At 40.7% G+C, this 53,056-nt stretch overlaps 5 protein-coding genes across 9 annotated transcripts; 4 read left to right on the top strand and 1 right to left on the bottom strand.

Moving 5' to 3' along the window:
• The first annotated feature begins 608 nt into the window (after positions 1-608).
• Positions 609-8,045, top strand: gabpa (GA binding protein transcription factor subunit alpha). 2 transcript variants are annotated; one of them, XM_083922284.1, is made up of 10 exons: positions 609-922; positions 3,560-3,659; positions 3,759-3,903; positions 4,028-4,112; positions 4,529-4,753; positions 4,867-5,061; positions 5,215-5,271; positions 5,734-5,859; positions 6,553-6,745; positions 7,301-8,045. In XM_083922284.1, the coding sequence occupies exons 2-10, from the start codon at positions 3,583-3,585 to the stop codon at positions 7,521-7,523; spliced, it is 1,326 nt and encodes a 441-aa protein (XP_083778410.1). In that variant the 5' UTR covers positions 609-922; positions 3,560-3,582; the 3' UTR covers positions 7,524-8,045. The 2 variants fall into 2 exon arrangements, with proteins under 2 accessions (XP_083778410.1, XP_083778411.1); XM_083922285.1 differs by having other exon boundaries at positions 609-1,279.
• A 105-nt stretch (positions 8,046-8,150) lies between these two features.
• LOC310953318 (amyloid-beta A4 protein-like) lies at positions 8,151-23,481 on the bottom strand. Of its 2 annotated transcripts, XM_083922316.1 has the most exons (18): positions 23,281-23,481; positions 20,193-20,360; positions 19,966-20,095; positions 19,742-19,854; positions 18,343-18,533; positions 18,013-18,260; positions 17,706-17,873; positions 15,850-15,983; positions 15,623-15,697; positions 14,780-14,938; positions 14,409-14,537; positions 14,160-14,259; positions 13,009-13,076; positions 11,871-12,009; positions 11,661-11,714; positions 11,197-11,288; positions 10,953-11,099; positions 8,151-10,839 (listed from the first exon to the last, which is right to left on the bottom strand). In XM_083922316.1, the coding sequence occupies exons 1-18, from the start codon at positions 23,338-23,340 to the stop codon at positions 10,738-10,740; spliced, it is 2,277 nt and encodes a 758-aa protein (XP_083778442.1). In that variant the 5' UTR covers positions 23,341-23,481; the 3' UTR covers positions 8,151-10,737. The 2 variants fall into 2 exon arrangements, with proteins under 2 accessions (XP_083778442.1, XP_083778443.1); XM_083922317.1 differs by lacking the exon at positions 17,706-17,873.
• A 1,041-nt stretch (positions 23,482-24,522) lies between these two features.
• LOC310953088 (butyrophilin-like protein 2) lies at positions 24,523-39,942 on the top strand. 3 transcript variants are annotated; one of them, XM_083922003.1, is made up of 8 exons: positions 24,523-24,744; positions 26,365-26,454; positions 27,795-28,106; positions 28,222-28,524; positions 36,431-36,742; positions 36,858-37,160; positions 38,429-38,540; positions 38,734-39,942. In XM_083922003.1, exons 1-8 carry the CDS (start codon positions 24,702-24,704, stop codon positions 38,789-38,791), a joined length of 1,533 nt encoding a protein of 510 aa, XP_083778129.1. In that variant the 5' UTR covers positions 24,523-24,701; the 3' UTR covers positions 38,792-39,942. The 3 variants fall into 3 exon arrangements, with proteins under 3 accessions (XP_083778129.1, XP_083778130.1, XP_083778131.1); XM_083922004.1 differs by lacking the exon at positions 26,365-26,454; XM_083922005.1 differs by lacking the exon at positions 36,858-37,160.
• Positions 39,943-42,397: 2,455 nt separating this feature from the next.
• On the top strand, positions 42,398-47,883 carry piga (phosphatidylinositol glycan anchor biosynthesis, class A). Its single transcript, XM_083921973.1, has 7 exons — positions 42,398-42,514; positions 43,023-43,499; positions 43,583-43,853; positions 44,075-44,207; positions 44,582-44,714; positions 46,321-46,527; positions 47,145-47,883. Exons 2-7 carry the CDS (start codon positions 43,053-43,055, stop codon positions 47,409-47,411), a joined length of 1,458 nt encoding a protein of 485 aa, XP_083778099.1. The 5' UTR covers positions 42,398-42,514; positions 43,023-43,052; the 3' UTR covers positions 47,412-47,883.
• Positions 47,884-48,676: 793 nt separating this feature from the next.
• asb11 (ankyrin repeat and SOCS box containing 11) lies at positions 48,677-52,555 on the top strand (the record flags this gene model as incomplete). Its single annotated transcript, XM_083921776.1, has 7 exons — positions 48,677-48,773; positions 49,254-49,333; positions 49,421-49,528; positions 50,268-50,418; positions 50,648-50,782; positions 52,156-52,344; positions 52,431-52,555. 7 exons carry the CDS (start codon positions 48,677-48,679, stop codon positions 52,553-52,555), a joined length of 885 nt encoding a protein of 294 aa, XP_083777902.1.
• Between the last annotated feature and the right edge of the window lie 501 nt (positions 52,556-53,056).

Below are 53,056 nucleotides of genomic sequence, written 5' to 3'. Positions count from 1 at the left end.
AAGTGCAAATGGCATTACACGATGTAATAACTTTATCCACCACTTAAGTGCAATAATTTACTGCTCATTTCTGTCATATACAGCCATACATATTGCATCTTATAAATTTCCTCTACATTTAACTTATCTGATTTCATTTCCTATGAATTTTATTTCACTTGTATTCTTACTTCTACCTCATATATATATATGACTAAGATTTATTGTTTACCGTTTGGGTTTTTATACTTTCTGTATTTATTTAGCTAAGAGTTTATTGGTTATCCTGTACTGTATTTTTTTTGTAAGCTGCCGGAGTCATCCCAAAGGATCAATTGGGTTAGAGAAGTTTAAGTCTAAGTAATAGAGATATATTGAGCATGATAATTCAATTCAATTGTATTTATAGTGCCAAATCATAACAAAAGTTATCTCAGGACACTTTACAGACTAGGTAAAGACCACACTCTTATATATGATTTACATAGACCCAACAATGAATGAACATAATGGTATTGAAATTAAAGTTAATACTGAATATTACACTGGTATTATTATCATTAGTGAATGAACAGGACTGGATGAAGTCCATGGAGGAGTCGCAGCATGTTAGTTACTTGGTGGATTGGGTGATTTAAATGGACTATGACATTTAAAGCTGATGGGGACATCATTATTAACGAAAAGCCCGTTGTCTGCACGCACATTTGTACACGATGCAACAACTACGATAACCTCAGTAAAGACAAGTGACCCTTTTTAATTCCCATACTAGTTTTAGGGTAACTGTGTTGCCCGTTAGTCCCCGCCCCTCCTCTGTGAGTGTGTGTGTAGTTGACCAAAAACTTGCATGATACGACTCGACTACTGTGTGAATGTTTGGCTGCTAATCTACCACAAGTTGAACACAATCCAACATCTTTCAAGGCCCGAAACTGAAGAGGTATGGATCTATTTAGGACACGGACGCGCTTGTTATAAAGAAAGTGTACCAAATCGTAGACATGTAGAGAGGTCTGTTTTGCTCTTCCCGCTATTTTGTGTATGGTTAGCTGTTGTTGATCACTTAGCTTAGTGGGAGGAGGCCGCCTGCCGTCCAGCGAGCCATAAAACACACTCACATTAGTCCACTTTAACAGGGTGTGTTACCGCAGCCCATCGGTGCTTTTGTCGTCTTCTGGAGAAATGTACGGTGTTTTTTTTTAAAGGATAAACTCAAGTTAACGGTACAGCAAGTATGTGCTAGCTAGGTTGCTAACAGCAGTGAAGCGGAAAGTCACCGTGCAGCCTCAAACACACAGTACGTATACATAAAAAACAGCATTAGGGTCCATACTTCTCTGTTTAGTTGCAGTTTGTGTCTTAATAGCGTCGTCGCGGTTGTAAGTGAACGGTTAGTCGGTTAGTTTCCCCCCCTGACAACGTGTGTCGTATTTATCAACGGCTGCTCTCGGAAGTCTTGTAAACGCTGTAAACCTTTAGCCAGGATTTCCGGCTCCTTTTCCATTTTGCCCTATGCTGTTTTGTTTCCGTTTATTCTATTTCCGTTTTAAAAGTTTTCTTACGCGCAGAGTTAAAGTGTGATTTTTTTAACTTTAGATGTCCTCTTTGGTTATTTAAGCGCAGTGCGTTGCTAGGATATTTTAACGGTTGTTTAGAACGCGGGGACCGACGGTTGCCTCGCCCCGTGGTGCATTCGATGGTTAAAATAGTAGCTAACTTGGTTCACTGTTACACCAGCTTCAGTGTAGCCCGGTGCACGTATCTCACTTTTATGTGTCGTTACAACGTGTGTTTATGATGTGTTGGTTTTGTTTAGTCACTGTTTTTGGTAACTAATGGCCTAGCAGTTGGCCTTTTGACGCTAAAGCCTCGCCCTCGAGTTGGCTAACGTTAGCAGTCAGTGAACTGTTCCAGGCGGCCAATGAGGAGTCGAGGCTCAGAGGCCTTTATAGCAGAAAAGACAACAAACTGCATTTTTATAACTACAGCATGGACCCTTGAACAACTGCCACCCATTTGCACACTGAAATATACCTTTAATTTACATTACTCTGGGGACATTTATTCTATTCTAACCAAGTCAGTTATTTCAATAATGAAGCCATGGTTTCCCGAGCCTACATTAAAGAAGTAGAAGAAGAACTACTTTATTTATCCGGCAACGGGGAAATATAATTTTTTCACTCTTATTATTTATCATGTTACACACACACAGGCCTGAAATACACACATGCACAGGCAGGACCTATTCATGCAATTAAGGAGAGATGTTAGAGCAAGGGGGCTGCCAGTGACCGGCGCCCCGAGCAGTTGGGGGTTCGGTGCCTTGCTCAACAGCACCTCGGCAGTGCCCAGGAGATGAACTGGCACCTCTCCAGCCACCAGTCCACGCTCCATACATGATCCACACAGGGACTTGAACCAGCGACAGGGACTGAGCTACTGCCGCCCAAAACAATCTATTATTTCCTTATCTGAGTGTACAAAAATCAGCTGTACAAGATATTTGTTTTAATCTTTTTCTGCTTTTGTTTTGGTTATAGTTTCTTCTTGGTTACCCCTTGTCCTCCCTGGCTTGTTTGTGATTGCAGACTCAAAAGATGTAGAGAATGTGTTGTTTACTTGCTGTATACAAACATTATAAAAAAACATCTGCAAACTGAAGCTGGAATTTTCTCTATTATTGCCACGTAAAATATTTAAACTTTTTGGATGCATTTTACTTTGTGTGTGCTACTAAACCCAACAATTACAGAATAATAGCTGACAAACGGTGGGCTATAGTGCATATATGCTATTTAGTGACATTATTGTGTACATTTCAAGGGTTTAATTAATATTTCAAAAAATCTTTATTACACTGTGAAAAGAACAAAAACAACAATTAGACACTTAATGATATTTTAAATGTTATACATTTCTTTTTCATGGTGTTACTGTATTGAGTATTTTGAGGGTTTTGGACTGTTGGTTAGACAAAACAAGAAAACGCATTCGATAACGTCACATTTGGCCTTTGAAAAGTGTATATATTTACTTTTATGATTAAACACTTTTTTAAATGTATAATATCAGAGGAAATTGTAATGAGCCACATTTTTGTCTTAATAAAATATTTCTATTCTATTGTTTGACAAATGATCAATAACTTATATGTAGTGTATGTATGAACACATCTACGAGTAAGTAGCCCTACAGTTTAGGACCTCATTTGACATTATCAGTTTATTTGTTGTTTAATTGTATGTTTTTTGTTTATTAATTTGGACTGCCATCACACTTCACAACCAAAAAAACCCAGAAATCCCAAAATATTAATTGTGAGGTAATAAAAAGCAGAACATTCTCACATTTGAGAGGGAAGAACAAGCGTGAGTTCAGGCATTTTTGCTTGATAAATGACCTAAATGATCAGCTGACGGACACAATTGTTGATTTAACACCATAGAATTAATAATGGCTTTGTGAATGTATTGTCATATCTTTTGATCATCATTTTGCAGGTTGTCTATGATGATTTGGTATGTTTTAATATGCATGAATTACACTTAAACGCCTCTTCTTCCCCTTTCTACAGTTTGGCTCTCTGCGTGAAACACAATGTCTAAAGTTGAACCGGAAGAGATGATAGAGATCGAGATCGATGAGCGGGAGAAACAGACATGCCTGGAGGAAGGGTAGGCTGCATGATGGTAATTTGAATTGAGTTGTACACTTTTGCACATGCAGATAATATACATTCACAGTTTGTCCCCCCTCTCTTCTTTTACGTGTAGTGTTGAGGAGCAGACCATCACTGCGTCAGACTTGATTCAACAAGATATCGACATCAACGAGCCCATTGGCAATCTGAAGAAGCTCCTGGAGCCCCGTATCCAGATTTCACTGGATGCATACGAGATCTGCTTACAGGACATTCAGGTAACAGTGGACACAAATTTATGTTTGCAAGTTTTTTTTGCGGGTCTGATAGTAGTCTCTTGAATTGCAAAGTGTGTGTCGTCGCATCTTTGACTCAACTTATCTGATGTATTCTTCCTTGTAGCTTCACCCTGATCACAGCCTCTTTGACCAGGGAGTAAAGACGGATGGTACAGTGCAGCTCAGCCTGCAGATAATAACCAAACCAGGTACTGATGAGAAGCCTCACAGATCAGTAAATATACAGCTATCCGGCTGTTCATACTGACGTAACACCCTTTCAAAATACGATGTCCGGGTCCAAACGCCCGTTGAAACAAAACAGACACAACGGCCTACCATGTGAACAATTACGATCACCTCTTTTGTCTGTTAGACACATTTTTCATTGATAAGAAAGAGGTAAAATGACAATTACGTTTTATGTTCAAACAACGGAGAACATGGCACTGCGGCATTGTAGAGTCTTGGACCAGCTTTTGCCCGGAAATCATATTTTGAAAGGACGTTGGGTCAAGACTCAACAGCCGGATAGATTGCTGTTTATGTCCAACTCAAATTTGCACATTCACAATCAACCTCACCTATATGTGATTTATTTATTTATTTATTTTTCTTCTTCCAGGTGAAGAGAAGTTGAACATTTTGGAAATTGTAAAGCCGGTAGAAACAGTAGAGGTGGTGATTGATCCAGACGCAGCAGGAGAGGAGGGAACCCTGGTAGAGGAAGGTCAGCTCATTGCAGTGGAGCGATCTGGCCTGTCTGATGAGACGTCGGAGCAGGTTACGCGCTGGGCCGCGGCACTCGAAGGCTACCGCAAAGAGCAGGTTCGCCTGGGCATACCTTATGGTGAGGAACAATTAAAAAAAAAAAATATTACAGTGGGAACTCCTTAATGTGCTGACAAATAAACAAGGTTGTTAATGTATGAGGTTTCTCTCTCTCTCTCTCTCGCTCCTCAGATCCTGTGCTCTGGTCAGCTGACCAGGTGATCCACTGGGCTGTGTGGGTGATGAAGGAGTTTAACATTGATGAGATGGAAATTGGCAGCATTCACATCCCGGGTCGGGATCTCTGCTCATTCAGCCAGGAAGAGTTCCTTCAGAAAGTGCCCAACGGAGAGATACTCTGGAGTCACCTGGAGCTCCTGCGCAAATGTAAGTCACATAGAGTTGTTTTAGGAGTGAATGTGTCCGTCTTTGAACATCACACCTTTCATGGTTTACAAAGGAAGGCCAGAGTTGTATCTTGTTCATGGCCTGATGCATTGTATACAGCCTTTGTTAACTAATCCCATGCATTTATTTCAGATGTATTGGCAAGCCAGGACCAGTCTGGAGGGGACGCTACTGTCACCATCGATCAGCGTAAGGGTTTTATTGAACAATCTGCTTTAGGTGCAGGGGTCTGTCTGTCTTTGTCTCTTTCTCTCTCCTTTTCTTCCTCTCCACCTGGTCAAGACAGATGTCCGTCCTCTATAGAGGTGGCTCTGTTTAACGTTCCTGTCTGTTAAAGGGAAGGTTTTCGTTGCCAATGTGTGCACACGATTGCTGTCACTGCTCATGGGGGAATTGTTGGGTCTATGTAAATCATAAATAAGTCATAGAGAGTGGTGTCTTGAGATAACTCTTTTATTTACCCACTGGGCAGCGAGGTGATTCAAATTTTAAAAATCAAACAAGTTAGAATAAAGTTAGTGCATTTAAAGTGATAAATCGTCCATTTTCTTGCATGTGGAATACCTCTACTTACAACACAGTAGATACTAAACACTTAACAGTCGCACCGATCGTTGATATTCTGTTTTTGTTGTCTGTCCGTGTCTCCAGCTGTGCAGATAATCCCGGCTCAAGTGAGTACGCCCACGGCCATCAAGGTGTTGAAACAGAGCCGAGGCCCCAGAACTCAGCGGATTTCAGGGGGAGAGGAGCGCAGCTCACCTGGCAACCGCACAGGTAGTTCTCACCACACATAGGGACTCTGTATGTAAACAGGTCACATGATTCTTCAGATTGGCCAGGTGTGTACGGATGTGAAAATAGGCAGTGCCTCAAGCTGTAATGACTCCATTAATCAGTGAATCTATGGAAAATTAAATAGCAACTATTTTGATACTCGTTTAATTGAAGTCATTTTGTCGGCCAAAAGAATTTCAAATGTGAGTTTTTTTTCAGATTTGTTTTGTCTTTAAGTAGTCTGGTTAACCGGATGTACAGTGCAGGTAAAAAGCCTGATTCCAAGCAACTAGCACCATCTCCGCTTTCTATTTTGCAAGAATATCTGTGCTGCATCCGGGACTTAGTACTGTCAAGACGATGGTGACTGGTTTAAATAAATAGAAATAGCACAGAGCATTTTTTTCCCTGATACCAGAATGTTAACGCGTGCAGCCAGACCAAACTTCAGGCTGGACTTGATGATAAACTTATGAGCTTATGGTTTTGGACACAAAATTTGAGCTATTTGAAGACATTTTTCTAACATTTTATAGACCAAGCAATTGATTGAAAAAATATCTGATACCACATCAATAATACCACATTGTAGTGTAGTGTTTACTGAATGCAAATGCATTCATTATTTTCTTTCAGTGTTCATTTTTATGACTTTACCATTTGACACTAAGTGCCGTGTCTCTTTGGTACTAGGCAACAACGGTCAGATCCAGTTGTGGCAGTTCCTGCTAGAGCTGCTGACAGACAAGGATGCAAGAGACTGCATCTCCTGGGTGGGCGAGGAGGGCGAGTTCAAACTCAACCAGCCGGAGCTCGTGGCGCAGAAATGGGGCCAGCGCAAGAACAAGCCTACGATGAATTATGAGAAACTCAGCAGAGCCCTCAGGTTTGTTTCTTCTTTTTTTTAAAGGGTGTCCCAGTGTCTTCCCCGAAGTTGGAGGCAGATTTAAAAAAGGTCAAAGTCAGTGCAGCCTACATATCCTGACTTTTAGTCAATAGAAGCTCCAGAAACACTGGATCCTACATTAACTCGGGTTACTCTGAACTGTTTGTCACGTTTTGACCTCCTGTGTGTCGGCTTGTCATCACTACTGTGTGTCCTTCCGTCCTGCCGGCTTTCCCGTTCACACAGACGTTGGCTCGGAGCTGTTGCGGCTCTGTGAGTACTTCCGCTGCCGGCTCAGAGGCGCAGCAGATCTGTCCCCTCCCCGTGCTTTTTCCACACCTTTCACACAGACGGTGCAACAGCCCCGCAACGGACAGGCTGTGTGAAAGAGGCTTGTGTGTGGGTGTCATGGTGGCTTGTTGAAAACATGTATCATGATGGTGGTAATGGAAAAATGACATGATTTTGTTCTTAAATTGACAATACACTCTTTAAAATAAAGAGTTTTATTTGGGCTTTGTGCAACTAGATCCTGACTTTGATGTTCTTGTTTAGGTATTACTACGACGGGGACATGATCAGCAAGGTGCAGGGCAAGCGCTTTGTCTACAAGTTTGTGTGCGACCTGAGAACTCTGATTGGCTACAGCGCTGCTGAGCTCAACAACCTGGTGACCGAGTGCGAACAGAAGAAACTGTCTCGCATGCAGATGCACGGCATCGGTCAGCCCATCACCACAGTGACGCTGGCCACCACCGCACTAGACAAAGACAGTTGAAGGAGGCCACATTGAAGTGCTCTCCTGCTGCCAAAGTTCGCTCTCCACCGCTGATCGGAAATCAAATCAACTTTCTTCTTTTTTTTGACACAGCTGTGTTTATCAGGCACAGAAATGCAAGGCTGGTCCCCGATCAGTGTGGATTAACAACTTTGATGTTGTCTTTACAGTTTTAAGTTAGGAGGCAGGTAAAGTTTTTTTTTATTTTTTAATCTTTTCTTTAACTCTAACCAAGAGAAGTGTCTTCAGGATGAGGTGAATGTCGGCTGCTGTTGTGTGCATGTGACTGAATAACTGAATGTGTGACTGACTGCTTTGTGTAACGTGTTCCTTGTCTGTAGTTTAGATCATTTCCACTGTATATACCGGTACTTCATGTTTTTGATAGCCACAAGGACAAGTGTATTTTCATATTTTCCATTTATAGAGGATCTGTTTTGTATTTTATTTTGTGTTTGTTCCCGAAATTGTTGGACCCTTTTTGTCCACTAGAGGGAATAAAGTGGCAAGCATTTTTCTTAACATCTGTGATTCAGTCTTTTTCGTCTCAAGTCAATTTAATTTTCCTGTATAAATCATAGTAAGAGACTCAAAATCACAAACAGCCAGAGAGTTCTGTACATTCAAAATTTTATTCATGGTATAGTGAGTGTAGAAAGCTTTTTCTTACTCCTAAGCAAATAGTTCCTTTAACTACACACACAGGAAGGTCACTGAAAAAAAAAGCAGAATTTTTGAATTTTTTTAAATACAAGCCTTTGAAGACACCCAAAGTGAGTATCAATACAAATTTTAAACATTCACCTGATTAAGAGCTTCAGTTAGTGTGTCTGTACACGAGTGGATATAATGTGTAGAGAGGTGATATGTGTTGTATTTCTATGGTATAAAAGCACAATATGCATGTCACATTCATGTCTACCCGAGGTGGCATTAATAACTTAATTTAGGGGGAGGGAAATGTGTCTCTATGCTCATGTGAGTGCTCGTCCTGCCAGTGTTGATGGTCACTCTTCACCTCTTCGTGTGGACTGTTAACGCACATACGCAGGCAAAGAAATATCCACCGCAGGACGAACAGAAGCACTGTACATGTATACACAGAAAATGTAGAAAAATAGAATGTGTATGCGATTTGGTGAAGGAATGTGTGTGTGTGAAGAAGAGAAAATGTTTGATCTCTGTCGGCCCAGCAACTCCTGTCTTTTTTTAGCAAATACTCCCCAAGTGCTGCGCTGTACAATATTGCTGACACAGCCAGAAACAGACAATAACCAGGAAAAATGGGGGTTAGAAAGAAAGACTGAAAGAAACTGGACCATTGAGAGCCGGATCTCTATCTTCTAAATATTTACAGTCGAGAGAGAAAGTGGAATGAAAAAACTGGAATGATAAACTTTGAGAAAACCTCCTTTCTAAATGTTGACCTGCTCTTTCTAATGAAAACACAAAATGTGCAGCGACGGCGTGATTTAGCATCAGGGACTAAACAGCAATAATATTTGGTGATAATAATAATAAAGACTTCCAAAATGACAGAGTGCATAGAACGCAAACAGTAACAAAATTGTTTTCCTTTCGGATACTATTACACTTCATATATTACATATAGAGCATTTTGCCCATGCAGCCAACACAACAGTGAAGCATGGAGATGAGCGCGACGAGCCAAGAGTCAGTTAAAGCAAGTCTGTGTGACGACAAAGCAGACCGGATTCTGAATACTCTTTTTCTTCTTCATATCACAAGGTCACAAAGAAGACACTAGAAATGTACAATCCTGCTAAAATACCTAGTAAGAGGACCGCTCCTGAGGACCTCAACATACAGTATACTGTATCTGTCATCAATATTGCCATGCACTACACATATTTACGGCTAATCTCTGTCTTAATATATTACACATAAAAAAAAAATCAGAAAACAAAAACATTCATTATTCTTCAACTTTAACATATTTTGATACTGTATATTTTTTGTTTTTTTTCTCCTCCCTTTTTGAAAAACAAACCTGAAACAGTTGGGCTTTAATCGTGCGGAGAGGCGCTCTGAGAGCCCCTCCTTCAATTGCCAGCTCTAAGAGCTGTTATGTCATCCAACAGCACAGCTGTCATCGGAGAGGAGAGAGCGGAGGGGGAAATGGAACAAACAGTTGGAGCGATGAGAGAGTGACTCGGAATTAAACTCCTTGGATAAACATGTTTTTGGTCTCATCTGCAAGACTTCATATAAACCGTTGACAGGGTTTTTCAATACAAACACTATGAAGTTTTGGTGATTGGCTGAAATGTGCAGGTGAAACAGGTAACCCTTGTCTGATCAGTTGCAGGTAAATGTAAGAGCCTAGTTCACACTACACGACTTTAGCCTTGATTTTTCACTTTTCGAGCAAAAGCCCCGGATCAGAGGCAAATCAGCATTGCCTTGTCGCTCCTGAATCGGCACTCGTGCATTGTGTGAACTGTTCAAAGACGTGAGCCATCGCAGACGCACCCCAGGTATCTAGCAGGCTAAATATCTGGACCTGTCAGGAAGTTCAAGAGCCAATGAGAGCACAGCACGTGTTCAGAGGAAACCTGGTTGTCTGTGACAACAGGAACTTTACTGTGTATGTTGCATTTGCAACACGGACCAAAGTTGTAGTTGCCAACGACAACACCCCCCTAACTCTTTCTTTCTTTTCTTTTTATCAATGCAAATCAGAGCACCAGCAGGCAAAATCTTGTCTCATGGTATATCGTCGTTTCTCGCACGTTTTTTCGTAACAAAGCGTAGTTTGAAGGCCAAACACACACACCCGGGAGTCCTCCTCGTCAAAGCTTTGAAGTGTGTGAACCGTTACCAGTCCTGTATTGTATTGTCCTGACGACTCATTACAAGACAGCGTTTGTGTAGTGTGAACAGTACAGTGATCCGACGACTTTGGAAGTCGTGTAGTGTGAACAGAGATCAGGGCTTAAGAAGGCTTTGTTCCATTTCATTTTCCTTTGGCCCAAACCCCTGACGAAAATATAAATACAAAGATTTCTCTTATATTTTCCTAACTTTCAACCAAGATAAAAGCCGGCCTTTGCAGCACTCTTCACACCTGTCCTTTGCCTTTAACAGGGTGAGAACCTGAACGTGTAGGGGCTGAGGGCAAGGGACCAGAATGGAACAGACCCTACGAGTGAATGTGGGGGTACACCTGGAGAAAACTTTGATGGGCAGTTCTTTAGTTTTGCATCTGCTCAAAGAATTTGTAGGTGGGATTCTCGTAGCCGTTCTGCTGCATCTTGGCCAGATGACGCTCCTCTGGTGTCACTGCTGCGTCCACCTTCCAACACACATAAAGAGGGTTAGTGGAACTAAAACAGTGTATTGATAAAACACAACAAACACAATGTGCAGCATTTCACACAAAACCTGTTCATAAAGGCCTTTCTTTACCTCGATTACACCGTGATGAATAGAAGTATACTGTTTCTTCCTCAGCATCACCAAGGTAATGACGATGACAGTTGCTATGACAACCCCTCCAACCATAAGTCCAATAATAGCACCTTTATTGGACCCCACATCCTCAGCGAAAAACACCTGCCATTAAAAAGAAAGAAACTATTTATGTGCACAAAACATAGACAGACACCACTGCAGGACTAAAAATAAATGACGTGATGATGTGTTTTCATACCAGCTTTTGATGGTAAACTTCATAACTAGCACTTTGCCTGTCTTCAGTCTCCATCCGTACTTCTGGCATCTCCTCTGGCTTCAGGGCAGATACTGAAACAAAATACACGGACAAAGTTTCATCAATGTATAGAGACATCTAATATGTTTCACATAAACTGCCATCATTTGTATTATGTGTATTATTGTATTAAATGTCAGAAAGGGATTTAAGACCTACATGTGAATGGTATGGGCAAAATGAGCACTGTGATAATGATCACAGCCTTATCTTGATACATGTTGATAATAACATGTTACTACATTTACTTAGTATTCAAATAACATTATTGTTATGATATGGTGCTTATGAAACCAATACAAAACATATTTCTAAGCGAGCATGTGTGTGTGTGTGTGTGTGTGTGTGTGTGTGTGTGTGTGTGTGTGTGAAATGGTCAGCTATACACACAAACACACTCTCACCAGGTCGAGTGGGGAGTCCTCTATCTGGAATGGGACGTGCATCAACTGGCTCAACTGCAGAGAACAACATTTTAAAAAATTAAAAAGGGATTAAAATGTCAAATTGCAAAGTCAAAATGAACACGTGCATTATCTTATCAATGAATCATTTTTAATTGATGAGTTTCTAATTTTAAGGTATTAAAACAAGTATGTTTCTGTGTGTTTTACCGTGGTTCTCTGTGTTGGGCTGGTTGAAGCTCTCAGGGTGGATGAAGCCCAGTCCGTCCAGGGCGGGGTCCATAGGGGCAGAGCTGTAGGCCTGATCGGGCATCAGAGCATCGTTACCGTAACTCACCCTGCCGTCCACCTGCAAACACAGAAGAAGATTAATATGCACATCAGTGTGAGACTGTCAGGGAGGCTTTCTTTGGAAATGTCATCTCAACCCGCTGAGGTCATTATGTGCCTAACACACAGAGCTGAAAATTAATAACCTCTACCATAAATTGTAAAGATGGACAGCGCATCTCCACTTCCTGTCGGTGCAGTAGTAATTGGACAGTATCGAAGTCCCGCCCACCAACCCCATCCCGGGTCTTTCACAGCTGTCAATCATGACAATTTTCATCGCATCAAAGAACCAATTAAAGTGTGTCTGAAAAATTAAAACTCGAACATTCATCAGCGTGATAAGAATTACCCAAAGTAGGGGTGGGCAATTCCAGTCCTGGAGAGCCACTGTCCTGCATGTTTTAGGTTTCTCTCTGCTCAAACACACCTGATTCTAATGATTTGCTCGTTATAAAGCAGCTGAAGCTTGTCACAGTTGGATTATTGTTAGACTCAGGTGTGTTAGAGTAGGGAGAAACCTCAAACATGCAGGACAGTGGCTCTCCAGGACCGGAAATGCCTACCCCTGACCTAAAGTGACAGAAACCATCTTTGGGAAAATTTATTTGACCGGTACCTTGTTATGGCTTTACTTTCAGGAAGCTGTCAAACCGTCCATCTTTATATACAGTCTATGATCTCTACAACATCTGACAGTCCAATTATTATTTTGCCCATATTTTTTTCCAGATACAGTATCCTCCTGGGAGATCATATATTTATGATTAATATTCTTTACTTCTTATATTATATTATTCTTCTTCACATAATTAATTCATTCATCACTTAAATAGCCATTTTTATTTTAATCTCTCCCTTTCCTTACATTCTGCATTTAATGCACCGTTCCCACATCAAAACACCCTCCAAGTCTCTTGGTGTGCATGAACACTTTGTGCAGGACACAGTTGACTCTGTTCACCGACACAGTGCTGTTTCTGAGTCCTTACACGTGAGTGGGTGCAACTTGACTCACCCTCCCATCGCTCTGCAGGGAAGAAACTTGCTGAGACAGCTCCGACTGAACTCTCTGCATTATAACAGCTAGGAGAAAAAAGGAGAAAGAGAGTGTGAAGAGGGAGACACAGCATGATGATAGATGCTGCGTCCTGACCACCAACACAAACTGATAGTCGAGAAGTCAGCACATCTTTCGTCACTGGACTTCAGACTTGCTGTTAATCTGGTGTATATCCTCACACAGCACTAGATGTTGTGTGGAAATACTTAATGAAGTCTGTATGCAAAGTCTGGCGGTAATATCAAGGTGTGTCTAATTAGATGTTTGTCTAATATGTGAGCTCATCTCTTTAAAATGAACACATCAAGGGCTGCTGCCAACAATTATTTTTTATTTTGATATATTTTAAATGTCTTTTGTAATATATATATATATATATATATATATATATATATATATTGTTTTTAATATCCTGATAATTTAACTGAATTAATTTGACAACTTTCCACATTCCCCACTTTGAAGATATTAATAAAAGGTCAGAAGAAGAAACATCTTCATGTGTCTTAATCTGTCTCTTAATCTGAGTTCAAAACCAGTATACAGATAATGTGTTTACTATCATAACTGAATACCTATCTGACATGACAATCACAGTTTTGTTCTTAAAAGGTTTGATCCATTTTCTAGATTGTTGCAGAATAATTTTCTTTTGATCGTCTCATAAATTAATCAACTAATTGTTTCACCTCTAATACTGACATTTATTTAAAATGGTCTATATTTAGAACTAAGGGAAATGTTTAAAAAAAGAAGCTTTGGCTTGGCCAATAATGAAATATTTATCTAAATTAGGTAAAACACAAGAGTGTAATCAGCTGTATAGTTGCTGAATGGGATCTAGTTGTTTGCATACTAGAAGAATATGAATTATAATAAAGGGAATTAAAATAATGTCAAAATAAGTGTTTTGATGTGAAGATTTATATTTTCTATTTATTCTTTTAAACCAGCCTTTAAAGCATTGTAGGAGAATGTTCCCCATGAGGAGTCATGATTTTTAAAAAGTATGTTTATGCTACTGTAATAAAAATAATTGATATATAAAAAATAAATAAATCATTATATTCATACAATCAGTGAGGAGTAAAACAGCAGTTACTTACAGACTTGGTTTTGGATCTCATTGGCCACAGTGGGCACTTTGAAGAGCAGACCGACAGACTGGTTCATCCTTTCATCAATCACACGGAGATGGGTCAAAACCTGAAAGGTCAGAAGAAAGTGAAGAGGCTCCAGTTTAATTCTGTAATCATAGTTTCTTAAAACCTGCAAGAATGTATCATTTATTTTACTAAGAATTTACCAATACGAACACTTTACATCATTAAGGCAGATTAAGTGAGGTAGAGCACCTGAGGTCGGATCTGTGCAGCCTTCTTGGGATCGACAGTGCGGACATGTTCGTAATGTTTCAGCGTGTGCTGCCTGTCCTTTTGCTCCGCGCGGACGTACTTCTTCAGCAGGATCAGCACCTGACGAGCCTGGGGGTGGCAGTGTTGTATGGTGTCAGTGGAATTATAGCACTGCTCATATTAAAACCTATTATGATCTGATGTGCTGTTGTTATTCTCTATACACTTCATTATATTTCCTGCCAGGTGTGACTGCAGATTCATTTGACACACGGGGGAAATTTACAAAGACAGCTTGACATGACCACTTGTTACAGCTCTGCTTTTGTTGAAAGTCCAGTGTGGACATGTGAACGAGTGCGTGTGTGTACCCGTGGAGGGTTGGCCTGTAGGGAGCTGAGGTAATTTTCCAGAGCCAGGCGTCGACGGCTGTTGAGCAGAGCTTCCACCCGGGCCATGTGGGTCTCTACCAGCTGCTGCCTCTCTCCTTCCGCCTCCCGCTCCAGAGCCTCCACCTTCTCCTGGAAGTGCTGCAAATATGGTACATTTTATTTTTATCAACCCAATTTCACTATAGGTCTGATTTTAAATACCGGCAGTTTTTAAAGAATCCTTAACAACACACTGTGGGCAGCACATGTACCATAAAAGGACAGTGAATGAAGCAATAATGCTGCTAAAACAGTTTTGATACAAAAGTGTCACATTACTTTTTTTGGTTTGTTTCAAATAAGTTTCACATTTCCTTTGTGAAGTCGGACACTTCTTTAAAATTGGAATCACAAATCAAAAGGCATTTTTTCCAGTTTTTAAAAAAAAGTTTTGAGTCATGTTTTAGAGATTTATAACAGATATAAAACACTGTTGAATAAAAAACAATTCTCTCTTCTTTTCCTGTTAAATGTTAAACCATTTTTGATGACTCGTGTTTATACATAAATGTATCCATCAAAAATGATCAAAAATAAATCAATCAAACTAGACTTGACTGGTGACCTGTTTTGTAACCACCAGTTGTCGGTCATAGATTTTAAAAATGAATAAATGAAGCTGGGAAATCCTCATCCTCCTCCTGATCAATCAACACAGGTGACTTCATTCATTTGGGCCAAGATAGCGACACTTGAATTTTTTCATTAAAACACCTTTGATATTTAAGGAATGAAGTCATGAAATCCACAGAAATACAGAAGAAGTTGTGATGCGTGTCCTACCTGGATAACAGCCTTCTTGTCAGCGCGAGGAAGATTCTTGGCCTGCCTCTCAGCCTCTTCCCACTCCCTCATCACCTGGACATAAAGAGTGTCACGTCAGGGACGAAAGACTTACGCACTGACAAATTCAGGCTTTGTCTCGTCAGATCAGACATTTGGACGCCTTGGCAGGGCAATAACCCAGACAGAAACGTTGAAGGGATGTAAACCCTGACACACAAACATACCTGGGACATCTTTTCACGGTGTTTGGCCTCCAGGCTTTCCTTAGCCTTCTGGAAGTCAGAGTGTTCACTGTCGTCCCCGGGAGATTCGAGGTACCGATCCACGGCGTCTGGAGGACTGGGGGCCATGGTGGGCACTGGAGGAGAACACAGAGGCGAAATCAAATGGAGAGTTTTCTTAGGATCATAAGAAAACAAGTGAAGAGGTTGCATGAAAGGTTGATGCAGGAAAAACACTGATCCCAGTGTGTCTGAAACACACAATGAAGTCCAAAGACGCAACATTATTATTATTATTAGAGTTTCAGTGTTTCAGCTCGAGACACACAGAGACGTCAATGAAATTTAAAAGACAGCAGGAACAAGTGTGTTAAAACATACAATATGTGATGATACAAAACACAAATAATGGTATAAAAAGACAAACAGGTTATCAGAGGACAAAGGGTGATTAGTTTCCCACTACAGGTTTTTAGTGTGGGAGCCTGGAGATAAGAAGAAAAGTGCAGAGTCAGGATCAGGGCAGACACTGCACCACTGAGGAGTATGGGTGGAAAACAGCAAATCAACCCAGTAACCTTTAACCACACGCACGCACAAACACACACACACACACACACACACACACACACACACACACACACACACACACACACGCACGCACATATCTGATTAAGACATGTTTATGACATCGTTAGAGACCCACAACTGCCAGGTCAGACTACTACTGCTGAGCTGCAGCAGCAGACAGACCTTGCAACTGCAAGGCATGCAAACACACGTGTCTGTGTAGAAATGCATGCAGACACACACTGACATTCAAGGCTCAGTATTTTCGCTGCCTCATCCACATGCTGAAAGGGCATCTGTTAGTGTTATTGGTTAGATATTGAAGAGAATGACTACTAGAGCATCATGGCTGCTTTCCAGAAGGGACACTCACTTGATCGGCTTGTTTTTCCATTTCATCTTTTCATTTTTCTTTCACTAAAATGTCCAAACATTGTGAGTTTAACTACTAACTCTCCATGTAAAATAGCTGGTGAGTTTCTATATTTTCATCTTTTTGTCGACAAATACAACGAAAGGACCAAAACTATCAATTAACTGATCCGACTACCAAGTATTGTCTGTGTAGTCAAAGCCTGATATAGTTTATTCCTCTGCGACATAGGCCTCCATAATTACAAACACGTAAATGAACCACACCGTTGTTTCGTGGGCACTGTAGCTAAGCTTCTAAGTAAATTCCACATTAATAACATTGGATACTGTAAATACTAACTAAAGAACCAAATGTGTCTTAATTCGTGGCTGAAAATGGTCTGAGAAAGATGCTGTTTTTACTCCTGTTCCTTTATTTATAACACATTTAAGATTTATATCTTCTGTAGGAGGGAGTTGGAAAGTATTGAGACACACACTAGTGCTTTTTTTTTTTCCATTGGATTTGTTGATTAAGACAAATATAGAAACCCCCAGCCTTATCGCTTAAGCCAAGGCCTATCAGTTTGCTTCATCTTTACCACAAATTGAAATGTACTTTCTTTGCTTGCTGACAAATATATGTTACTCCAGGGAGATGGTCCACTCCATGGCCTTTTTCTTTCCAATCAAAGATAAGTTGGGTTTTTTTGCTGAGAAAATAATCCTATAATACTCGACAACACACAACTAAAACAAGCAACCGAGTTCACTTGTCAGTGCTCCGAGTGGTTAAGAGCCATCAGACACTCAGTACAGGGAGAGGCAGAGAAAGTGAATGAGACAGAGAGACAATCTGCAGCAGCCTGAGGACAGGAGTCATACTCGTGGTGCAGACACTTCAGGGTTGAGACGGCTCCGGTCCTGGGACTTACACGAGCTGCCGCAGACAGCTAGACAGTACTCCTCCGAGCCAAAGTTATTCCTGTTGCCCCCACAGCCCCCAAACAAGAAGGGAACACAGCGGCCCTTCTCAGGCAGGAAGTACCAACGCTCCAGCATGGCATGACACGGGCCTGACTCAGCACGAGCCCAACAAACAGCTGAGATATGTACACACAGGCAAATGCAAATTAAATATCAAATCAAAATGAACGCAAAACATAAGATCCAACAAAACAACACACGATGAAAAACAACTAATAAATGAAGAAATAGGTATGTATCCACTTGATTTCTTACCTCGAACGACTTCTTCAACTGATTCAGTGGTGGTGGTGGTCGTGGTAGTCATGGCGATGTTAGCACTGCGCTCATCGCTATCCCGGTCATCGGTCACGTCGTCATCTTCCTCGTCCTCCTCATCATCATCATCATCATCCTCTTCGTCGCCATCTCCGTTGTCATCCCTTTCAAAAGTCTCTGCCTCTTCCTCCTCGTCTTCATCATCCTCAGCAGTGGCTGGCTCTTGGTCTGCCGGGCGTGACATGCTGCACGGAGAGTCGTTCAGTTCAGTCTACGCATCACCGAGTGTGTCAATCAGACGGGACAAATGTGTGCGAGCGATGGTACCTGTTATCAGAGTATTCGGTCTCCGCTCCACCCCACCAGACGTCTGACTCCTCCCCTTCCAGCTCCGTGCTCTCTGACTCACGCTCTGCCTCGGTCGGACAGCAGACAAACTCCACCCCTCGGAAACGGTCAATGCCACATGGCAACAGCATCCCGTAGTCATGGAGATTCATGGAGCGGTCTCCACAGGACTAAATTTAATAACAGGCATTAATCACGACTTCCTACATTGCTATAAACGACCAAAATTAAATCATTTCATATGGATATGAGAGTTTTTGTGGTAACCCTTGGTGCAGCCCCACATTCCTAATTCAGCAAAAGTGATTTTTTTTTTAATGGAAAATATTTTTTCTGTTTGAAGCAACTTCTTTTTTTATTGAATTATAAAGACACAAATGTCCTACCCATATCACAAAACAACATTACTTCAATCAAAAAAGTTGCTTCAAACTAAAAAAAACTTCATTTCTATCAAAGAAAACCTTTTCAATCAAAGAAAAACAGTGTTCAAATGCATTTTTTTGAGTCTCAACCATATTTTTGCATTCACTTTTTTTCTTTGATTGAAAATACATATTTTTGATTGAAGCAACCTTTTTATTGATTGAATAATAAAGAAACAAATCCACCTTCATATACATCAAGTGCACAAATCCCTTGTCTCAGTTACCTCAGCAAGCTCTAAAGTTCTTTTTGGAAGAATTTTCAGGCACCACCGGCTGCACCTCAGTCCAAGCAGAGAACGCACAAGACGAATTACAGATCAAAAGATCTCTTTCCGTTTTGGGTGCTAGCTGTGCGTCTCTTACCAGGAGAGAAGATGCAGCTCTGATGTGGTGTAGCACAGTCGGAAGCACAGTCACCAAAGCGATGGTCAAAAGCAGTGGTCCAAAAGAAGCGTTGTTCAAACTCAACACAGAGATTTATACCCCTGCACAAAGTATGACGTTTCTTCATATGTCAGCATTTTATAAATATATTGTTCCTTTTGTGGTATGTGCTTAACATTGTCCAGCTCTCTGCCCCTCTTGAGTTTCAGCTAAACTCCGTCTATTCCTCGTAAAGAACAAACAACCCCTTCACAGCATCTTTCGACATTCAATTAAATGTGTGTGTGTGTGTTCATCATGTTTTTTCCCCTTTCTCTCCTAATCTTGCACAATGTCCTGGCACATTACATTTATGATCTACATGTGCGCAGATTTTTATTATAATTACTATAGTTAAGGCTAAAACAATTAATCAGTGTATGATAGATAATTTGGCTTTGTGGTAACACAAATCTGAACGAACAGAGGCGGCTGACGGCAGAACGGAGGGAGGATGGAATAGGAGGGAGCATAATATACAGTGTAAAGTCCATACAGTGACATTAAATGCAGTCTTATTGTCTCACCTCTTTGGCTACAGTGTGCCAGTGCAGGTGGCTCTCACACTGGTCCATACGCTCCTGGTGCAGGAACTTGCACTTGTCAGGAACGAGCAGGGCGTCGCTCACAAACTCCCCAACTGCAACACAAATATAACTTTGCTCGTTACTCATCATTAGTATATCCATTCACAACCTTTCCATACATACAAACATGCACAATAACATCCTGTATCATTAACACTGTTTACCCAGGCAGCGGTATGGCACCACAATGTGGGTGTGACTGCGACATAGCTTGCGGCCTTTCTTGCACCAGTTCTGGATGCTGACGGGTTGGTTAGCCTCCACAACATTCGTGATCTGCATCTCTGGGTACACCTGGAGGAAAATAAAAGATTTTCAGGTTCTTTTACATTGTCTTCCTGTCTACTTGCTGTCTCTCTCCCTATCTGTTTCTCTGTCTCTGTTTAAATACCTCTTGGCAGTACTGCAGGATGCCCTCCTTGGTGCCGATGCAGCTCTTGGTGCCAGAGGGGTCAGACTCCCATTTTCCACTCTGCACGTTGATGTGCATGTTGAGCTTCCCACAGAACATGGCCACCTGGGGCTCAGTTAGTAAAGCCACAGCGTCATCAGCAGGCACCTGGTGAGACAAGGGGAAAGAGAGGACAATGAAGATGGATGGCACCAAAATGGCTAAAGTATAACTTAACCATAAATATCTCCTGACGCAGCCTATGTATATTTAGCCTGTCTCATTTGATTCTACTTCCTTTCACAATACAACCCTGCACATTCATTTGTCTCTCTATGCAGTGCTGGGATTAGTGAATCAAAAGGATAAAGGCCTCTTTAAATTAATCCATAACATCACTGCGTATTTAAGTTATTATATAAATATATAAAGTGATGTATTACTGGTCTAAGCATCAGCAAGCCAAGATACTCTGTTTCATCCCTTTGAGCCCATAAGCTGAAGAGCTAAGCATTACAACCACATGGTAGCACATGTGCCCTTTGTTAGCCTGTCTGTTTTATGAGGCTTAATGCATTCCTGTAAAAGAGAAAGTGCAATGACAGTGTGTAGAAGACCGTGTTTCCTATCACAGCAAAGAGCGTTGCTCTTGTACTGTGCAATAGCACATAGCTGTTTCCACATATTGTTTTCTTTCCTTTGTGTTTAGGAAAACAATTGGAGGAAGTCTCAGTGTGTTTTGCCTTCTGGGTCTTGTATTTTTCAGGCAGACTTTACAAAGGACTCATGCTACAAGCTGCCCATACGCTGGCCAACAAGCCATCTGCTGGCAATCTATAAATGACTCATTCAAGTTTGAAGCGTTGTTTGCCTCTGAAGATCTGATTAATATTACCCTCCTGTGTGTTAGGTAATGGGAGAGCCCATTGTTACTTTCTGTAGAAACAACTCTCTTCTGCCCTCACTTTCATTGCTCATTCTACTTGAGCCCAAACTGTTAAAAAATAAAAATATCAACTGCAGCAGTAAGCAGTAGGGAGTGTTACAGGAACGTATGTTACAGGCTACAGAGTATACAACTAAATTGTGTTAATATATAGAATAGCTGGAATGAGAAGTCAACCCGGTCCTAACACCTACCAACCAACTGTATGTCAGTCCATGAGCAGTGGTTACCACATATCACAGGCTGATGTCCTTCAAATCACGCTCCTTGTAAACTCTTAAGCCACCAATCATGTGTTACCAGTAAATTGCTCCTGTGCTTATTAGTCTAGGATTACACTGACCTGCTCTAACATCAAAGAAACAGCTTTAAAATACTCCTATGTGGCTGTAGGGGAATATGGCAGCAGGCCATAGCAAAGATTATCACATCTAAGTGTTGCTGCTGCAGGGCCTGTGTGACTCTTTGAATCCTGACTCAGCCTGCCGCCTGAAAACCATGCAGCACAGAAACTGAATACAACACAATAGTTGGATTTAACTCGATTAAATATGTAGGCTGTAAAGTGAATATCACCAAACATATCATATGACCCTATAAAAAATGTCAATCTTAAAATACTACTACATATTACAGTAAACAGTGAACTAGGAACAGTATTAAATAGCAAACAAAACTATTTAACAAGATATGACTTGTTGGAATGCATTTTGTGCCACCCAAAGAGTACAGCTGTGGTATATCTAAGGACAATATATATCTATGGTAATATGCTGATATTTGCTGAGGAAAGTCATTGAATGCTACATAAAAGAGCGTGTCCTGGTACTGCTGTGGAGACTTCCACTGCAGTACCAGGGGGTTGGTTTGGGTGGACACCTAGAGTAGGTGACCTGCACTCTCCCTAACTTACTTGGACCCCTGAATGTAGCATGGTAACGAGCTGTATGCATCTTATGATTTGCATTATGCAATGTGGTGCCCTGTTCAACATGTTTACAGCTGGCCCTAAGCTGTGTATTTTTCTCTCTGCACACAGAAATCTGCAGGCGCCATCTTGCTTGTGTCAAACTAAAAAAAAAAAAGGCTGCATCCTTTTTCCATTCTCTCCTCAGCAATATCACCACCACCACCACCACCCTGCAGCTGCTGGACTGGACCGAGCGGGCCAAGTCGACGCAGCAGCACCGAATCATACTGCACATTAGCTAAACAAATAAGAATAATAAAGTTTGAGGGGGCATGACTTCACATATCTGACCAAAGTTGGACGTGTTATATCAGTCAGGTAGCCGCCTATAGCTGCTGTATTGACGGGTTTGTTTGATCTTTAGGGCTGCGTTATGTTAACGTTAGCCACTAAGGTTAGCGGTTGTCATCGCTAGCTGACATGGCGTAGCTATGTAACTAGCAATAACAAAGCGTAACCAACACATTATCGCACAGAACTGCGGAAAAAAGCACCTCTAGACCAATAAAAACATGTAACACGGCAGGGCCGAGCTGTCACTCACTGACATCTAACGGTAGGCCGAGGTAGCATTGCTGACATGTCTTGGTTCGCTAATTCTACGCAGTTAAATCTGTGTAACGCTATAAACATGTCATATCGTCAGACACATAAAACGATATGTTAAAAACTGTCAAGGGGAAATTATTTTACTGGATACAACGAAGAGTGGGCCTCGGCACAAGCTGGGTCAGTACCTTTTGTAGCACCACGGTTGTTAACGTTAACCGTAAACATAAGTTTGAATTTTGCGTCGATATTGTGTAAATAACGTTTGTTAAAAAAAATATATTTTTTTTAAAAAAATCTAAAGATGGGTTGTAGACATTAACCGTTACCACGTGTTTGTATTTTAATATTGTATTAAACAAATAAAGTTTGTTTTAAAAGAATAATAATAAAAAAAACGGCTGATAACGTTAACCGTTACCTTCGAATCAACAGTGGAACCGTTCGGCAGTTATTAGCCGTTACTTTTACATTTCAACCGTTATTTTAGTGGTCGCCACTGTAACAGTCGGTTTGACGGCCTTCTTCGGTGGCAACAGGCCCGCAGATGAGCCGCTGAGCCGGGGGAACGGGCTCACCGACTCTCCCCTCCACAGCCTGGGCTTTTCCCCGTTGTTGCTCACCTCGGATGAAAGCGTCAAGGTCGCCACCAGTAACAGCAGAAACGCCGTGAGCTCCCCCATGCCGTCCTCCCGGTATCCAGCACCTCAGTTATGTACACGGACTGTTCCGTTAGAAATGTAAATGTCCAAAGCAAGGTAGTGATTTTTTTTCTACACCAGCGGCGGCTAAAGTGTTCCCGATCCCGGCTGATCCCTCCCTGGTTTAGCTCCCGACTGTGACGGTGTGAGGCTGGATGTGTCTGGTGCGGGTGGGGGCGGGGGAGTGGGTCTGACAGACTGTGTGTGTAGCGCCGGTGCCAAGGAAATAAAAGACCCAGAACCTCCACCGTTCATTTCATAATATTGTACACACACAAAATACTGTTACTTCACACAATAGCACTGTATTAGCTCAGTCAAACAATGTGACTGCTATTTATTATTATTATTATTTTAGAACACACGCATTAGTATTATTCTTACTGTTGCATTCTTGACTGCAGCATTAGGCTACCATACATCATGCTCTCATTTTATAATTGATTGTATATGTTTTTATTTACATAATAAAAAACAAACACAAAACATAGGCAGCATGCATAAATAACACATACATACAAATGACGCTTAAAGAAAAAACAATAGATATATACATATCATATATATATGTATGTATATATCCTACAGTGGTGATACAATGAATCCCTCAGTGCACTATTCATCTTATACGTTCTCTGTTATGCACTTTTTTATATTTTAAACTTCTTATATCCAACATGCATGGATAACATATACATACAAAGGACAGTTAAAAAAATACAGATTGTGCAGGTGAGATTAAAAACCTATAGGCATATCGAGTGAATCCCACCTCAGAAAAAAATAGAAAATGATATACATCATATATATATACTGTATACTGTATATATGTATGTCCTACAGTGATGATACTCTTACTCCCTCAGTGCAGTATTCTTCTTATACATGCTCTATTTTATGCACTTTTTAAAAATATTTTAAGCTTCTTGTATTTGCAGTAGCTCAAAGTGCCTTTATATTTACTGTAGTTATGTTTGTGTGCTTTTCCCTCAGTCTGCGGTCTGCCTGTAATATTGATAACTCCGTCAGGGTTCTGATCCTGCAGAGCTCACATTGTTAACATCGGGCGATGAGGTCTTCAGTGGGAGGTGGATTTGTCGATGACTAAGCAGTCACTGATTTCCTCTCACTTAATTGTGACGGTTTTACGGAAGCTCACACTGCTGGCTGCTGGGCTTTCCCAAGTCTGACAGAGGACTGGCGGCTGTGGATTACAGACGATGGGATTTGTTTTGGAAATGTACTCTAATCGAAACAATAAGGCGTCAGAGAGCAGATTAGAAAAGTTGTAGAAATTGTTATATGCTGCCAATTCTCGAGGCACAAACTAGTCTGAGTGCAACATGAGGATTTACCTTGCGGTGTTAATGGTGTTAATTGTCTCAGGTAAGTCCTTTAAACCACTACTGAAATCCTGAAAATATGTTATACTACACGTTGCGCATTTACTGCACAAAGATCACACATAGACACTTCGTATTCTTATAATTGAATCTGCTTCCTGGGAATATATTTGAGTGACAACAGCAGACCCTGTGTTGCAATAAATGGACATGATGCATGATGCGTTTCTGCGTGGCTACGTCCCTGTTTGATACTATTGTATTTTAACCCTGCTTACGCCTGTGTGACAAGTCCAGTTCACATTTATGGATGCTTAGTTTGATTTGTTTTTGTGCACAATACAATGTTCCTACAGAGAAACAGTCAATGAATACAGGCTCCAGTCCAAAGTTGCATATTTAATACGTATGAAAACAAGATCACGCAAGTAAAATGTGAGAATTGAGGACATAAAATAGAGCAGAAGCTGAAATATAAATAGTCTTATATAGATTTGAGGTAGACAGTTGTAAGGCAGTTTATTTATAAAGCAGCACAAGGCAATTCAAAGAGCCTTATGAGAAAATATTTTTGTATTTATTTGTTCCTTTCATGAAAATGCCTGTTCATTACATTGTACACACAATGATGAATTAAATTAACGATTACAATACATTTAATTATTTACATGGAGCCAAATCAGCATATGATTCGAGATTGTACGGGCGTTGGTGGTATAGTGGTAAGCATAGCTGCCTTCCAAGCAGTTGACCCGGGTTCGATTCCCGGCCAACGCAATTCTTTTGGGGATAAACTCTCCACCTGGTCCTGGGTCTTCCCCGAGGCATCCTCCCAGCTGGGCACCCCTGGAACCCAGGGGGCATTCTTACTAGACGCCCAAACCACCTCAACTATTACTATTGTAAATTTTATAAATGTATATAGTTACATAGTATTGAGGCTGGGGCCTTTGCACGTGTTGGTTAATTGATGGGTCTAAAAATTGTTCGTAGGTTGTCACTTTATACCATCACTGCACCACTTTATTCAGTTGTACTTTATTCAGTTGTACTGTCACTTACTTCAGTAAGTAATGCTGCTATACAACACTGTCACTTTATACCACCACTACATCACTTTATTTATTTATTAATGGTTTACTGTAACTATCTGCTGATACACTTACTGTGCTTTAGGACATGCTGCTACATTTCACTGTGGTTTACTGTAACTTACTTAAGTACGAAATGCTGCTACACTCCACTGTGCCATACTGTCACTTAGGTCTGTAGGACATGCTGCTACATTTTTAACATTTTTAACACTTATAACTTATCGCTCCTTGTCACTTATCTAGTTTGTACTTATTTTATTCAATCTGCTGCTAAACTGAACAGTGCGTATTGTTGTATATTGTATATACCTACGCTTAACCACGACGTCTGTTGCACTCTGTCACACTTGGTTCATTGCTTGATTTATCTGACGTTAGCTTTATTTTGATTTGATTTATGTTTATGCTTATTGTTACTCTGATCCTTTTCCGCCTTTGTATCAAAACTGTTGCACAATAATTTCCCTCGGGATAAATAAAGCTTCTTGAATCTTGAATCTTGAATCTTGAATGGTCGTCTGTCTCTGTTCGTCTCTATGTGCCCTGTGATCGACTGGCGTCCTGTCCAGGGTGTACCCCGTCTCACGCCCGATGTCTGTTGGGATCGGCTCCAGCCCCCCGCAACCCCGACAGGGACAAGCGGTTGAAGATGAATGAATGTATAGTATTGTTGTTGTTAAATATGTTGTTTGTGTAGCTGGAGTTTGCAACAAAAACAATTTCCCCCTGGGATTATTAAAGTAGTTCTGATCCTGATTCTGATTGTGAACATAGAGTTAAATCCCACCAAATAATCAATAGTGACTGTAAAAATATGTTGTGGCTGCAGAGGTTCAGAAATACAAGTATTAACAATAGTAAAACTTAAATTTGCACGTTTATGTAACACTTCTTTATTATCTCTATCTTCATTTAGGGAGTTATAAAACAGGAACTTTCATAGGCCACGTCAGGTCTTATCTGTGGAGGAAGGTGACAGGTTATTAATGAAACTTTACCTGAGTCATTAATCAGTCTTTGTTATAGGTTTGTTGAGATGGATACTGATTTTTTGGTTATTACTGATGTAATTTTGATTTCTTTGTTTAAACGTTACATGTTTTGAGATTGTCTTTTAACATCTTTGGACCATGTTGGGGGGAAAAGGTGTTCTCAGTTTAACAACACGTTATCTTTGAATAGTTTTATAGAGCGGTGAATCAAATAAAACCAGCATGAGAACATTGTACAAATATGAATGTGCCATAAGTTGAAATCTTCCAATTCTTTGTTATGAAACAATGTCTTTTTAAAGAACTTAATGGTTAATTCACTCATACATCCTACTTGTCTAGTCTTGACACAAGGTTTGGTCTTAAATGAAACAACATGTAGAGAAACAAAATCATGACATTTCCTCTTGTTTGAAACCAAAGTATTTTATTTGTGGTATATCTGCAGGACTGGAGAACGATTTAGGTCAAAGTGTCCAAGTGTTTACGTGATCTTCAACATCAACAACTCCCTTCATTTGGTTTCTTTCTTCATGTGTTATTCAAACATAGTGAGAGTCTGTGATGAATAACTAGGAGTGGCTGCAGTCGTGTTTCAACAAAAAAAGAAACAAACAAGAGACATTCCTTCCAAAGTGAAAATGATACTGGGGCAGTAAAAGTAATTGGATTAATAAAAGAGAAATAGTTTACATATTAATATTAACAAACACATTAAAAGGTTAAAGAAGAAGGAATTGAAAGCAGACATCGGTGTGTGTGTGTGTGTGTGTGTGTGTGTGTGTGTGTGTGTGTGTGTGTGTGTGTGTGTGTGTGTGTGTGTGTGTGTGTGTGATTTCACTCAACTCATCAAATCAAGCTTCTACAGAAACGGGATCAGTCGGTTGTGGACTGAGGACCAAAAGCAGATGTGAAAATATTGTGGAACTAAAAGTCCTGAGTTTTTTTTCTTTGTTAAGTAAAAGTATTATCAGCTAAAAGTACTTAAAATACCTTTTCTACTGTAGGTGGAACAACTATTCAAGGCAACGTAGGAGACAGTGTCCTTCTGCCATGCAACTGTTCGGACAGAAATTTGGACGAGGATTTCCAGTGGCAAAAGCAAACACCAAACGAGACCATGGTGTTCAAGCCACACGGGAACACTTCAAGCTTCTACAGCAGATATGAGTGCAGAGCCGAGATATTTCTGTCTGAGAACAGCGAGAACTGCTCTCTTCTCCTCAGAAACATCACAGCGGATGACAAAGGGATATACGAATGTCGTTTTCACCGTCAAGAGTTGTACGATCCCTGTGCAGTAGAGCTAAACGTCTCTGGTGAGTCATTCATTCCTCATACAAACAGTATTTGAGCACTCGTTTTTTCCCCAGTGAATTTACAGTAGAAACGGTAAAAACCTGCACAATTTAAACTTGAGTCTTCTTTCACCAGCAATCTACAATGTTTGTCAGACCCGCGACAACCGGAGTGGAAGTGTAAACGTTATCCACTGTGATGTAGAAGGACGCTACAGAGACGCTGAGATTCAGTGGAAGTTGGATGGAAAACTTCTCACGAATTCAACCGAAACTCACATAACCCACACATTCAACCTGGATGCTCCTCCTGGCTTCTACTTTTTCCACAGCAATCTCACCACCAAACTCAACTGGACCTCAGAACCTTCATGTGATGTGATCCTCAAGGCCAAAGACATATCAGCCATTGTTCACCGTGACTGCAGCCCAAGGACTGGTAACTAATTTGTCTATATTTAAAAGTTAGTATATAGCCCATTACTAACCCGGCCACACTAACTTGCAAATTCCTATTAGTGTGGAACCTCTCGGCTCATATTCGGTTTTTCTAAGGAGTGTTATCAACGGTGCAGACCAAAATAGATGGACCTGCAACCAGTCTTGTAAGTTATCTCAGTTAAGTTATCTGGGTCTGTTTTGAAGCAGAAAAACAATGCTGACCCAATTTACAGTCAACCAGCAACATAATCTTAATTTCTTATTCTTATTCTTATTTGACTGCCAGTTACATTCAGTAACTACATTGAAGTACGGCACACAACTCAGTCAGTTATCGTCACAAACCTGTCCCACATGAGATAAACTGTTGTGACTGGTCCGTTCAGGGCCAGGTAAACTGGAAATCTGTCTGAGCGGGAGGCCAGACATATCCCATTCATTCATTCTTCTTTAACCGCTTGTCCCTATCGGGGTCGCGGGGGTGTGGGGGGGGGGGGGGGTGGAGCTGATCCCAGCAGTGGGCGTGAGGCGGGGTACACCCTGGACAGGACACCAGTCTATGACAGGGCACATAGAGACAGACAATCATTCACACTCACAGTCACACCTAAGGGCAATTTAGAGACATCAATAAGCCTAAGGAAGCCGGACAACCCAGAAAAAACCCACACAGAAGGGCCCCAGCGGGGATTCGAACCAGAAATGCTCTTGCTGTGAGGCGACAGTTTAAAACCACCACACTACCATGCTGCCAGAGCAAATGAAACATGAGTTTGAAAAGCATAACAACATTAGCTCTAATCAAAGCAACAGGCATAATACAAGTTATTGTATTATGATTAACACCTTCAAAGGTCTCATATTGTAAAATAATTAGTTTTCCAATGTATGTTTGGATGCCCGGTCCATAATGAGAAACTGTGCCTCTAAATGAGCCGTCAGGACTCTTGTATCAGCGCCTATAGTCACATGGTCTCAGTCATTTCCCAGCTGTAATGTTGGTGCACAGATGCCCATAGAGCACAAATGTGGAAGATATATTCAGACAGAATATATGAGAAAAGTCATGTGTTTTTTAACATCAATGCTTGTAAACACGTTGTAAAAGAAACCCAAAATACAAGTAAGAACATGAAAAATTGCATTATATGGGAGCTTAAAAAAGTAAAGTCTTATTTAGGATGTGACATCAAATCGTGTAGTTATATATAAAGTGTCATATTTTGCTGTTTTCTTTCACAGGACTTCACCAGAGAGTTCAAGAAATTCCCCAACCAATAAGGCACCATTGCTACACGATCATTCCCATTGTGTTGGTGCTTGGACTTTCCCTAATCTTGCAACTGTACCGACAGTAAGTTTTACAAGTGTTGCTCAATGTCAGATACCTTTTATTCAAGACTAGTTTGCATTTCAGATTTACTTGTTAAACCAGAGTTGCAAAACACTTCTTACAGTTTAATCAAGCCACTACCGTGATGGCATTTGTCATTGTTAGTGGCTCTCTCTCAGATTACCTTTTCATTTCCTTTTGTCTTTGATAAAAGAGTTAGAAGAGGGCGCAAGAAGTGGAGACCGACAACTCTTACTGCTGAACACAACTGACAAATTCCAAAATGACAATGTGAAAGCACTTTGTGGCATCGTGCCCATGCTGTTACTGAAAACAGACAGGTTACAGCCTGTGTTCATGCCACTCAAGGAATGTGGACTTTCTGAAAAGGATATCAATCTTGTGGACTTTTATGGATGTTTACAGGGAGGTGTTTTTGTAATCCCCTTCATATTCAAGGATTGTAAATAGAGATTGCCCTTTACAATGTGATGATTGACGTGAATTTAAATGTAATCAGGGATCAACACTAACTTTTCTAATCTTTTAGCTGCAGAAAATAGTGGTGCCATTATTAGTCACCTTTTTTTGAGTATTTAAGATACTGTGCAGTTTTACGTAACAGCCTAATAATGAAAAAGTGACCTAATCCGGCCGCACATTTCCCTTTTGTTTGTCGTAAAGGTTCATGTGGTTCTCTGTGAGTTGAATTAATTTGAACAATCGTTTTATGACGTTGACGGGTTAAGGGACATTTTACCCGACAGTGAACTTAATTTGCAACAAATATTAATGTTTAGCTGTTTGTTGTCCCTATGTTTTATATGTTCAAGTTGTTGCACCCATGGCAACCAAAGGCCAAGAATTGGTTGTCAATTTCTTAAAACGATTGTCAGTGGTAACCTGGCAACTGTTACTGTCAGGTCCTGGTAATCAGCTAAACAAATAAAGCACAAAAAATACAGAAATCATTACACCACAAAAGAGATGTAAATTAATCCTGTATACGTAATTACAGAAAACAGCATACAACTGAGCCATTTAATGAATAAAGGTACCTTGGTGGTTATGTATATACTGTATATAATGTAAGAGCCATACTTCAAATGTGAGAATAGAAAGTTATTATAGACGCCGACAGATAATACACGTATGGACGGTGGGTTAGTGTCCTGTGCGATTGTAGATGTGATGCGTGAGATGGCCTTGAGATTGAGCTCTGACACATTTACAGCCAAATGGTGACTTTCTACTGTGATTTCCTTGTAAAGGTCCATAATCAAGCTTCATCTCTTCTTGTATGAGGGTGTGTTAATGAGCGAGCCTGTTCTTTTGTAAATGCCATTGTGATGTACTGGTTTCACTGAATGTCGTTGCTTTCCCATACTTGATTCACTTTTGTAAATAAACAGGTTAAAGGCACATCATGGGTTTTTTCAGAAACCATGTGACGTATTTGTGACATTTAGGAGGTATGAGTAATATGTATAGGTAAAAATAAATGCCTGCAAATTATTTTTACCTGGTCCAGATGACCCATTCACCACTAGTGCCAGAGTCTGGGTTTGGTCTGTAGCTGCAGGAGAGCTCACCACATCTGAAGCAAGCTGGGAGAGAGGGAATTGCAATAATATGTGAACGCATGAATGTTTGGACTTTTTCAAGGTCAACAAAGGGTTAAAAGGAAACCTGTGCTGAAAATGCTTTGCTGGGGAAGAAAAAACGATAAACCCTTTAATCCAAATACACCAGCTTAGACCTTGTGTGTGTGTGTTTTTTTTAATGCTTTATCATTGTCACATTATTTCTGCAATTTGTTTTGACATGTGCTGAACAGTAAGACACTGAAAAAGCTAAGTTGTCTCACAGGTTCTTGGTCACAGTGTTTCATTAGGTTTCCAGTAAATTGAAACTAAAAACTTTTTTGAATCCACAACGGTCTTAGCTTTCCAGTGAGAGTTATGACATTTAAGGGTTATGGACCCCAGTATGCAGAAATAAAATACAACATTTTAGAATAGGACATTTGTATTGCATGAGACAAACTGCATGTCTTATGCCCCAAAGTGTCTGGATTATCATAAAGCAGGGGTGTCAAACTCAGGCCTGTGGGCCAAATCTGGCCTGCGGTGTAATTATATTTGGCCCCCAAGATCATATCAAGGTTCTATGAGAGCTGGCCCGCAAGTATAAAGCACATACACGTCTACTTTTCTGTTAACAAACATCCACAAGCATCCATGCTACCAGTCTCTGCAGACAAACTTAATCCACCCCTCCCCTAAAACGGCCAAAACAAAGATGGAAAACAGGATCTTTCAGCAGCGGTGGGAGGCAGATTATCTATTTATGAATGTTAAGCGCTGTTTGTCTCGTCTGCAGAGCCACCGTGGCTGTAACCAAAGAATAAAACATAAGAAAACCATGACAAGAACAAGGACCTGCACTGAAAAGGTTCAACATTACACATATGGAGAGAAGGGAAAACATGCACATTTGCAGTCTTTTCTTTCTTTTCTTTTTGGTAGATATTGAGTTTGGCCTGCAACTCTGTCCCAGTTTTTAAATTTGGCACACTGTGAATTGGAGTTTGACAGTGCTGTCATAAAGTGTCTGTAAAGGGGAGACTTGTGAGTACCTATAGAACCCGTTTTCATTCAGATATCTCAAGGTCAGAGGTCAACGGACCCCATTTAAAATGGACATGCCAGTTTTTCCCTTGCCAATCTTTAGCCTAACTTTGGAGTGTTATTGAACTCCCTTCCAGAAAAGCTAGCATGAGATAATTTTGTTTCCTATGATACCAATATATGCCCTCTGACTTTAAGCTATACCCTGTTACAGCCTCCTAAAGATGACCCCACCGTTCTCTGATTGGGGTGGCACCTTGGGTGACCAATCAGATAAAAACACCCCTGGTTGAGACTGGTGGATGGAGCTCAAGGACAGAACTAATTCAGACTTGGTTTGGTTTAGTTTGAGAAAATGTGGCAACATTCAGCACTGAGCACTCTGTTTAATGAGTCGATTCAGTTCTCTGCCTCATCTACCCGACATTTCCATGGTTGTCAATATTTTCAAGATTAGTTCATGACCCCAAATCCATTCGTCCATCTTCAACCGCACGGGCCTGAACCGATCTGACACTGGGCATAAGGCGGGGTGCACATAGAGAAAAACAGAGATAGACAACCATTCACACCAGAACCCGGAAAAAAACCTATGCAGACACGGGGAGAACATGCAAGGTCCACACAGAAGGGCCCCAGCCAGGATTTGAACCAGGAAACCTTTCTGTGAGGCAATAGTGCTTACCACCACACAACCATGCCACCCAGCCCAAATTCAGCAAAATAACATAACATTTATATATTAGAATAGAAAAAGTGGCAAACTGTTATCCAATTTCCCACCCTTATCTTGCATCATATCAGCAAATACAGATACATGACAATAAGAAATACAGATTGTGCAGGTGAGATTAAAAACCTATAGGTAGATCGAGGAAATCTCACCTCAGAAAAAAATAGAAAATGATATACATCATATATATATACTGTATACTGTATATATGTATGTCCTACAGTGATGATAGACTTACTCCCTCAGTGCAGTATTCTTCTTATACATGCTCTATTTTATGCACTTTTTAAAAAATATTTTAAGCTTCTTGTATTTACAGTAGCTCGAAGTGCCTTTATATTGACTGTATTTATGTTGGTGTGCTTTTCCCTCAGTCTGCGGTCTGCCTGTAATATTGATATCTCCGTCAGGGTTCTGATCCTGCAGAGCTCATGTTGTTAACATCGGTCGATGAGGTCTTCAGTGGGAGGTGGATTTGTCGATGACTAAGCAGTCACTGATTTCCTCTCACTTAATCGTGACGGTTTTACGGAAGCTCACACTGCTGGCTGCTGGGCTTTCCCAAGTCTGACAGAGGACTGGCGGCTGTGGATTACAGACGACGCGGATTTGTTTTGGAAATGTAGTCTAATCGAAACAATAAGGCGTCAGAGAGCAGATTAGAAAAGTTGTAGAAATTGTTATATGCTGCCAATTCTCGAGGCACAAACTAGTCTGAGTGCAACATGAGGATTTCCCTTGCGGTGTTAATGGTGTTAATTGTCTCAGGTAAGTCATTTAAACCACTACTGAAATCCTGAAACTATGTTATACTACACGTTGCGCATTTACTGTACAAAGATCACACATAGACACTTCGTATTCTTATAATTAAATCTGCTTCCTGGAAATATATTTGAGTGACAACAGCAGACCCTGTGTTGCAATAAATGGACATGATGCATGATGCGTTTCTGCTTGGCTACGTCCCTGTTTGATACTATTGTATTTTAACCCTGCTTACGCCTGTATGACAAGTTCAGTTCACATTTATGGATGTTTAGTTTTATTTGTTTATGTGCACAATACAATGTTCCTACAGAGAAACAGTCAATGAATACAGGCTCCAGTCCAAAGTTGCATATTTAATACGTATGAAAACAAGATCACGCAAGTAAAACGTGAGAATTGAGGACATAAAATAGAGCAGAAGCTGAAATATAAATAGTCTTATATAGATTTGGGGTAGACAGTTGTAAGGCAGTGTATTTATAAAGCAGCACAAGGCAATTCAAAGAGCCTTATGAGAGAATATTTTTGTATTTATTTGTTCCTTTCATGAAAATGCCTGTTCATTACATTGTACACACAATGATGAATTAAATTAACGATTACAATACATTTAATTATTTACATGGACCGAAAGGAGCAGATGATTGGAGCGTCACGGGCGTTGGTGGTATAGTGGTAAGCATAGTTACCTTCCAAGCAGTTGACCCGGGTTCGATTCCCGGCCAACGCAGTTATTTTGGGGATAAACTCTCCACCTGGTCCTGGGTCTTCCCCGAGGCCTCCTCCCAGCTGGGCACCCATAGAACCCAGGGCGTATTCTTACTAGATGCCCAAACCATCTCGACTATTACTATTGTAAATTTTATATTTTATAAATATATATAGTTATATAGTATTGAGGCTGGGGCCTTTGCACATGTCTCTGTTCGTCTCTATGTGTCCTGTGATCGACTGGCGTCCTGTCCAGGGAGTACCCCGCCTCACGCCCGATGTCAGCTGGGATCGGCTCCAGCCCCCCGCGACCCCGACAGGGACAAGCGGTTGAAGATGAATGAATGTATAGTATTGTTGTTGTTAAATATGTTGTTTGTGTAGCTGGAGTTTGCAACAAAAACAATTTCCCCCTGGGATTATTAAAGTAGTTCTGATCCTGATTCTGATTGTGAACGTAGAGTTAAATCCCACCAAATAATCAATACTGACTGTAAAAATATGTTGTGGCTGCACAGGTTCAGAAATACAAGTATTAACAATAGTAAAACTTAAATTTGCACATTTATGTAACACTTCTTCTTTATCTCTATCTTCATTTAGGGAGTTATAAAACAGGGACTTTCATAGGCCACGTCAGGTCTTATCTGTGGAGGAAGGTGACAGGTTATTAATGAAACTTTACCTGAGTCATTAATCAGTCTTTGTTATAGGTTTGTTGAGATGGATACTGATTTTTTGGTTATTACTGATGTAATTTTGTTTTGTATGATTTCTTTGTTTAAACGTTATATGTTTTGAGATTGTCTTTTAACATCTTTGGACCATGTTGGGGGAAAAAAGTGTTCTCAGTTTAACAACACGTTATCTTTGAATAGTTTTATAGAGCAGTGAATCAAATAAAACCAGCATGAGAACATTGTACAAATATGAATGTGCCATAAGGTGAAATCTTCCAATTCTTTGTTATGGAACAATGTTGTTTTAAAGAACTTAATGGTTAATTCACTCATACATCCTACTTGTCTAGTCTTGACACAAGGTTTGGTCTTAAATGAAACAACATGTAGAGAAACAAAATCATGACATTTCCTCTGGTTTGAAACCAAAGTATTTTATTTGTGGTATATCTGCAGGACTGGAGAACGATTTAGGTCAAAGTCAAAGTGTTTACGTGATCTTCGATATCAACGACTTCATTTGGTTTCTGTGAGAGTCTGTGATGAATAACTAGGAGTGGCTGCAGTCGTGTTTCAACAAAAAAAGAAACAAACAAGAGACATTCCTTCTTAAGCGAAAATGATACTGGGGCAGTAAAAGTAATTGGATTAATAAAAGAGAAATAGTTTACATATTAATATTAACAAACACATTAAAAGGTTAAAGAAGAAGGAATTGAAAGCAGACAGCGGTGTGTGTGTGTGTGTGTGTGTGTGTGTGTGTGTGTGTGTGTGTGTGTGTGTGTGTGTGTGTGTGTGTGTGTGTGTGTGTGTGTGTGTGTGTGTGTGTGTGTGTGTGTGTGTGTGTGTGTGTGTGTGTGTGTTTGTGTGTGTGTGTGTGTTTGTGTGTGTGTGATTTCACTTAACTCATCAAATCAAGCTTCTACAGAAACGGGACCAAAAAGCAGATGTGAAAATATTGTGGAACTAAAAGTCCTGAGTTTTTTTTCTTACTTAAGTAAAAGTATTATCAGCTAAAAGTACTTAAAATACCTTTTCTACTGTAGGTGAAACAACTATTCAAGGCAACGTAGGAGGCAGTGTCCTTCTGCCATGCAACTGTTCGGACAGAAATTTGGACGAGGATTTCCAGTGGCAAAAGCAAAAACCAGACGAGACCATGGTGTTCAAGCCACACGGGAACACTTCAAGCTTCTACAGCAGATATGAGTGCAGAGCCGAGATATTTCTGTCTGAGAACAGCGAGAACTGCTCTCTTCTCCTCAGAAACATCACAGCGGATGACAAAGGGATATACGAATGTCGTTTTCACCGTCAAGAGTTGTACGATCCCTGTGAAGTAGAGCTAAACGTCTCTGGTGAGTCATTCATTCCTCATACAAACAGTATTTGAGCACTCGTTTTTTCCCCAGTGAATTTACAGTAGAAACAGTAAAAACCTGCACAATTTAAACTTGAGTCTTCTTTCACCAGCAATCTACAATGTTTGTCAGACCCGCGACAACCGGAGTGGAAGTGTAAACGTTTTCCACTGTGATGTAGAGGGACGCTACAGAGACGCTGAGATTCAGTGGAAGTTGGATGGAAAACTTCTCACGAAATCAACCGAAACTCACATAACCCACACATTCAACCTGGATGCTCCTCCTGGCTTCTACTTTTTCCACAGCAATCTCACCACCAAACTCAACTGGACCTCAGAACCTTCATGTGATGTGATCCTCAAGGCCAAAGACATATCAGCCATTGTTCACCGTGACTGCAGCCCAAGGACTGGTAACTAATTTGTCTATATTTAAAAGTTAGTATATAGCCCATTACTAACCCGGCCACACTAACTTGCAAATTCCTAATAGTGTGGAACCTCTCGGCTCATATTCGTTTTTTCTAAGGAGTCTTATCAACGGTGCAGACCAAAATAGATGGACCTGCAACCAGTCTTGTAAGTTATCTTGTTCTGGGTCTGTTTTGAAGCAGAAAAACAATGCTGACCCAATTTACAGTCAACCAGCAACATAATCTTAATTTCTTATTCTTATTCTTATTTGACTGCCAGTTACATTCAGTAACTACATTGAAGTACGGCACACAACTCATTCAGTTATCGTCACAAACCTGTCCCACATGAGATAAACTGTTGTGACTGGTCCGTTCAGGGCCAGGTAAACTGGAAATCTGTCTGAGCGGGAGGCCAGACATATCCCATTCATTCATTCTTCTTTAACCGCATATCCCTATCGGGGTCGCGGGGGGGGGGGGGGGGGGGCGGTGGAGCTGATCCCAGCAGTGGGCGTGAGGCGGGGTACACCCCGGACAGGACACCAGTCTATGACAGGGCACATAGAGACAGACAATCATTCACACTCACAGTCACACCTAAGGGCAATTTAGAGACATCAATTAGCCTAAGGAAGCCGGAGAACCCGGAAAAAACCCACACAGAAGGGCCCCAGCCAGGATTCGAACCAGAAATGCTCTTGCTGTGAGGCGACAGTTTAAAACCACCACACTACCATGCTGCCAGAGCAAATGAAACATGAGTTTGAAAGATTTGGCTAGTCCGTTACTACTCCACATTGAAAGCATAACAACATTAGCTCTAATCAAAGCAACAGGCATAATACAAGTTATTGTATTATGATTAACACCTTCAAAGGTCTCATATTGTAAAATAATTAGTTTTCCAATGTATGTTTGGATGCCCGGTCCATAATGAGTAACTGTGCCTCTAAATGAGCCGTCAGGACTCTTGTATCAGCGCCTATAGTCACATGGTCTCAGTCATTTCCCAGCTGTAATGTTGGTGCACAGATGCCCATAGAGCACAAATGTGGAAGATATATTCAGACAGAATATATGAGAAAAGTCATGTGTTTTTTAACATCAATGCTTGTAAACATGTTCTAAAAGAAACCCAAAATACAAGTAAGAACATGAAAAATTGCATAATATGGGACCTTAAAAAAGTAGAGTCTTATTTAGGATGTGACATCAAATCGTGTAGTTATATATAAAGTGTCATATTTTGCTGTTTTCTTCCACAGGACTTCACCAGAGAGTTCAAGAAATTCCCCAACCAATAAGGCACCATTGCTACACGATCATTCCCATTGTGTTGGTGCTTGGACTTTCCCTAATCTTGCAACTGTACCGACAGTAAGTTTTACAAGTGTTGCTCAATGTCAGATACCTTTTATTCAAGACTAGTTTGCATTTCAGATTTACTTGTTAAACCAGAGTTGCAAAACACTTCTTACAGTTTAATCAAGCCACTACCGTGATGGCATTTGTCATTGTTAGTGGCTCTCTCTCAGATTACCTTTTCATTTCCTTTTGTCTTTGATAAAAGAGTTAGAAGAGGGCGCAAGAAGTGGAGACCGACAACTCTTACTGCTGAACACAACTGACAAATTCCAAAATGACAATGTGAAAGCACTTTGTGGCATCGTGCCCATGCTGTTACTGAAAACAGACAGGTTACAGCCTGTGTTCATGCCACTCAAGGAATGTGGACTTTCTGAAAAGGATATCAATCTTGTGGACTTTTATGGATGTTTACAGGGAGGTGTTTTTGTAATCCCCTTCATATTCAAGGATTGTAAATAGAGATTGCCCTCTACAATGTGATGATTGACGTGGATTTAAATGTAATCAGGGATCAACACTAACTTTTCTAATCTTTTAGCTGCAGAAAATAGTGGTGCCATTATTAGTCACCTTTTTTTGAGTATTTAAGATACTCTGCAGGTTTACGTAACAGCCTAATAATGAAAAAGTGACCTAATCCGGCCGCATATTTCCTTTTTGTTTGTCGTAAAGGTTCATGTGGTTCTCTGTGAGTTGAATTAATTTGAACAATCGTTTTATGACGTTGACGGGTTAAGGGACATTTTACCCGACAGTGAACTTAATTTGCAACAAATATTAATGTTTAGCTGTTTGTTGTCCCTATGTTTTATATGTTCAAGTTGTTGCACCCATGGCAACCAAAGGCCAAGAATTGGTTGTCAATTTCTTAAAACGATTGTCAGTGGTAACCTGGCAACTGTTACTGTCAGGTCCTGGTAATCAGCTGCACAAATAAAGCACAAAAAATACAGAAATCATTACACCACAAAAGAGATGTAAATTAATCCTGTATACGTAATTACAGAAATACAGCATACAACTGAGCCATTTAATGAATAAACGTACCTTGGTGGTTATGTATATACTGTATATAATGTAAGAGCCATACTTCAAATGTGAGAATAGAAAGTTATTATAGACGCCGACAGATAATACACGTATGGACGGTGGGTTAGTGTCCTGTGCGATTGTAGATGTGATGCGTGAGACGGCCTTGAGATTGAGCTCTGACACATTTACAGCCAAATGGTGACTTTCTACTGTGATTTCCTTTTAAAGGTCCATAATCAAGCTTCATCTCTTCTTGTATGAGGGTGTGTTAATGAGCGAGCCTGTTCTTTTGTAAATGCCATTGTGATGTACTGGTTTCACTGAATGTCGTTGCTTTCCCATACTTGATTCACTTTTGTAAATAAACAGGTTAAAGGCACATCATGGGTTTTTTCAGAAACCATGTGACGTATTTGTGACATTTAGGAGGTATGAGTAATATGTATAGGTAAAAATAAATGCCTGCAAATTATTTTTACCTGGTCCAGATGACCCATTCACCACTAGTGCCAGAGTCTGGGTTTGGTCTGTAGCTGCAGGAGAGCTCACCACATCTGAAGCAAGCTGGGAGAGAGGGAATTGCAATAATATGTGAACGCATGAATGTTTGGACTTTTTCAAGGTCAACAAAGGGTTAAAAGGAAACCTGTGCTGAAAATGCTTTGCTGGGGAAGAAAAAACGATAAACCCTTTAATCCAAATACACCAGCTTAGGCCTTGTGTGTGTGTGTTTTTTTTAATGCTTTATCATTGTCACATTATTTCTGCAATTTGTTTTGACATGTGCTGAACAGTAAGACACTGAAAAAGCTAAGTTGTCTCACAGGTTCTTGGTCACAGTGTTTCATTAGGTTTCCAGTAAATTGAAACTAAAAACTTTTTTGAATCCACGATGGTCTTAGCTTTCCAGTGAGAGTTATGACATTTAAGGGTTATGGACCCCAGTATGCAGAAATAAAATACAACATTTTAGAATAGGACATTTGTACTGCATGAGACCAACTGCATGTTTTTTGCCCCAAAGTGTCTGAATTATCATAAAGCAGGGGTGTCAAACTCAGGCCCGTGGGCCAAATCTGGACCGCGGTGTAATTATATTTGGCCCCCAAGATCATATCAAGGTTCTATGAGAGCTGGCCCGCAAGTATAAAGCACATACACGTCTACTTTTCTGTTAACAAACATCCACAAGCATCCATGCTACCAGTCTCTGCAGACAAACTTAATCCACCCCTCCCCTAAAACGGCCAAAAGAAAGATGGAAAACAGGAGCTTTCAGCAGCGGTGGGAGGCAGATTATCTGTTTATGAATGTTAAGCGCTGTTTGTCTCGTCTGCAGAGCCACCGTGGCTGTAACCAAAGAATAAAACATAAGAAACACCATGACAAGTACAAGGACCTGCACTGAAAAGGTTCAACATTACACATATGGAGAGAAGGGAAAAAATGCACATTTGCAGTCTTTTCTTTCTTTTTTTTTGTAGATATTGAGTTTGGCCTGCAACTCTGTCCCAGTTTTTTAATTTGGCACAATGTGAATAGGAGTTTGACAGTGCTGTCATAAAGTGTCTGTAAAGGGGAGACTTGTGAGTACCTATAGAACCCGTTTCATTCAGATATCTCGAGGTCAGAGGTCAACGGACCCCATTTAAAATGGACATGCCAGTTTTTCCCTCGCCGATCTTTAGCCTAACTTTGGAGTGTTATTGAACTCCCTTCCAGAAAAGCTAGCATGAGATAATTTTGTTTCCTATGATACCAATATATGCCCTCTGACTTTAAGCTATACCCTGTTACAGCCTCCTAAAGATGACCCCACCGGCCTCTGATTGGGGTGGCACCTTGGGTGACCAATCAGATAAAAACACCCCTGGTTGAGACTGGTGGATGGAGCTCAAGGACAGAACAAATTCAGACTTGGTTTGGTTTAGTTTGAGAAAATGTGGCAACATTCAGCACTTAGCACTCCGATTAATGAGTCGATTCAGTTCTCTGCCCTATCTACCCGACATTTCCATGGTTGTCAATATTTTCAAGATTAGTTCATGACCCAAAATCCATTCGTCAATCTTCAACCGCGGGGGCCTGAGCCGATCTGACACTGGGCATAAGGCGGGGTGCACATAGAGAAAAACAGAGACAGACAACCATTCACACCAGAACCCGGAGAAAACCCACGCAGACACGGGGAGAACATGCAAGCTCCACACAGAAGGGCCCCAGCCGGGATTTGAACGAGGAACCCTCTTTCTGGGAGGCAATAGTGCTAACCACCACACAACGTGCCACCCACCCCAAATTCAGCTAAATAATATAACATTTATATATTAGAATAGAAAAAAACAGAGTGGCAAACTGTTATCCAATTTCCCACCCTTTTCTTGCATCATATCAGCAAATACAGATACATGATGCACTAAATAAACACCATTTATTTTGCATCAAACAGCCTATATATATATATATAATTATAAAATATAATATATAATGAAAAAATAAAGCTTACATAATGGCAGTAAAATATAGCCTGGACGCAATACACAGAAAAAAAAATTAATAAACAATGTTTTTTTTGTTTTTTTTAAACAATTAATGGTTGTTCAGGCGATTCTAAACTTTTCGAGTAATCTCCATTTTTGTTTATGGTTAGCTTTTAGCTAGTTTTGGCTAAAGTTAAATTATATCCATAAGTAATGTATATTAGAGGGAAACTTATAAAACAGAGCTTTACTTACGGCAGATGGCGCCACCAACGGTCATAGATATCCATGGCAACAGCTGAACAGCGCATGCGACAGGTCCATGGGACGTCATTGCGTGTGACGTCGTAACACCAGGAAGTGAAACAGGCGGCTAACTGGCTAGCTCTGGACTAGCGAGTAGAAATGAATCCTGTTAAAGAGGTCTGTGTGTTTTTACAGGACTGACATTTGATTGACACTTTGTCCGCGGTAAGTTGGGGAAACTAGCTGCTTTAATGTCAGCCGAGTGAACAAAGTCTGTTAGTTTGATGCAATCATACAACGAGCTAACGTTGGTTAATATTAAACACCTTGCATTACTCCAGCTATTCTGTTAACTTAGTCTGTTTGTAAATACTTGGTTAGTGCTGATAAGCGAGCTTGAGTATCCCACCAGAGTTTATCTGATGGAAAATGCAAGTTAAAGACACAATTCACACTTAAACATTTCTGCTGCTGAGAGAGAAGCTGTTACAGATGCTACATATGACTGCCAAGGCTGGTTTATCACAGCTGTAGCCTGCTGTTATTACAGGGATACATGTTGGCCAACGTGGGGAAAGAAAGAAAACGGGTTAATTGATTAAAAAGTACTTGAGGTAATTAAAGAGACAGAATGGCAATTCTGAAACATTGTTGATATTAATCTGCAATAATGAGCTCTCATCAATTCATTTTCAGTTGATCTACTAATCAGTGAATTAACTATTTATTTCAGTGAGCTGCACATCCCCACAAGGCATCTACAATGAGCCGACGAAGGAGAGGGGCAGCTGTGAATAACACTTCATCTCAGAGAGCCTCTGGAGCTCTTGCAGAGGTGCCCAGGGTCCCCAGCAGGAAGCACAACATCTGCATGGTGTCTGACTTCTTCTATCCGAATATGGGAGGAGTAGAAAGTCACATTTACCAACTATCCCAGTGTTTGATGGAAAGGGGACACAAGGTGGTAATTGTCACGCATGCCTATGGCAGGAGGAAGGGTGTCAGGCACTTGACCAACGGACTGAAGGTCTACTACCTCCCCCTGCAGGTGATGTACAACCAGTCCACATCCACCACCGTCTACCACAGTCTCCCACTGATGCGCTGCATTTTTGTAAGGGAGCGTATCACTATGGTGCATGCACACAGCTCGTTCTCCGCCATGGGCCATGATGCACTGTTCCACGCTAAGACCATGGGCCTTAACACGGTATATGACTTATTATGAGCCAGGTCTCAAAATCATTATGCAAACCAAACCAAACCAAACCTAAAGCATGTTATCATTTACAGGTGTTCACTGACCACTCACTCTTCGGCTTTGCTGATATAAGCTCCGTACTCACCAACAAGCTTCTGACTGTGACGCTGTGTGACACCAACCATACTGTGTGCGTGTCGTACACCAGTAAGGAGAACACGGTGCTCCGTGCAGCACTCGACCCAGAGATTGTGTCTGTCATTCCCAACGCTGTAGATCCTACGGACTTCACCCCTGACCCCTCCCAGCGCCAAGACGACAGGATCACTATTGTTGTGGTCAGCCGTCTTGTCTACCGCAAAGGTACGGAGAAGCTGTTGTGTTAGACATTTAAGCTTATTTGTTCTTATTTGTTTACGTTCTAGGGGTAGTGTTACAGTGATTATATCAGCCAAATTAAAAACTCAAATATCAACTTAGTCTCAATTATAAATATTCAACACTGTTCGGGCTAAAATAAGCCTTTAAATAAGTATTGAATCATATTGTCAAAGCAAGTGTTCACAGTCGTTTCCTCTGTTAAGGAATCGATCTTCTTGGTGGAATAATCCCAGAGCTCTGCCTCAAACATCCAGATCTGCACTTCCTTATCGGTGGAGAGGGACCAAAGAGACTTGTGCTGGAGGAAGTGAGAGAGAAATACCAACTACATGACAGGTGGTGCTGGATGCTCATACGTCATGAGAATATTTGTGACAGGGATGTACCACTTAACTCCCTGTAATCTGTAAAAACATACAATCACACTTCTTTTCCTGCACCATTATGTTTAATCTCAGGTATAAATGTTGCAGCAGCCATAGTTCATTAACTGAAAGTCGACAACACTGTTAAGCATTTGTTGCATATTCATACAATGTCGGGAAATGATTGTTGTTAAGCCATCATGTTTGTAGAAATGCGGTGACTGTTGACAGTGTTGTGAATGTCAGGAATTAACCAGCAGTGTGGCATTGATAGTCAGACACATGGTTTCCGTGTATGAAGGTGGTATAACATATTCCTTACTATTTTGAACTGGTTCACTGTAGGGTGCGTCTGCTGGGGGCTTTGGAGCATAAAGATGTCCGTGGAGTTCTGGTGCAGGGTCACATCTTCCTCAACACTTCTCTGACTGAAGCGTTCTGCATGGCCATCCTGGAAGGAGCCTGCTGTGGACTGCAGGTGTGTTGGCATTCATGCAATAGTTCAAGGACCGGAACGAGACTGACTGCTGTCAGTTAAAAGATACAATAACCAGTTGATAACTGTGATAACTGATTAACACACTTGAGAACAGTTGGAGAACAGTAATCGATCATTAAAATCACCCCGTGTGTTCTTGGATTGAACTGAAAACCTGAGAGCTCTTGGTGCAATATTTCCTTTATCTAAGAAATCAAAGTGAAGTGTAATTTCCTGTGCTTACATTAACTATTTTAACACAAGAGTAGACACCTGCCTCTGTGTCTCTCCCTCTCAAACGGAATTTGCTTCCAGTTGATGCTGAAACACGCATTAATCTGTCCTAAAGATTCTGCTTAATTCGTGTCACAACCCAAAGCCAAGTAAACCATTCATTTTTACAGTTAACAAATGTATAAAACATTTTTTTAAATATGACAAATTAACCGTCACAACCAGCTTTATGAAAACAGCCTATTCATTTAATAGAATTGGCTTGACACGGCAGAAGATGTTGAAGTGTTCTTCACAGATTTCCTGTGGGTGTGTGATCGTGGGTGGCTGCTAAACTCCATCTCGTAGCACTGTTTAAAAGAACACAGAAGTTTTACACTCATAAGGGGGAAAAAGTGGCCGTCCATGGACAGTCTGTAGGGCAAGAGGAGCCAGAGATGGAAAAAAAAGAGGAATTGATAACAAAGTTTCAAATGACAGCAGCTGAGCAGCCAGAAACTCACGAGTGACAGAGGAAGCTGGGTCTGGAGGGTTTTTTGTGAGAAAGAGAAAACACTGTTATCAGGAACTATGTAAAGAATGACGATAACAGAGTAAAGCTTTGTTGTGCTGGGAGGACTCTTCGTCTAATGTAATGCTGTAAGGAACATTAACATGAAAGTCGTCTATGTCTGAATAATTAAGAAGCCATCACAGACGCATGAAGCAGCAATGTAACGTATTCCAAATTGGCCTTAAAGTATAATGTGTGGTATTTTGCATTTGAAGCAGCATAGAAGCTGTTAAAGGAATATTTCACCCTCAGACTGATTAAATTTTAGTTACAGTGTCAAATGTTACTCACCCTTGTTACCTTGAATTCTTGAAGAATAATTTGTTTTTCTCCCAAGCCTTCATGGTGAACAAAGACTCCCAAAAGTGATTAGTAAATGACGCTGCAACCTTTAACCGGTAGTTCTTTCTTTACAGCAGATGCATGTGTGACTTTTTTTCCTCAAGTATTAAAGGTCACACTGGGTGAATAACTGATATACAAATGATCATTTTGACAATGAAGTATTCATTTTAAGGGGTCATTAACAACAAGATGAAAGTGTTTTGTTTACCTACAGTGTGCTCTGGTCTGGGTGTGGTCCTGACATCACTTTTGGGTGTGGTAAAAGATGGAACGGCTCCCCAACCGTAACATTTATTAGGCTTTTCAGCTGTTAATTCACTTCTAGTGAAGCATTTGGTTTTTCCACATGGTAGAAAAACACTTTAAAATCATGAAAGTGAAGCTAGAACAGTTATACGCCTACGCTTAGTGTGATTTATACTGTGATTGTGTTTCTATACAATGTGTGCATCCAGTTTCTGTTGTATTTCTCAGGTGGTCAGCACTCGTGTGGGGGGCATTCCTGAGGTGTTGCCTGAGGATTTGATTACCATGTGTGAGCCTAACGTGCGGGCGTTGTGTGCTGGTCTTGAGACGGTCATTGCACGTCAACGTGCAGGGACTGTCCCCTCCCCCGCCTCGATCCATGCACATGTGCAAAACCTCTACACCTGGAGAAATGTTGCAGAGAGGACGGAAAAGGTAGTTTGACTAACACTGAAACCTTTCATTCAACCATATTTCTTTTAGTACATGTGCATGGACTTAAAACTTTCTTGACCAAAGCGAGCGACAGCCTAAGCTTTAGTTTGGATTTCCGGTTGTACACTTGAATGTTTTATTATTGTGAGGGTATGCTTTAAATAACTGGTTTAATATCATCTTAAATATTTTTTCTTAAATGCTGGGTATTGCTTTATGTCTATGAAAAAAAAAAATCATCTAATTTAATTTGACTTTAACTGGAGCTGACGAAGAAGCCTTTAGAAGTCTATATCAAGAGCAGAACAGCTGACTAATGTAAAATTCAGACCCCTTTGCACTGAAAGGAAAAAAGGCACCGGGCAGCTGCATGTTGTTTCACTAATACAGTTACAATAAGAAAGCCAAGCTTTCAAAATAAATACGCAGCAGGGCAGCAATCTGATTACTGTCCTGATGAATTTCCACATAGATACAGTAACCAGGTAACTTCAGTGCATGTAAACACATTTTCTGATTACCTGTGTAACCTGATTTTCTTTTGTGCATGTAAATCTACGGACAGTTCACACTGAATGATAGATGGTGACTCTGATCGTTGTGTTTTTCCCTCCCAGGTGTACGACCGAGTGGCCGGGGAGGAGGTGCTTCCCCTGGACAGACGTGTGCGGAGGCTGAGGGCTCACTGCGGCCCAGTGGCCGGCTCTATCTTTGCATTTATGGCTGTTTTAGACTTCATCTTCTTGCTGCTCCTTCAGTGGTGGGTTCCAGATCGGTTCATGGACGTCGCTGTGGACGCCACCGGCCCTCACGGACTATGGAGGCAGGAACCCAGCAGTAAAGTCGGAGCTCATTCTAAAAGTGGCGCAAAACCAAAAACGTGAACACACTGCTCACACCGTACCTCTGCCTCACTTCTAGTTGATTACATGGTCTTTGTGGCGCTGACGTGGTAACTGGATGCTGAATGTGCTCATGGTTACCCAGAACATTGTTTACATTTACTTATCATAAGGGACCTTGTGTTGTGTGAAAGCATTTTTTTTAATATGATAAAATAGAAACCTGTGGCGCCCATTGGAGCTCCAATAAGCACTGTTTCTATACTCAGTATATATTGCACAGAACAGAGGGAGTATAAGGGCTGCTTAACTGTACACTTACTGGGAAACTAAAAAGCCATGACCTAATTTCAGTTAGATGCATACTTCATTTAGAACAATGGTTTTGTTGGGAAAATCTACAGTTTGTGCAAAGCTGTATGTGCATCAGTGCTAATTTTTGCATCAGGAAAACCACTTCTTTGTTTAATAATTAGACATGTTAAATATTTATATAACACACCTGGGAGTTTTGTTGAGATGATTGTGTGGCTCCCAGACAATCCACTCTGGGAAATAAAGTGCATTTTCTAAAGTTTGATCATTTTTCATGTGTCATTTCATGTAGGTGTCTACAGAATTACAGCAGTGTTGCTTTTCTGGAGACCATTATGTGACACAGTGTGCCTAGAAACACATTAGATGATAGTTTTACAAAAGAGACGACTGTGGAATGAAGAGTGCCAGACAAAACACTGATTAGCTGTAAAAAAGGAGGTGATAGTGCAGGGATCGGGTGGCTTTTCGAGGCCAACGATGGGGATTTGCATAGCACCGTAATGGGATGTTGAACGTTATATCATGCCTGCAAAACAAAAAATGAGTTCATGTGGAGAGAGAACTATAATAGTAAATCATAGGACTTTGTTATGTATTAAATGTGCAACAGATCAGTAGATGTGCGTTTATTTTTAGAAATACACTTTGGAAAAAGTTATTTTATTGTAAGTTACAACATTTAGATCCTGTAGAATATTTTAGCCTGTGTCTGTCCCTCTGCTTGAAGCTGTTTACATGCACATTTGTTTTACTGCGTTATTCAAAGTGTATCGTCAGTACAGGCCCTTCCAAAGAAGCATTGTTATGCACATGCTGTAGACTATATCCATGGATTGGGACAAGGGTGGGCGGGAGGTGGTAATGTGGGGGAGGTGGCCAAAGACCCAGATAAGAGAGGGAGGAATACCAGCTCCAGGTTTGTGTATCCGCCTGGACGAGCTCGAGTCCTGGACAGTCGTTGAGGAGTCTTCTGTTGTATCATTTTCATCATGGCTGCTGTTCAAACAGAGGTTTCCTTGTGCTCACAACCTTGGACGAGGCCCATGTACATCTATGGGGGGTTGGCATGCAACTCACTGATGGCTGGTAAGTTCTGTCTTTGTCTTTTTTGGTCCTATCAGCTTTTCTTTTTTGTTGTGTTATGAGAGAAATGAAAAGACACACAACTGAATCACTTCTGTTATTACTTTAGGCTAAAAAAAAGTTGTTGTTGCTGTTTTTCAGCTTTGAACTTCTTTGCATTCACCAACTAATCCAGTGTCCTTATAGTTTAGTCCTTGATAGTGGCATATTTGCAGTCACAATTACAGATTGGTGGAGACCTGAACACTTATCATGTAAAGAGCATTTACTTGGCTCTGCAGGAGTCAACAAAACCCTGGGTGTGTATTGTTCAGTAAGTGTGGTGTTTGGGGTTGGGGTGACCCTGAAAAACCAGATAAACGTGTATTCAAATGAAGTCAACTTAACAATACAATGGACAGAGAGCAGCATCAGCTGGCCATGAGCCGATCAGTGTGTTTTCTGAATGTGGAGACCTTCCTGATCTTATTCTCCCTGTCTCAGACTTCTGGTCCGACAGAACTCCTCTCCATGAAGCCGCCTGCCAGGGCAGACTGCTACACCTGAGAAGCCTCATCGCTCAGGTAAACTTGGGTCTTTCATTGATTTGTGCACACAATGCAATACATGGTTGTATCTGACAGTTTTATCCTCTCTGATCTTCCTCGCAGGGCTTCCATGTAGACACACTCACCTTGGACAGAGTCTCTCCCCTCCATGAAGCTTGTCTCGGTGGCCATTATGCTTGTGCCAAGTTCCTGCTGGACAATGGTGCAAATGTAAGAACATTTTCTATTTTCAGAATTCACATTTGTTTTTGTTTTTTTCACACACTGTTTAATTTAGAGATGTTGGCCTCTTTAGATTCCATAGTGTTTCTTCTATCAGACTATTGGAGAGAAAACTTACACATTTAGGTGTTTATTTCACTGTCTATTTGCACCTGTAGAATACTCCTAAATTCACCAAAGTGAGTATTGGATAATGCCTCTGTTGCATATTTAAACTTAACATTTCAGAAAACCTTTGACATATTTCTCTTAATGTAAATACTGGGGAAGTTTTATGTTGATATCTATTAGTCAACATTTGAAACCATACTCACCTGTAGTGTGCTGCAAAATGTATGTAACTTTACTACCTATATCTTTAAAGGCCATTTTCTCAAAATTTGTTTTTTCTCACTCTGAGACAGAAATCTCCTCTCCAGTCGCACTTACAGACCCCAAATTTTCAACTTTTCATTCTTATCTTTTTGCGAAAGTTTTTACAGAAGGCTTTGTGCAGCGTAAGTTATAAACTGGGGAAGTTTCATGGTGATATATACCTGTAGTGTCTCCCCTTAAAGCCATGTGTGTTTTATGGTATTTTATATTTTACATCCGGATATGAGAGATTTATTAAAGGGGAACTCCGCCAATTTTACACATCAAAGTTTGGTCTTCACATGTCTTGGGGAGTACTGCATTATGATTTTTTTTTTTTACGTTACCTGTTTCCTTTGATATTAATCAATAGGTGGAGGCGGTATCAACAGATGGCGCCACACCACTCTTCAACTCTTGCAGCAGCGGGAGTGCTGCTTGTGTCAGGCTTATGTTGCAGCACAGTGCCTCCATCCACACCCCCTACCAGCTGGCATCACCAATCCATGAGGCAGCTAAGAAAGGTGTGTGTGTGTGTGTGTGTGTGTGTGTGTGTGTGTGTGTGTGTGTGTGTGTGTGTGTGTGTGTGTGTGTGTGTGTGTGTGTGTGTGTCTGTGTCTGTGTGTGTGTCTGTGTCTGTGTCTGTGTGTGTGTCTGTGTCTGTGTCTGTGTCTGTGTGTGTGAATATAAACACGTATAAGTGTAATGACATGATCTGCCAGTGCACATATTCTGATGCTGTATCTCCATCAGGTCACAGGGAGTGTCTGGAGCTGCTGCTGTCCTATGGAGCTCACATCGACGTGGAGCTGCCGATGGTGGGGACGCCGCTGTATTCTGCCTGCATGGCCCGGGCTGCAGCCTGTGTGGAGGTGCTGCTACATTCGGGTAAAGTGCAGTTTCACACAAAGTCAGGAACAATCATAAGTCTTTTTATTCCCCAACAGGGAAATTTATAGAGTGAAAAACGTCTCAGCCAATCTAGTGCTGCTTTTTCTGGTTTCACCTTTGATTTCTAACAATGATACGAATAATTCTAGATTTATAGAGAGCTGTTTAAAATACTTCAAGGCGCTTTACACAAGTTAAAGGTGAAACACACCAAAGTAAAGTAGGACATTAAATCAATGATTAAAGGAGAGTTTCTCTTTGTCCCGGCTAAAACATGTGGATACCCAAACTGCAACATCTCACCAGAAAGGGAATATCCTGTCACTGGGCTACCGCATTATGACTTTTTAAAAACGTTCCTCTAATTCTCGTTGCATTATATATATTCCATACTGAACAAGATCAAATCAAGACACCAGGGTTTTGAGAGACAGGTAAACCACATACTACAGAATTTACCATGTGCCCCTGGTAGATTATTCACTCCCACACTGTGCCGACATACATGCTAAGGGATGGTATACAAGAAGCATAATCCAAAGAAGTCTACACATCTCATGAATTAGAGCTGCAATGATTAGTCAATCGAAAGGAAATGAAGCGGTGACTATTCTGATAACTGATTAATTAATTCAATGTTATTTATAGCGCCAAATCATAACAAAAGTTAGACTTTACATATAGAGTAGGTAAAGACCACACTCTATGACGTATTTCTGATTTACATATGATTTGAGACTCAACAATTCCCCCATGAGCAGCAACAAGTTGCACTATCTTTAATAAAAATAGTAATAATTATTATAGTTATTATATACAGTATCAATAGTATCAGCAAAAATACCAAAAGAAATCTGGTTCCAGCTCCTCAAATGTGATGATTTAGTTGTTTTTATTTGTCATAAATGATAGTAAACTAAATGTATTTGGGTTTTGGAGTGTATGTCAAGCATAACAAGACTATTTTATAGACAAAACAATGCATTAAGTAATTAATCAGCAGTTTCATTAATAATTTAGATAACATCAGCAGATTTTTTTTCTCCTGGGTGATTTTTAACTGTTTATTTGTCTTCCCATTTTTTTGATTTTCCATGGAAACAGAAAACTAGCATACTGGTTCAGAGAAGCACATAGTTTTTATGGCAGGTTTAGATTTGTCGTCTAATTTTGCAATGTATTATATTCAAAGTTCTGCTTTAAGTTCACACCTTTTCACCTTTTCACAGAGTTTCTCTCTGTACGGGGTCCTAATTATAAATATAACTGCGGAGGAAACATTGATGATTTCGATGGTTAAGGTCTAAATCACATCATTTGTCTCTTCTGATTAATTTACTTAAACCATTTCGGTTTATGTGCATGTGTAGGAGCTGATGTACGACTGGGCTGTGGGCAGGACAGTCCCTTACATGCTGCAGTTCGAGGTGGAGGAGCCAACGTAGTGGATCTCCTGCTGGACTTTGGTGCTGATGGGTGTTGTAGGAACGCAGAAGGAAAGACTCCTCTGGATCTGTCATCGGCAAACAGCGCAGTCAGACTTGCACTGCAGAAAAAAGGTATGATGTGTAAACTCATGCATGTTACATAAACCAAATGTATTTATGTTAATGTAATGTAACAACTCTATCCGTTCTGCCTGCAGGTCCCTGCTCTTTGTCTCAGCTCTGTAGGTTATGTATTCGTCGAAGTCTGGGAAGGAGTCGTCTCCACAGAGCCTCCGGCCTCTTCCTCCCTCACAGTATCAAAGACTTCCTCCTTTACCAGTGAGACGTCTCTGCCCTGCTGCCGCTGTGGCTCTCTGGGTGCCACATGCCCTAAGTCGTCCGTCTCATCTGCGCCTGGCCCTGAAGGCGCAGGGAAAAAAGACACTCAGAGATCGGGACTTAGTCATCTGTATTTTCTATGGTTGCTTTTAATATAATGATTGTTATTTGCACATTACTCACGTAAAATGCTTTGTATACAGGTGTCATATAGTCATATAGCAGTAGTTTTAATGTATCATGTTTTGTATTTTTATACCTTAAATGAAGTGCTTTCCATTTGGTGTGGATTTCATATTATTCCAAAATGTTTTTAAAGGGGAACCCCACCATTTTTACCTACCTCAGAGTTTACACACGCTGGATAGTACTACCGCACACCTGAAAAGAGTTTTACAAAGCCTTTTTGTGTGCGACAGAGGGAGCTGCACACAGTGACTAGAGGCAGTGTCTGTTGACGACTACAAGTTTGAAAATCTAGGGAGTCTGAAAGAAGTGACATAAA

This window comes from Echiichthys vipera (assembly GCF_963691815.1).
Source record: "Echiichthys vipera genome assembly, chromosome: 10".
Taxonomy (NCBI): Eukaryota; Metazoa; Chordata; class Actinopteri; order Perciformes; family Trachinidae; genus Echiichthys; species Echiichthys vipera.
This window is presented reverse-complemented; position numbering and strand designations above follow the sequence as displayed.

Bases quoted from the DNA above. Each gene is read 5' to 3' on its own strand.
- gabpa (XM_083922284.1), top strand. From the start codon at position 3,583: ATGTCTAAAGTTGAACCGGAAGAGATGATAGAGATCGAGATCGATGAG. The intron at 5,272-5,733 runs GTAAGGGTTTTA...CCGTGTCTCCAG, and splicing joins TACTGTCACCATCGATCAGC to CTGTGCAGATAATCCCGGCT. The intron at 5,860-6,552 runs GTAGTTCTCACC...CTTTGGTACTAG, and splicing joins CTCACCTGGCAACCGCACAG to GCAACAACGGTCAGATCCAG.
- LOC310953318 (XM_083922316.1), bottom strand. From the start codon at position 23,340: ATGGGGGAGCTCACGGCGTTTCTGCTGTTACTGGTGGCGACCTTGACG. The intron at 20,361-23,280 runs GTGAGCAACAAC...TTGTCTCACCAG, and splicing joins CCTTGACGCTTTCATCCGAG to GTGCCTGCTGATGACGCTGT. The intron at 10,840-10,952 runs GTAAAGAAAGGC...GTGTGTTGGAAG, and splicing joins TTCATCACGGTGTAATCGAG to GTGGACGCAGCAGTGACACC.
- LOC310953088 (XM_083922003.1), top strand. From the start codon at position 24,702: ATGAGGATTTACCTTGCGGTGTTAATGGTGTTAATTGTCTCAG. The intron at 26,455-27,794 runs GTATAGTATTGT...TTTCTACTGTAG, and splicing joins GCGGTTGAAGATGAATGAAT to GTGGAACAACTATTCAAGGC. The intron at 36,743-36,857 runs GTGAGTCATTCA...TTCTTTCACCAG, and splicing joins AGTAGAGCTAAACGTCTCTG to CAATCTACAATGTTTGTCAG.
- piga (XM_083921973.1), top strand. From the start codon at position 43,053: ATGAGCCGACGAAGGAGAGGGGCAGCTGTGAATAACACTTCATCTCAG. The intron at 44,208-44,581 runs GTGGTGCTGGAT...GGTTCACTGTAG, and splicing joins AAATACCAACTACATGACAG to GGTGCGTCTGCTGGGGGCTT. The intron at 44,715-46,320 runs GTGTGTTGGCAT...TGTATTTCTCAG, and splicing joins GAGCCTGCTGTGGACTGCAG to GTGGTCAGCACTCGTGTGGG.